The sequence below is a fragment of the Dromiciops gliroides genome, chromosome 1, assembly GCF_019393635.1.
Source record: "Dromiciops gliroides isolate mDroGli1 chromosome 1, mDroGli1.pri, whole genome shotgun sequence".
Taxonomy (NCBI): Eukaryota; Metazoa; Chordata; class Mammalia; order Microbiotheria; family Microbiotheriidae; genus Dromiciops; species Dromiciops gliroides.
In genome coordinates, this window is record NC_057861.1 from 60,721,817 (window position 1) to 60,792,943 (window position 71,127).

A 71,127-nucleotide genomic window follows, 5' to 3' on the forward strand; every position below is an offset into this window, starting at 1 on the left:
ACATATTGTCTTCTCCCATTCGACTATAAGATTCATGAGGGCAGGGGTTGTTTTTATTCTCTTATTTGTATCCTATAAGTAAGCACAGCACCTGGAACATGGTAGGGGCTTAATAAATGTTTATTGACTATTGGCTATTGTTGGAAGAACAGCAAGGAGACTGATGTCATTAGATGAGTATCACCTAAAAGGTAGAGGTGTGTGTGTTTAGGAGTGGGGGGAGGTAGTCTATGAAATGCTTTGAATACCAAACAGAAGATTTTGTATTTGATCCTGGAAGGGATAGGGAGTCACTGTAGTTTACTGAGTAGGGTGTGACATGTTCTGACCTTGTGCTTTAGGAAAATCCCTTTGGTTTCTGAATGGAGTATGGATTAGATGGGGAGAGACCTGAGGCAGGCAGATCCACCAGCAGGCTATTTCAATAGTCCAAGCATAGGTGATGAGGGCCTATACCAAGTGGTTCAGAAGAGAAAGGGGGGCCTAGTTGAGAGATGGTACAAAGGTGAAACTGACAGGCCTTGGCAATAAATTAGGTATGAGATATAGTGAGGAATCAAAGATGATATCTAGGTTGTAAACCTGAGGAACTGGAAGGGTGGTGTCGCCTTTGATAGTAATAGGGAAATTAGGAGCAGGGAGGGTTTAGGGAGAAAGATAACGAGTTCTGTTTTAGACACGCTGAGTTTAGGATGTCTCCTGGGTATCCAATACAAGATATCTGAAAGGGATTTGGAAATGAGAAATTGGAGGTGAGAGAGATGAGAGGCAGGATGGGGCGGATTCGAGAATCTTCAGCACAGAGATATTAAATACATGGAAAGCTGACAAGATCACCTAGTCTAGAGAGAGAAGAGAAGAGAGTCCAGAACAGAACCTTGTGGGATGCCTTCAGTTAGAATGCTATGACCTCAATGGTGGATTCCAGGAAAAGGAGACTTAGAGGGAGTGGTCTGACAGGTAGAAGGAGAACCAGGAGAGGGTGGTGTTGCTGAAAACCTAGAAAGAAGAGAACTTCAAAGAGAAGAGGGCAGCCAAACATCTAGCACCCTCTTGGGCTGCACTGTGACAATCCCATGACTGTCTCCGGTCCTCATCGGACTTCATCTTCAGTACAGGATTCAATTCTGTGTGCCTAAAGGACACGGATAAACTGGAGAGTGACCAGAGAGAGCCAAAAAAGGAGGGCAAAAGGCCTTGATGGAAGAACTGGGTATGTTTATGCTGGATAGAAGATGCCAAGAGGTCAATTGAAACTTGATGTCAAGAAAAACTTAATAGAAGTGAGGTCTGTCCTAAGGTGGCCTGAGCCACCTGCAGAAGGGGGGTCCCTCTCCTTGGAGGTCTTCCCCCAGAGACTGTATGGTCACTTCTCAGGTATATTATACTGGGGATTCCTTCTAGTGAGGTCCCTACCAACTCTCAAATTTTTTGATTTTATGATCGCTCTTCTCAATAACCTCTTCAATTTCTCCCACCTCTTGAACTCTTATAAAGTAGCTCTTCTCCTCAGCAAGGTCAACTGTTCCCTGTTACACGACCCCTTGATCCCATCCTTTCCTTTCTATGCCAACAGATTGCCTCTATATCACTCCACTATTCCCACCCTAGATCTAATCTTCAGTCTTTTTTTTTGCGGGCAATGAGGGTTAAGTGACTTGCCCAGTGTCCTACAGGCTAGTAAATGTCATGTCTGAGGCGTGGATTTGAACTCAGATCCTCCTCCCGAATTCCAGGGTCAGTGCTTTATCCATTGTGACACCTAGCTGCCCCCTTCAGTTTTTCTTTATCTCCCTCCCTGCTGCCTACAAACATGTCCAAGCCTCTCCCTTAAAAAAACAAAACAAAACAAAACCTTCATTAGTCCCCATCATTCTTTCTGGCTCTTTTAAGTCAAGTTTCCCTTTCTCAGGAAGACAGCCAGAAATAGCTTTCTACATTTATTACCTCCATTTCCCCTCTTTTTCACTCTACCCTTTGCGACCTAGTGTCTAACCTCATCAGTCAACTGAAACTTCTCTCCAAAGTTACCAATTTGGGGAGTGAGGTAAAGACTGGGTTTCTCTGTCTCACCTAGGCTGGAGTACAGGGGCTATACTCATGGGACCTGATTCTCACTATTGATCAGCATGGGAGGTTTTGGACCTGCTCTATTTCCAACCGGGGCCAATTTGGCCCCTCCCTGAGGGCTCCCTATATTGAGTGCTGTAGGACTTAATGCTTAGCCAACTACAACCCAGAAGTTACTAAAGACATCTGTCAGTTTCCTCAGTAACTGGATTACAAGCAGCTTGGGCCATGATGCCTGACCAATGATTTTTCCCCCCTAGATCTTTGATTTAATTAGTCTAGAAACTCCTAGTCAGGAAATCCTTTTACTAAAGCAGATTGACACCCGCTCTTCAGTTTCTATCCTTAGAGAGTTGACTGGGGCAATTTGGCCAGAGGTACATGGCTAGTTGATGCCAGAGATGTGACTTGATGGAAGATGAATCTTTTTGACTCCAACGACAACTCTCCACTAAACCCAGAAGGAAAAAAAGGTAACCAAAGTACAAACATGAATTAGATATATAACAGATGGTTTATTCCCACACAGAAAAGGAAATGCTAAGCAATAAAGAATAATTGAGTGATTAGAAGAGAATCTAGTAACTAATAGTACAATCATTCAGGAGCCTAACATTTCAGCCTCATTGGAACAAAGTGTTTGCTTCACTGCTAATTATCCATTTTACATTTCACCTCTGTTGCCATTGCCTGTTCATCAGCCAAGTGGGATCAAAGCCAGAGTCTTTTCTAGAGATCTCCATCTCTGATGCTGACACTTTCCTTGTGGCAAGCCCAGTCCTGCTTTGGCTTCGTAAGCACAACCATCAAGTGGATGTTGTGTGTGTTCGGTCCTCCAGCACCCCCACACCTTCCAGGACCTTCTGATGCTTATGAGATTGATTCTAGAGGAAAGGGAAACACAAAAGAGGGAAGCAAGCCACCCAGAGATCTCCTGGCAAGCCTGGCTAGTTGTAGTTCGCACTCCACATAGGGAGCAGGAGCTCCATCCTATTGGGGTAGAGAAGGACCTTTCCTTCCCCCACCTCTCCATTGAAGTCACAATTTGTTGTTCTGGCCAGCCAGAAACTGCCTCATCTTCTACTAGGTGTGGCACTCTGTGTCATCAGCTCTTTTAGCTCAACAGCCAATGGGGGATAGTCAAAGCCCAGGGGGATGAATCATACATAGCCCAGGACAAAGCGGAGGATATTTGTGCCATGCTCATGTTTCTACACAGTCCTCTATGGGAAAGGCAGAAAAAAATCTGTTACACTCTAAGTGAAGAGGAGGGGTGGTGTGAGGAAATCTATAAGGAGGACTAGAATGCACCTCAAGAGGGATGCCACTAGAGGGTGCAACACGTACATATATCCAGCCATAGTCTCTCTCCTGAGTACCAGTCCTATATTTCCAAGTGTCCTTGACTAGTTTGACCTGTATGTCCCCTTCTTGTTGTTGTTGTTGTTCAGTTATTTCTCAGTCATACCCAACTCTTTGAGAACCCATTTGGGGGTTTTCTTGGTAAAGATACCAGAATGGTTTGCCATTTTCTTCTCCAGCTCATTTTATGATGAGGAAACTGAGGCAAATAGGGTTAAGTGACTTGCCTGTGGTCATACAGCTTGTGACTGTCTGAGACCAATTTTGAACTCAAGTCTTCCAGACTCCAGGTCTGGTGCTCTATCCACTGAGCCTCCATATTAAATTCGGCATGTCCAAAATTGAACTAATTATCTCGCCCCCCCCCCAAAAAAACCCACCTCATCTGTCTTGCAAATATTCCTATTTCTTGTTAAGGACACCACCAACCAGTCTCCCAGCTACCTAGTTTCACAGTCTTGGTATTATTTTGGACTCCTCACTCTCCCTTATCCCACAAATCCCATCAGTTGCCAGATCTTGTCATTTCTCTCTACCACACTCTCCTCCTTTCCCTTCTCTCCACTCAGATAGCTACCCCTGTAGTTCAGATTTTCATCACTTCTTCCCTAAACAATTCCAATAGCCTCCTAATTTGGGCTCCCTGCCTCAAGCCTCTCCCCATCATTCACCTAGAATCCATCCTTTACCTGGGATGCCAAAGTGATTTCTCAAAGCCCAGGTCTTTCCCGATCACTCCCCTATTCAGCAAATTCTAGTGGTTCCTGATTGCCTCTAGAATCAAATGTAAATCCTTCTGGCATTTAAAATCCTTCATAATTTGATTCCAATCTACCTTCCTACACTTATTGTATATTACTACCCACCCTACATTCTATAGGCCACCCAAACTGGCCTTCTTGCTGGCTTTCACACCCCCATTCTCTACCTTTCCTCTGGCAGCTCTGTTCTTGGAACGCATAGTCCTTCATGCCACTCTTCATGGCTCACCCTCACTGGCAAAAGACCCCCAACCATACTCCTTTCCATTCCCCTTGGCACATTCTGCAACTCGCTAACACTTGTGGTTTGGTTAGCCACCAATTTATGGAGCCATCATCCAATATCAATTGAGTACACACTGCGTTAAGGGTTCTGTGCTGGGCTGTGTGAGAGATACAGAGAAGTATAAGATACATCCCCTGTCCCCATGAAGTTCATGATGTATTTGTCATATAAACCACCCTGGGGGCAGGCGCTGAGTCTTGAGCTTCTTTATATCAAGGCTTCTTAAACTTTTTCCACTTGTGACCCTGGGTACATAGATATATAAAATAGATATACATAACCTTTTAGTGTTGCCAAATTTTTCATGATGTCCATATTCATTTTCATGACCCTATATTGGGCTCATGATTCATAGTTTAAGAAGTTTTGTTTTATATGGTTCTCTTCCCCATCCCACCCTCATATCATGCTGGCATCCCAACTCTGCCTTTTACCAGCAATGTGGCCTCAAGCAAGCCTCTTCCTTTATCTGAGCCATGGTTTTCTCATCTGTAAAATGGGGCCAATCTGCCCACCACGAATGGGCACTTATGGAGCACTTCTAAGGTTTACATAAGCACTTTGCAAATATTATCTCATTTGATTCTGACAACGATCCTGGGAGGAAAGTCCTGTTATGTTTCCCATTTTGCAGATTAGAAAACTGAATTAGTTAGGAGTTAAGAGATTTCCCCAGACTTAAACAGCTGCTAAGTATTTGAGGCTGGATTTGAACTCATGTCTTCCCTGATTCCAAGTCTGGCATGTTATCTACCACGTAGCTCTCGATGAAAGAGGAAAAAAGCATTTGATATGTGCAGATTGTGTTGTGCTAGATTTTAGGGATGCAAGTAGAAAAAGTAAGATATTCCCTGATCTCAAAGAGCTCACACTCTTCACAACCCTGTGTTTTCTTGGCAAAGATATTGGAGTGGTTTGCTATTTCGTTCTCCAGCTCATTTTACAGATGAGGAAACTGAGGCAAACAGGATGAAGTGACTTGCCAAGAGTCACATAGCTAGTAAATGTCTGAGATCAAATTTGAACTCAGGTCTTCCTAACTCCAGGTGCTCTATTCACTGCACCATCCAGATGCACACTCTAATTGGAGGATACATATTGTATCTTAATGTGCTAAAGGCAGCGAGTTAGTATAGTCGATAGAGGGCTATACTTGGAATCAGGAAAGCTAGTGTTCAAATCTTGCATTAGACTCAAAATAGCTGTGTGACCCTTCCCAAAGACATTGCCCTCTCTTGGTCTGTTTCCACATCTATAGAAAGGAGACAAATAATAGCCCCATCCTCAACTGTGGTCATATATTTTAAGTTCTTTGCAAACCTTAACATGCTATATAAATGCTAGTTGCTGTTATTGTTATTATTTTTTGTTTGTTTGGTTGGGTTTTTTTTTTTTTGCAATGAGGGTTAAGTGACTTGCCCAGGGTCACACAGCTAGTTAAGTATCAAGTGTCTGAGGCTGGATTTGAACTCAGGTCCTCCTGAATCCAAGGCCAATGCTTTATCCTCTGCGCCACCTAGCTGCCCTATTGTTATTATTATTAATCATCACAGAGTCTCCCAAGGGAGATGCCAGAGGTGCTTCAGTCCAGCCTGAAAAGGAATCCTCTAGAGAATCTCCCTGACAATTGTTCCTCCTTAGGCAGGAGAAACCTAAAAAGATAAATCACGGCAGCTAGGTGGCGCAGTGAATACAGTGCTGTTTGCCTCAGTTTCCTCATCTGTAAAATGAGCCAGAGAAGAAAATGGCAAACTACTCCAGGATCTTTGCCAAGACAACCCCAAATGGGGTCAGAGAGAGTTGGATGCACTTGATCAGCAAAACAAGACATATGAGCAATGGGAAGGACTTTATAAGGAGTGTCTAGATTCTCATGGGGGAGGAGGAAAAGGGATGATAAAAGGGTCTCTTCAGAGCCCCAATATCATCGGAGGTCCTAGAAGGAGTAAAGTGAAATGGAGGGCCAAGGAATAGTTTTGTTATATCCTGATAGCTTTGAAGAAAGAAAGGGAAAAGGGGAAGGGGAAGGATACACTGAGGGTTGATGTTATTGTTTATTCTTCATTCTCAAAGAGGACTATGACAAATTTCATGACTTGCAGTGAATTGGATTTAGATGAGGGAGGGGCTGTGCAAAGTCAGCAGCCTCACTCTCTCCTCCAGAGCCATCTGAGTCCAGTGGCGAGATACACATCAGGACATCTGGAGATGGCCCTAGATACACAGAAAAATGGGGAGGAGGAAGAGTGTGTGTGGGGGAGGACTTATCTCACATTATGGAGGGCACAAGTGGAAAGTCTATACAAATGAAGAAGTGGTTGGAGGGGAACAGACATCTCTCCACCTTCACTTTCCTCTGAACTGGCCAAAAGAACACATGAATTTACCTAAGCAGTATACCCATCTGACTTGCATCTGAGACCTCCGGGGATGGGAAGTTCATTCCCTTCTTCAGATTACTCTAATTATTAAGAATCCATGTAATTTTTTTTTGGCCTAGACCTGCAATTCCATTCAGAGGGAAATCCCACGGAGAAAACCCCTTCTACCAAAACAGATCTTCTGTTGTTTGCTGCTTGGGGGCATTGAAAGGCTAAGGGCCTTGGACTGGGTGCCCCTGCTCAGGAGACAGGACTTGAACCCTGCTCTTTGAAGGTAGCTCTCTACACCCTAGCTAGGCTTCATCTTTTTTCTCCACCCACCCCCCTCCCTTCCTCCTCCAAGTAACTGACTTTTGGAATAAATTCGAGCCACTCTAGCTTTGCAAATTAGAGAAGTGTTTTGTTCCAGGCTCCTGCCTGACCACTGCTTGCAAAGGACACCTTTTGGACACACCACTTTTCTCTGAGCAAGAAGCAGCCGCTGAAGGGTGAGCCTGAGAGTCTTAGAGACCTGGGTTCAGGCACAGACACATACTGACTGACTGGGAAGCCTTTTAACCTCCTGGGGGCCTGGGGCAACTCTGAGGAGAGGAGCTACAGTAGCTAATTTGTATCACTGGAGGGACTTGACATAGGAGGAGTTCCTGCCTAAGTGCATACCAAAGAAATAAAGAAATATATAAATTCTCCCAGCCTCTGACGTCAGCTGTGTGACCCTGTCATTTAACCACTGTCTGCCTCAGTTTCCTTATCTGTAAAATGGGAATCATAACAGCATCCTAGGATTGATGTGAAGATCAAATGAGATAATGTTTGTAAAGGGCCTAGCACAGTGACAGGCACATAGTAGATGCTTAATAAATGCGTGTTCTCTCTGTCTGTGGCAGATACCAGGAAGAACGCGGGCATCATGAAGGACTAGAAGGTTGGATGGACTGGATTTTGTCCTGGCAGAGTGAATGCCCACACCCATGAGATCACAGATTTGATTCCAGCTATTTAGTATTTAGAGAGCATCTCAATGTATTTGGCTCTGTATTGGGGGCAGTGATGATACACAATTGCATACCATGTGCCCTCTCTTCCTTTACAGAGCTTATAAAGGGGACAAAGCTTAGCCCCACACATCTAGGACATCAGGCAGGATGGACTGGGAGCCAAGGAATGGTGTGGATAGAAAGTACTCTTAGTTAGGAATCCAGGAATGAGGCAGCTAGGTGGTACAGTGGATAGAGCCCTGGCCCTGGAGTCAGGAGGCCCTGAGTTCATATTTGCCTTCAAAAACTTACTAACTGTGACCCTGGGCAAGTCACTTAAATCGATTGCCTCCAAAAAAAAAGATTTAAAAAGAATTCGGGAGGAAAAGATTGGAAAGACAGGAGAGGAGAGGCATTGGGAGATTGGAGGTGGGGAAGGGGAAACCAGGAAATGGCATTTGAGTTGAACCTTTTCTTCTTTCTTGAAGAGGAGCAATGACATCATGAGGGTGATGTCTTGACTTGCCCTTGGATTAGATTGAAGTGAGGCAGAGCTGCACAAAGTCAACAGGCTCACTCTCTCCTCCAGAGTCATGGAAGTGCAGAGGCAGGATAAAATTCAAGATGACTGTCTTGACGATGGTGGTTTTGACAAATGCAAAGCATCTGAAGAGCTGGAGGTATAGATTCAGAGTTGAAAAGGACCTTCGAGGGCATCTAAGTCAACCTCATTTTATAGTTGAGAAACCTGAGGCTGAAGTTAAGACACTTGCCTATTTGACAACTACCTGTAAGCTGTAAATGGAAGAAGCAGGATTTGAACCAAGACCCAACAGGAACAAAGTTTGACAAGAGAGAAAGCACCAGACTGATTTGGGAGATGGTTAGTCACTCGGGTTCTCCAGAACAGAGAGCTTAGACAGGTGAAGTTATATTAAATTGAGAGAAGATTCAAGATGGAGGTTGGAATGGCTTTGTGCAGGGCTTTTAATGCCAGGCTAAGCAATTTGGACTTCCTATAGGCAACAAACAGCCTTTGAAGGTGGTTGAGCTGGGGAGGGGGTTGATTAGAAATTGGGAATGTGACTCTGCCGTACCTGTATCTGATGAAGGATGGGGAGAGGAGAGGAAAGCCATGTTATATTTACTTACTTGCGTTCAGGTGGAATGTAAACTTCCTGAGGGCAAGGGATTGTTTCTGTTTTGTTTGTTTAATTCTAGTACTTAACACAGTGACTGACACATTGCAAGTGTTTAGTCAATATTTGTTGAATAAATAGTATAGGAGAAAGGTGATAAGAAGTTGGACTATAGTGGTGGCGGGATAAGTGGGCAAGGAGACAGATGCAAGAAACAGAATTGCAAAAAGGGCATCAAGAAGCTGGAGTGTCCAGGGAGGATGGTGGGATGAGAATGGGTTTCCCTTCCATCTCATGGGCTTAGGCGGGGGAACAGAAGACTCAGCATGGACTTGAGAGCTGTCTTCAAAGTATCTGAAGCAGTCATGTAGAAGAGGGATTACACTTGATCTTAGGTGGCACCATAGTGGATAAAGTCAGACACTTACTAGATGTGGGACCCTGGGCAAGTCACTGAACTCTGTTGGCCTCCGTTTTCTCATCTTTAAAATGAACTGGAGAAGGAAATGGCAGACCACCACTAGGGTCAAGTAGAGTTGGATTCCATTGAGCAGCAGCAGCAGCATTTGGCTCCTGAAGGCAGAGTTGGAAACAGAGGGTGGGTTCTGAAAATGGGCAGAGCTAGGATTGCTGTTGAACATTCAATTAGAGCCACTCTGAGGTGGCATGGAACAACCTGTAGAGCTGGTGAATAGGCACTCCTTCACTGAAGTATTCAGGCAGAGACTGGGGAGTGAGCTTGGAGAGAAATCCTTTTGCCTGTCAGGTGGGCTAAGTGACTGGCTGCTGAGGATTCTTCCACCTCTAAAATTCTGCAAGCCTGTGAAAGGACTTCAAGATGGAACTCCCATGGGCAGGGGGAAGAAAGTGTCAAAGATGAACTTTTTCATCCTTGGCGACTGGGAGGATGGTGGTACCATCAACAGAAATAGAGAAAATTGGCAGGCAGCTAGCTAGGTGGTGCACTGTATTGTTTGCAAATCAATATTATCTCATTTTATCTTCATAACAGCCCCGGGAGGTGGGAGCTAGTATTATCCCCATTTTACAGATGAGGAAATTGAGCCTGGTTAAGTGAGTTGCTCAGCGTCACAGTTAATACTTAAGACAGGATTTGAAGTTAAGTTTTCCTGTCTCCAAGTTCAACACTCTCTGTTACTGCACCACTTTGCTACCTGCCAACATGCAAAATCAGAGTGAGGAGTCATGAGGAGGGGGTGTCAGTGGTAAGGATGTGAGGACAAAGGTTTTAGATTACACAGTTAAACTTGGCAGGAGGAGGAGGAGAGAGAGAGGAGGGAGAGGAGGGAGAGAAAAGGAGAGAGAGAGAGAGAGAGAGAGAGAGAGAGAGAGAGAGAGAGAGAGAGAGAGAGAGAGAGAGAGAGAGAGAGAGAGAAGCTGCAGGAGGGATAGTAGCAAAGTCTCCGAAGGATTAGCTGGAGGGGATGGAGTCAAAGGCACAAGTGGAGTAGATTTCAGTTCAAACCGTGAAGGATGCTAGGCTGAAGTGAAGTGTTTGGGTTCAATCCTTAATGAAAGAAGGTACTCTAATGATCATAGGGTTGAACATGTCCTTAGCACATGCAACATAGAATTTCAAAGCTGGAAGGATCTTTAGAACATTGACCACTGGGTACCGTCTACCCCTCCCTTTTTTATTCCCCCTTTTTGTGTAGGGGACAACAACACAAGCCTACTCTCAGGGACTCTTATTTGCTAGTATTTGCATCTTCACCATCTCCATCACTTAACACAGTAGGGGCAGCTAGGTGGTGAAGCATTGGCCCTGGAGTCAGGGCCATATGAGTTCAAATTGGGTCTGACACTTGACACTAGCTGTGTGACCCTGGGTAAGTCAGGGGCCATCTCCAATCCTCCTGATGTATATCATGACTCTCAGAAGAAAGTGAGGTTGGTGACCTTGCATAGTCCTTCCTCATTAAATCCAATTCACTGCAAGTCATGACATCACCTCCCGATATCATGGTCCTCTTCGAGAACGACTGACAAACAACAACAATTTAGCACAATGCCTCCCAATCTATCATCATACTTTATTTTTTGTTATTATTATTAGCCCACCTCTATCTCAGAGCTGAGAGGACCTAGAATAGAGAACGCAGAATATTAGCATTGGAAGAGTCTTTAGAAAGTATCTAGTTCAGTTTACAGATTGGGAAACTGATGCCTTGCCTGGGTTAGAGAGCTATTAGCAGTGTTTTTAGTAGAGGAATTTAATATGATTATCAGTAGATGTCCCTGCCATCTACAACCCCAGGCTTGGGGGACCGCTCCCCTCATCAGGGGTGTGTGGAGTTGGGATCTTGGGTTCCAAGACTTTTTGGGAAGATTAGTTGTTCTGGGGGGAGAGTGATTTGAAGGGGAGGGCTCTGGTTAAAGGGTGGAGGTTAATAAGACCGTGAACTGCAGTTGTGAAGGGAGGGGGCGTGTGAAATGAGAGGGTGGGGAGAGAAGGAAGAAGGTAGGAGGAGCAGGGGATGGGAAGAGGAGACGGGGTAGGAGGGAGAAAGTGTGGCTTCTGAGCGGGAGGGGGGATGTAGGGGCTGATCAGCGGAGGGATCGGCTCCCGGGAAGGAGAGAATTGTAGAGGAAGGGAGGAAGGGAGGGGGAAGAGGGGGAGGACGAGGGGGAGGAGAGGGAGGAGGGGAGGAGGAGGAGGGATCCTTTGGGGGTTGGGGCTTGGGGGGGGCGGGGGCGGGGCCGGGCCGGGCCTCACTTCGCGAAGTTGGAGGCGCGGAGCTGGTACCGGGGACTTGCTCCGGCTTAGCCCGCGGCTTCCCCCTTCTCTTCCATGGCTGGATAAGGCGCCGCCCGCTCCCGGAGCCCGAGGCAAGGGAGGCGAGGCACCAGGATGGAGCCCGGGGTCCGGGGCCAGGCGGTCCGCTTGCTGGGCATCTGCGTGCTGGGCATTGCTCTGCTGGCCCTCTCGGGAGCTGCGGCTGCAGGTGAGGGGGGGGCGGGGGCGGGGGGCTCAGCAGCCAAACACGGAGGGGGGAATCGAGAGCCCTCTGAGGCAGATCAGCGCAGCCGGGGCCACGGACCCCCCTCCTTCCTCCCGAAGTGGGGGGAGAGGAAGGGGAGTGGGACTGGGGGGGCAGACGGGGGCGTCCCCCCTCTTCTCGCCGCCCCCTGCTCTGCCCTCCCCTGCCCTGCCCTGTGCTGCCCTGCGGTCAGTCCCGGAGCCTGGGAACGGGCTCTGCCGCCAGACCTTCTCCGCCCGCGCCCCCTCCCCCCTCCCCTTCCTCGGGGGGAGGCAGCGGGGCCCCGCGGCCCCGGCACAAAGGGCCCCTTCATGCGGGCCGGCCCAGGTCGCCGGCGGCGGCGGGCTCGCTGGTCTGGGGGCCGGGGAGGCTGGGCGCGGGGGGAGGGGCGGGGGCCAGGGCCAGGGGCCGGGGGGGAGGGGGTCGGCTGGGCTGCCGGAGAAGAAGTTCTCCACTTTTTATTTACTCGGAGCAAAGTTCTTCCCAGGCACTGAGCGCGGCAAGAGCCGGAGCCCGGAGCCTGGAGCGGCTCCCTTCTATTCCCCCCCCCCCCCCCCGCCCCAGCTTCTCGCATCTCCTCCCTCCCGGACCCCCTTCCCCGCTCCCCTCCTCTAGCGGGGGTGGGTGAGAGGTGGCTCCGAGCCCCCTCAATCCGGCCCTCCTACTTTCCCGGGGAATCCTCCCCCAGTGTCCCCGTTCCCGGTTCCCTGGATGGTGTGGGAAGGATTTGGGAAGGGGCAGGGTCCAGGGCTGCCCATGTGCTCTTCCCGGGGCTAGCGGAGTGTTTGAGGGAAGGGGCAGGGATGGGGGAATCCCTATTACTCCTTCCTCGGAGCGCGGGGGTCTTTTGCCCCCCCCCCAGGAAGAGGGGGTGGACGGGCCCTCCCCCTCCCCCCTTCAGGGACAATGGCTTCGCCGTCTAGACACCCCCTCCCCCTCGGCTCCCTCGCCTCGGTCCTAGGCCTTTCTTCTCGCAGACAATGCCGGAATGTACGCACCCCCCCCCCCAACTCTGGGCCGGCTAGCCGGGAAGAGGGGAGGGGGCCGAGGGGAGTCCGCAGCAGCTGCGGGGCCGCAGCCCAGATGCGGGGGCGGCGGCCCATTCCGACTCTTCCCAGCGGCTAGGCGGGGAGGGAGGGGGGTTGCCAAAGGGCCAGGGCATACAGGGGGCTGGAGCCATACTGCCGCGATCTCCAGCCCACCCCAATGGACAGGGCAGACGGCCTCGGCCCAGACTGCAGTGTTACTAGGGTGCTACTCCTCTGGGAACTTGGAGGGCTTGGGAGACTCTGGAGCTGATCCCCCGGGGTTCTGTCCTGCCCTCCCCGTTTTGGGGAGCCTGCCTTCAGGGCACAGCCCTGCCCCATCTGCCTGGCGTGGTAGCCTGGGAAAGTCTGTGCCAAGCCCTGAGATGCCCCCCAGGGTTTACTGTACCGGAAACTTCATCTACCCCACTCAACCCCACTTTTGGGGAAGGGGGAAACATACGAAGAGAGCAGAGGACCCCACCCCCTGAAAGCTGAGAAAATTCAACCTTTATCCTACTTAAAATGCCTGAGAGAGAAAAAAATGGACATTATCTCTGTTTTCCAGATGAAGAAACTGATGCCAGGGGAAGTCATTTGATTTGCCCAAGGTCATGCACAGTGAATTAGTGGCAGAACTGGGTCCAGAACTGGGTCCCAGACTTTCCCGATTTCTCTCTTGCCTGTAGCACTCATTACCCGATGCAGACACAGGGCAGCCCGTAAGAACGCTGCTCAGAATGCCTACCCTTGGCTAGGCTTACCCTGCCCACACTTGGCTGAGAAATCCTACAGCACAGTGCTTGGTGGAGAAATCGACCCAGCCCTCTAGCTGTGTGGCTGTGGGCACTTCACTTCAGCTCTCTGGATAACTTGGAAGACTAACCTAGTCCTGTCTACCCCATGGGGCTGTTGTCAGGAAAGGTACCTGATAGAGGTATAGAAATGGGAGTGCTGATGATGGCAGCAGGGGTGTCTGGGAGCTGTCTCATGTTCATGTTACAAAGAAGTGGGAACCAAGTGTCTCCTCTCTCTTCTCAGGCTTTCCCAAACACCCTGGCCCTCATCCTTCCTGATCCGGGGGATAGCCACCCACTTCCCCAGCCTTGCCCCCCACCAAGTGTCCTGACTCCCTGGCTCTGGACATCATCCTCCCTTAGAATGTGACTCCTAGTCTTCAGTGAGCTGTTCCATCCCATATTTTCTTCTCCTGCAGCTTAGGTGGCCCCAGGAGACCTTCCACATCTGGCTGGCACTGGTTTCATATACCCCTCCCCCTGCCAGAGGTTTCCTCTGATCAACCCCACTCCCTGCCCCCAGGCTGAGCTGGAGTGGGGGGCACAGAGCCCCAGGTGGTAGCAACAGCTGCTGAGCACAATGGTGCCTAGGCTGCCCAAACAGCTGGTAGGAGGTAGTGACCGTGGGAACTTCCCAAGTTTTTTTGGGGGGGTTGCTTCCTCTGCCATGCCCCCAAATCTCCTTCCCAGCAACCCCAGCCTGCAGCTGTTGGCTTAAGGGGGTAGGGGATAGAAGGTAAGCCCAGGAAAGTGGGTTCCAAGAGCATGGGTGAGAAGGGCAGGATCTTTAGGCCCCAGGGCCATCCCTACTTGGGAGTTGGGGTGGGGGGGGGATGGAGAGGAATGTATCTCTGCCTTTAATTTCCCTCTGGTTGACTTTCTCAAAATAGACTGATGGGCCGTCCTTTTCCCTTCTCTCCACAGCCCCCCAGTGCCTGGATGGAGTGAGTCCCTGTGAGAATGGAGGCCAGTGTGCCCTGCTGTCCAATGGGGAAGCTGCCTGTTTGTAAGTTGGGGAGGGTGGGTGATTTGGGGGGCAGAGGAAGCTTAACCATCCTTTGGAGGTTTGTGGGTTTGGGGACTGGAAGGAAATGGGGAGGAAGTCCTAGAAGGGCCCTAGGGAGTAGCTAAACTAATCCTTCTCAGGCTGACTCCCCCAACTTCTTCTTGGAGTAAAGGCGAGAGGAGGGGAGGCAAGGCAGTGTGATCCAGAATTAGAGGAAAGGGTTCATGGGAACCTGTGACTTGAAGCTGGGAGGGACCTTAATCCTTCCCATATCTCTCATTTGATGAAGAAATGAGATCAGAGAGGTTCAGTTTGGGGCCCAAGATCACAAAATGGAAACAACTAGGATATGAGCTCAAATCTAGTGCTTTGGGATACCAGGCTACCCCAGGTTCCACAAGCCTGGTCCTGGCAAGCCTGGACAGTGATGGGAGGAGGACTGTACTCTCAGGCTCATTGAGTTCCATTTGGCTCCTGAGCTACTTCCTCTGACCTTTCCCACACCCTCTGCCTGTGTTTCCTTTTGGGGGGGGCAGTCCTTTTCCCCTGACCCATGACCAAGCTCTGTGATGCCCCCGACCTGTGTTTGTACCTTTGCAAGAATTTTTCTGAATTTCTGGGGGGGTGTGTGAGAGAGGACCCCAAGGAATCACCATTGGATCTCTTCCCTTCAGGGGAGGTTGGTTTCTACCTGGGTCAGCCTCCCCTCTCCAGGGGGTGCACTTAGAGAATTTCAGGGTTTAGAACTTGGAGATCATCTAGACTTGGATTTGCCCCAGATCACAGGGTAGCGGACCTGGGGTCAGAGGGGTTTCAGAGAACATCTTGCTCACTCCCCTACAACTTTCCTAATAAATGAACACCCCCACCCAACCAGTTGACATCGAGACTCTGGACCTCAATCCAGCAAACCTTCAGCAAACATTTTAAAGTGCCTACTAGGGGACAGCTAGATGGTGTTGTGGATAAAGCACCAGCCCTGGATTCAGGAGGACCTGAGTTCAAATCCAGCCTCAGATACTTGACACTTACTCTAGTAAGTGTGACCTTGGGCAAGCCACTTAACCCTCATTGCCCCACAAAAATAAAAATAAAGTGCCTGCCATATGCCAGGCAGTGTGCTAAGCACTGTGGATAAAAAAAGGGGGGGAAACAATGCCTGCCCTCAGGGAGCTCCCATTTTTATCGGGAAATGCCAGCAATATCATCATCACCATCATATCATTTCTATATGTTCTTTCATCTGATCCCAACAACAGTCCTGCCAGATAGATGCTATTATTATCACATGATTATATTTTATTTATGATTATATTTTATATATTGTTTACATTTGTTTACACATTATTTACATAACATTTACATATTATATTTTACAGAATGGGGCAGTTATAAATTACTTTGCTCAGTGGGGTTACACTGATAGTTTTCCGAGGCTTGATTTGAACTTGGGTCTTTTTGACTCCAAATTCATCCTTGGCCACTGTACTAAGTTGCCTCACAAGTCCACAAAACACAAAGATACCGGCCCCTAGATGAGGATCTTCTACCAATACAGACTGCACACTGGCTGTCTTAGAGAGAGATTGTCTAGAGTTTTAGTCCAGAATCGATCACCACGTGTGTATATGTAAGTGCCTGCTGCATGTCCAGAACTGGTAGGTACCAGCGATGTAGAATCCATTGAATAAGAGAATTCCCGTTCCCAAGGAACTGACATTCAAATGGGGAAACCAAGTACAAATATAATTGTATTTACCCCCACCCCCACCTCTTTCCACACGTGTACATATGTATGTTTACAAACACTATTTTTATAAAGACAGCCAGTATGTATCAGGGGGGACTCACCCAAGTTTTCCTGGTTCTGAGGTAGGCCATCTAAACTCCATCCACTAAGCCATTGTGAATATAAAACAGAAGTAAGTGCAAGATAATTTTTTTGGGGGGGGAGGCTCTAGGCGCTGGAAGGATGGGGACAAGTCTTCTATAAGTGGGGATGCTTGAGTGGGACATTGCATATAGTCCCAGCCATCCATCACCAGACTAGGAAGGACTTTTACACTAGGCATCGAGAACATGCTGGACAAGCCCGTGGCTAGTAGGAGAAGAGGTTGGGGAATGGGTGCTTCCCTACCATGCACAGGCATACACTGGATGGCTTGGCAGAGAGGCTGAGTGAGGTCACCGCTGTGAGGGATGGCCTGGGGAAAAGAGAACCCTCTCACCTGGGCCCCTGGTAGCCTGGAGTGGGGTGGGAAGCAGTTGTAGGAAACTGCACATGCGCACTTTAGAAACCACCCCTGGCTCTGCCCCCCCCACCTTGAGGTGTGCTTCGGAATGTGTGGGACAGGTGGATGAGCCCCGCCCCCAGAACAGGTGAATCACCGGGAATCCCAGCACCTGGCCTGGATTCCCTGGGATCAGGCACCACCTTCCACCAGCGCCGTGCTTCCCCTGACACCCGGGCCATAGCCTCTCCGGAGGGTCCAGTGAACCCCAACCCTGCCCCCTCCCAACTCTGCCCCGCTCCCACTCCCTGCCCCCGAGGTGTTAAGGCTACACGGTGTTTAGAAAAGACATATAGGGAATCCGAAGACCTGAGTTTGAATTTGCAGTGTGACTCTGGGCAAATTATCGCCACCCACTCCCCCATCCCCCGTCTCAGTGTAGTCATCTGTAAAATGGGGAAGGGGCTGGGAGTGGTGGTCACTCACGGGCTTCTCCAACTATAAACCTTTCTGTTCACTGTGGGGGAAGAGTGGAGGTGGCGGGAGAGGGGGCATGTCTAGGCTGGGCGGGGCCGGGGTCGAAGTTTGGGTTGAAACTAGCTAAACCGGTTGGTTGGAAAGGCGCTGGGTTGGGCTGGGCTGGGTAGGGGAAAGGAGCGTGAGAAAGGACCTGGGGCCGTGGTAGGAGGGGCCGAGAGGCTGTCAGTTCTGTTCCCCACCCCCACCCCGGTGGGCAGGCCCGGGCCCTGCGGCTGGAGCCCTTCCCCATTCCCACAGTGCTGTGCCGAGTCTCCGGCGCAGTCCCTGAGGGACCTGACTCAATCAGGGAAGGGGCGGGGGGGGGGGGGGCAGAGAAGAGAAGGGACCCAGGCATCCTTCCATGCCTCTTCCCCCCTCCCCCAGGGAAGGAAGCTTCACTGCACATGCCCAGGCTGCTCCCCTGCCCCTAGGGCCAAGTTGGGGACGCTGGAGTCGAGCCCTTCTCCTGGCCCCTCCTCACCCCACCTCCTTGCCTCTCTCTGCCCCAGCCCCTTCCCGAGGTCTGCGTGCAGTTCCTTGGGATTCAGGCTGAGCGCCTCTCCCGATGACCGGCTTCACCTTTGCGTTCTCCTCATTAGTAACCAGCCGGCCAGCTTCGGGCTTCCCTCCCCTCCCACTAACCGAATCCCATTCAGTGACCATATATTCAGTGATTACTGTATGCAGAGAGCCTGGCAGCCCTAGTGAGTCTTGGGGGCGGGGGAGAGGTGACTCGCTGCCCCTTGGCTCGTAGGGACTGCGGGTGTCATTCTCCTGGCATCGGGCCCCACTGGGAGGCCTTGAGGTCAGAAGACAAGGCTCTCCCCTAGCTCTTAGTACCCCTTCTACTTCCTCCTCCCCAAATTATCTCGAATTTACTTCACTTATTTTGCATCCTCCCAATAAATTTTAAATTCCTTGAGATCTGAGGCACTGTATATAGTCCGTTCCCTTGACCCAGAGTTGGGCTTAATAACTATTGGATGGGGTGGGTTTGCCAGCCACCCAATGCCTAATCTGTGTGACCTCGGGCAAGTCACAACCCCGCCAGACCTCAGTTTCTTCCTCTGTAAAATGGGAAGGGGATTTGCTATGTGTATTGCCTGTCTCTTGGGCCTCTCAGAAGGAGAGTGCTTTGTAAAAGCTGGGGAGGCTGGAGGATTCTAAACTAATTAACTAATTGTTCATCTTCTCCTGTGTGGGGTGAGAGCAGGGGATCTGAGGGCCTTTCTTCCCAGTGACAACATGGGTACAGAGAGACTGTGGGGCAGGCATCTTCTTTCCCTCCCCCTTTCTTTCCCCCAATACCCCTCCCCCCTAGGCCCCCATGATGATGAGCTCAAAGCTCTGTTTGAGCCTGGTAATGAGGCCATGTTCTCCACCCTGTCACCTCCCCAGGGCCCCCCCCACCCCCTCATCCTGGGTGCTTCTCTGCCCTTCAGGTGCCATCCAGGGCTGATGGGGGATCGGTGCCAGTTTGAAGATCCATGCCACCATGCTCCCTGTGCCAATGGGGGCACTTGTAAGAGTTCCCTGCTTCAGGGCACTGTCCAGTACTCATGCACGTGTCCCCGGGGATTCCGAGGTAAGGGGCCTCAGCTGGGTTGAGGGCTTGGTCTTGGACTGTATCCTTGTATTTCTGTCGATCTCTTTCCTTTGCAGGACAGGACTGCTCCCTAATTGATCCTTGTGCTAATAACCCCTGTGCTAATGGGGGTCGCTGCTCCAGCAACCACAATCGTTACAATTGTACCTGCCCACCTGGCTACCAGGGTCGCACCTGCCGCAACGACGTGGATGAGTGCCGGGTGGGCACTGTGTGCCAGCACGGGGGCACCTGCATCAACGTGCCTGGCTCCTTCCGCTGCCAATGCCCCATGGGCTACATGGGGCCCCTGTGTGAGAGTCCTTCAGCCCCCTGTGCCCCCTCTCAGTGCCGTAATGGGGGCACCTGCCACCAGACTGGGGAGTTTACGTATGACTGCGCGTGCCTGCCTGGTGAGCTACAGGCTTCTGGGGGGTGGTGGGGGGATAGCAGTGTGCGGCTCAGGCTCAAAGGACCTCTGCAGGCCTCGGCCTGGACTTCCCTGCCCTGGCCTCCAGGGTGGCCAGAATCAGGAAGTGGGCAGGAAGCTGCCTTGTGCAAGGAAGGAAGCAATTGTCACCAGAGCCAAGATCTCTCTTCCTATTAGACTCGCTTGTTCCCAGCCAGGGTTGGCCATGAGAACTCTCTTCTCTTTCTCCTTATTCTATACCAGGCTTCGAAGGCCATGACTGTGAGGTGAATGTGGATGACTGCCCAAGGCACCGCTGCATGAATGGGGCTACTTGTGTGGATGGTGTCAACACATACAACTGCCAATGTCCTCCGGAATGGACAGGTAGGGAACTGACCTAGGCCATGCTCCAAACCTGGGGTGGGCTTTGGGCCTTTGGCCCTTACTTCATCATCACTGCTCTCCTTTGGGCCCTGGGACTGGATTCGGCTTAGGGGGCAGGGAGGAAAGACAGAAGTATCAGATCTGTCAGGGTGCATGACACACAACCATAACTAGGCTAGGGCAACCTGGGCTTTGCCTCTATGGTGCTGAATTACAGAGGGCGCAGCCTTTCTGTAGCCTTGAAACAATGATTTTTAGCATCTAGCTCACAAGAATGATTAATGGAAATGGAAGTAGCAGCTGGCAGGTACTATTGCAAGGGAGCTTTCCCCCAAACCATTCATCCTCCCCCGGTCTCTCTAGGAAAGTATTTCATGCCGCTTGTCCCAGGCATCCTTTGTGTTCCTAGCTCAGGATGTGGTAGGCAGTGCGCATGGGCAGGCCAGGGTCTGTCTGGCCCCACAGCCCTCCCTGTCTCCCTTTAGGCCAGTTCTGCACAGAAGATGTAGATGAGTGCCAATTGCAGCCAAACGCCTGCCACAATGGGGGCACCTGCTTCAACACCCATGGAGGGCATAGCTGTGTCTGTGTCAATGGCTGGACGGGCGAGAGCTGTAGTGAGAACATCGATGACTGTGCCACGGCTGTCTGCTTCCATGGAGCCACGTGCCATGACCGGGTGGCTTCCTTCTACTGTGCCTGTCCTATGGGCAAGACTGGTGAGGCCACGTCCTGCTCCTTCTCCCACCTTTAGGCGTGGCAGCTCCTTGTTCCCACCCCTCATCCCCATCCTAAAGGCTCCTCCTCTGGGCTCTCTTCCTCTTGGTGCTATTCCTTGGGTTTCTCCTTCCTTGAGTCCTTTGGGTTTTCTGTTGTGGCCCTGCTTGGGGGCCCACCCTTTCCCTTCTGACAAGGTTCTGGGGTGGAGTCGAAGCAGATTGCTCTCCCTAGGGGCCTTGACCCTTGCTGCTTGCCACCCACAGGGCTCCTGTGCCACCTGGATGATGCCTGTGTCAGTAACCCCTGCCATGAAGATGCCATCTGTGACACCAACCCTGTGAATGGGCGGGCCATCTGCACCTGCCCCCCGGGCTTTACAGGGGGGGCTTGTGATCAGGATGTAGACGAGTGCTCCATCGGTGAGGCCCCAGAACGGAGCTGGGCTGGCTGGGGATTGGGAGGGGGGAGCTAGGCCGGGTTGGGAGGGGCTGTGGCCACACACAGGCTGGTCCTGACCTGCCCATTCTGTTGTAGGTGCCAACCCATGTGAGCACTTTGGGAAATGTGTGAATACACAAGGGTCCTTCCAGTGCCAATGTGGGCGTGGGTACACAGGCCCACGGTGTGAGACGGATATAAATGAGTGCCTTTCTGGACCCTGCCACAATCAGGCCACCTGCCTTGACAGAATTGGACAGTTCACCTGCATCTGCATGGCAGGTAGGAGCCAGGTTCAGCTCCAGGGCTGGGGTGGTAGGGGAGAGCCCTGCTGGACTACAGTGTCTGTGCTTCCCTCCCCTGCCCTCCCTTAGGGTCTGTGTGGGAGGATGAGTTGTTGGGGGGAGGGAGAGGCCAGTAGGTTCACAAAACTCCCCTGGGTGGGGGCATGTCTCAGGATTCACAGGTACCTTTTGTGAGGTGGATATAGATGAGTGTCAGAGTAGCCCCTGTGTGAATGGTGGACACTGCCGGGACCGCGTTAATGGCTTCAGCTGCACGTGCCCCTCAGGTGAGGAGACTGGTGGGGCAAGGACATGGTGCTCAGGGTGCCCTGGTGAGGCCAGTTGAAGGGCAGGGATCAGAGAAGGGACCGGGGTGGGGCAGCCTGGGAAGCAACCTGGGTCACCGCCTGGGTTGCCGACTGTGTGTCTGCTCCACACTTGGACCTGTCCCTGCCTAGGCTTCAGTGGTACAATGTGCCAGCTGGATGTTGACGAGTGTGCCAGCACACCATGCCACAATGGGGCCAAGTGCGTGGACCAGCCCGATGGATACGAGTGTCATTGTGCAGAGGGTGAGCATTGGGCCATGCCTGGGACCTCAGATGGTGCCCAGCAGGGGCGGTGCCCAGGGAGGAGGCGGTGAAGGCCTCTCTCTTCCTCGAGATGATCTTCCTTCCCTGTTCCCTGCCTCAGGCTTCGAGGGCCCGCTGTGTGAAAACAATGTGGATGACTGCTCCCCAGACCCCTGCCATCATGGGAGCTGCGTGGATGGCATCGCCAGCTTCTCCTGCGCTTGTGCCCCCGGCTACACAGGCAGCCGTTGTGAAAGCCAGCTGGATGAGTGCTACAGCCAACCTTGTCAACATGGCGCCAAGTGCCTTGACCTCGTCAATAAGTACCTGTGTTACTGCCCCCCTGGCACCTCAGGTGGGACTCTGTGGGCAGGGGACTCCTTGGAGGAGAGCCTGTGATGGGGAGGGCTATTAAAAGGGGAGGGGAACCATAGCAAAAGGAGGAGCCAGGGGAGGGGGCAGCAGGCCCGAGCTGCCTGTTAATTCCTCTCTGTGCCCAGGGGTGAATTGTGAAATAAACCACGACGACTGTGCCAGCAACCCCTGTGACTATGGGATTTGCCAGGATGGGATAAACCGTTATGACTGCATCTGCCAGCCAGGCTTTACAGGTATGGCTGCTGTCAGGGCCAGGGCCTGGGCAGAGGGAGGGGTGGTAGCTGGGCTCCTCTGCCCAGGGAAATGGAAGGAAGAAAAGGTTCATTCGCATTCGCCCTACAGGGCCCCTCTGCAACGTAGAGATCAACGAGTGCTTGTCCAACCCCTGTGGGGAAGGAGGCTCTTGTGTGGATGGGGAGAATGGCTTCCACTGTGTCTGCCTACCTGGCTTTCTGCCCCCTCTGTGCCATGCTCAGCGCCACCCCTGTGCCAGTAACCCCTGCAGCCATGGCATCTGCCATGATGACCCGAGTGGGTAAGCTGGTACCCTCCCCTCTCCCCAGTCGATTGCTGTCCCTTTCTCTTCTTTTTCTCCCTTGATTCTTTCCTGCTTGCGTGACCTTGGATAAGTCACTTACTTTCCTGGGTCTTAGTTTCCTCATCTGAAAAAAGAGATTGGCTTCAGCTCTGTCTTAGGTCCCTCCTGCCCCTAATTCTGTGATTCTGTGATATCCCCACCCCCCAAGTCTTCCTCCTCTTTCCCCAGTTTCTTGCCCCTTTGGCTATACTGAGCTCTACCTCCTCTCCTTTCCTCACCTCCTCCCTTTCCCTTTCCAGCTTCTTTCTTCTCTTCTCTCCTCCCAAAGTCTCCCTGACCTCCTATCTGTCCCCTAACTCCTTCCCTCTTCCATTTCTGCGCTCCCTGTCTTCTGCCCACCTTCTCGTCCCTTTCCCTTCTACTGGCTCACTCACTGCCTCCCTCCCCATTCCCTTCCAGGCACCGCTGTGAGTGTGAGCCGGGCTGGACCGGCCCCACTTGTGACCAGAACCGAAACGAGTGTGAGTCCAATCCCTGCCAGGCAGGAGGCACCTGTACTGACTACATCAACGGCTTCCACTGCACCTGCCCTGACACTCTCCAGGGTCTGTGCCTGACACCCCCGTCTCCAGACGGCAGCTGTCCTTGCCCCCCTGTGCTCCTTGGGCTCCCAGTGGGACCATCTCCCCATCTCCCTTTTTCCTTCACGCCCTCGCCGATTCCCCTCATGCCCACATGCCCCTCCCTAGGCTCCCCTCATCTACCTTTGTCTCCTAGGGCCTCCCCAGGCTCCTCTCACCCCTCACGGCCTTTACCGGCTTCCCCCTAGCACCCCATCACCTCCTACCCCTTTCTGTTCATCCCAGCAGCTTACTGGGGCCTCTCTGTCCTCCAGGCCCACACTGTGAGCAGGATATCAATGAGTGTGATGGCTCTAGGCCCTGTGGCCCCCACGGTGTCTGCATCAACTTTCATGGAGGCTTCAGCTGTACCTGTGATCCGGGCTATAGTGGGGCCACTTGTGAGAGGGACATCGATGACTGTGACCCTAGTGAGTGCGAGGGGCTTAAGGGAGAGGGAGGTGGGGAGCGGACTCTATTTAGGGGATACACCTCCCTTTTACAAAGGCCCCCTGAGCACCTTCCCAGCAGACACTGAGGGTCAAAACATCTTAGAGGACAAGCAGCATGTCCAAAGGATTGGGCCCACTGCAGGGTTAGGGCCGGGCTGTGGTCCTGCTTCCTGCCTGTGCACAGGGGAAGGCCTTGGCTTGGTCCAGACCTTGTCAGAGCCCTTTGTCAGTCATGGCCAGGACCTTGGGGGTCTTCTCTCAAGAGAGCAGGTGGACTTCACACACATACATATACACACACACACACACCTATGTACACACGTGCATGCACACACACATGTGCACATGCACATGCTCACACACACACACACACACACACATACACACAGAGTGGTAGGGACAGAAGGGATCCCTGAAATGCAGTGCTTCTCATTATAGGGGTAGGGACCTAGGTGTCCAGGCTTTAAGTGATAGGGTACATCCCCAAACCTAGGCCTTTCTCTAAAATGTGCCCCCCTCTTCATTTGAGGGCTTGCTTCAAACCCTGCTGTTTCCTCGCCTCTCCCCACAAAGTAATAGCTAACAGTTAAATAGCATTTGCCAAATGCCAGTCACTGTGCTAAAGTGCTTTTCAATTAGTGTCTCATTTGGTCTTTACAACATCACTAGGAGGTATTTTTTTGTTGTTGTTGTTTTGGTGAGGCAGTTGGGGTTAAGTGACTTGCCCAGGGTCACACAGCTAGTAAGTGTTAAGTGTCTGAGGCCGGATTTGAACTCAGGTCCTCCTGAATCCAGGGCCGGTGCTCTATCTATTGCACCATGTAGCTGCCTCTCTAGGAGGTGTTTTTACAGATTTTACAGATAAGGAAACTGAGACAAAGAGGTTAAGTAACTTCCCTAGGGTCACATAGCTCGTAAGTATGTGAGGCTGGATTTGAACTCAGGTCTTCCTGACTCTAGGCCCCATGCTGTATCCACTGGGCCACCTGCAGCCTGTGAACAAAGTCACAATGACGCATGGATTTTCTATGGAATTAATCAACCATTAAGCCTTTTTCAGGGTCTTATCTGGGCAGGCTGGCACTGTGTTAAGGGATTTGGGTAAAAAAAAGCAAAAATCAGTACCTGTCCTCAAAGAGCTTATACTCTATTACACTCTAATTGGGGGAGGGGAGGACTCAGGACACTACCATGTGAATGGGTGGGTGATTATAGACCAGATGGATCTAGAGTAGATGGAAGCCGGCAGCTGGGGTAGGGGTGGGTAGGAGAAGGGAATGGCAAAGTTTTAAGTTCTTTGTTCGCCTTCCCTGTGACGTGGAAGCATTGTTTTTGCCCTTCTGTAGATGAGAAAGCAGCCTCCAGGTGGTTGAATAACTTGCCCAGCGTCATGTAATTAGTTAGGATCTGAGCTGGGCTTTCCCAGGCCAGTACTTTTCCTACTGTCCTGCCTCAGAACCAAAGACAAATAAATGCCCATTAGTGGGTTTGAGTTTTTGTAAGGCCTAATGAAAGCACCTGAGCTTGTGGCCACAGATGTAGCGAGCGCCCTGTCCTGACAGCTTCCTGGCTCCAAGACAGACAAAGGGGGTAAAATTTCTGGGATGTGTGTGTGTGATGTGTGTGATGTGCATGTGTGTGACATGTGTGATGTGTATGATGTACGTGTGTGATGTATATGTATAGATGGGGTCCTGGGCAGTCTGGGGGAGATCCTCAGAAGCCCAGCAGTACCCCCCCCTTATGAGCCCTGGCCCCATCATCCCCCCAGACCCCTGTCTCAATGGTGGCTCTTGCCGGGACGGCCTGGGCTCTTTCTCCTGTGCCTGCCTCCCGGGCTTCACGGGTCCTCGATGTGGCCTGGACATCGATGAGTGTCAGAGCAGTCCCTGTGGCCCGGGGACCTGCTCTGACCATGTGGCGTCCTTCACCTGTGCCTGCCCTGCTGGCTATGGGGGCCTCCTCTGTGAGCGAGATCTTCCCGACTGCAGTGAAAGGTGAGCCGGGGGATGGGGGTATGGGGGGAGGGGCACATCCAGGGTTGAGGTGTTGAGGGTTAGGGGAGAGAGTTGTCCTGATTTAAGGGAAAGAGCAGCAGCCTTGGGAGTCTGGAGACCGGGGCTTGAATCTGGGCCCTGCTGCTTACTGGCTCTGTGGCTTTGGGCCTCTGGGGGCCTCATCAGTGAAATGAGCCGGAAGGACCAGAGTGGATCAGAAAAGGCTCGGCTCTCGATTCTTTGGTTTGGTGACATTGGAGGGAGAGGCCATGGGGCCACTAACACTTACTCCCCCTTTCCCAGCTCTTGCTTCAATGGTGGCACTTGTGTGGATGGGCTGAACTCCTTCACTTGCCTGTGCCGGCCTGGTTTCACTGGCCCCCACTGTCAGAGAGAAGTGGGCGCCTGCCACTCGAGGCCCTGCCAGCATGGAGGCACATGTATAGAAGAGCATCGGGGCTACCGCTGCACCTGCCTCCCTGGCTATACCGGTGCCCAGTGCCAGGTCAGAGCTGGGGATTGGTGGGGGGGAGGGGAAAGAGGGAAAAGGAAGAGAAAGGCTGGGTCATGGAGGAAGAGGGAACCCAGACCCTGAAGAGCCGCCCCTCTCCCCCCAGATGCTGGTGGATTGGTGCAGCAGGGCACCCTGTCAGAACAGAGGCCGCTGTACCCAGACAGGACCCACCTTCTCCTGCCATTGTCCTCCTGGCTGGAGTGGCCACTTCTGTGACATCCCCAGCCTTTCCTGCAGGGCAGCTGCAGCTAAGAAAGGTGAAGACTTTCCAGGGAATGGATAGAGGAGTTGGGGGGAGGGGTGGTGGATGAGGGGGAGGGAGGAGGCTGCACACCCAAGGAGAACATGACTGACTCCTGGGTTCCCTACTCAGGGGTGAGGCTGCAGCAGCTTTGCCAGGCTGGGGGTCGCTGTGTGGACTCGGGCAGCACCCATCACTGCCTGTGCCCTGCCAGTCACACGGGCAGCTATTGTGAGCAGGAGGTAGATTACTGCAGCGTCCAGCCCTGCCAGCATGGTGGCACCTGCCGCAGCTATGTAGGGGGCTATGTGTGTGAGGTGAGGAGCATCTGGGCTCATCGAGGGAGTGGGGGCGAAAGGAGAGGGAGGGCTTTGGGTGCATGGAAGGTGGAGCTGGATGGGGCCATCTGTCCGAAAGGTGGTTAGTACCTCTTGTATGTGTGTCCCATAGTGCCCCATTGGGTATGAAGGAAACAACTGTGAGGCTGAGGTGGATGAGTGTAAGTCACAGCCCTGCCAGCACGGGGGCTCCTGCATTGACCTTGTGGGCCGCTACCTCTGCTCCTGCCCTCCTGGGACACTGGGTAAGGCCAGGGGGCTCGGCCACGTGGTTGGGGGTTAGCAAGGAATGCAGATCCAGTGCCTAACTCTCCCCCTCCCCACTTTCCTTCCAGGAGTACTCTGTGAGATCAATGAGGATGACTGCGCAGTCCCCCCTGGTGGGGAGCAGGGCACCCATTGTCTACATAATGGGACATGTGTGGACCAGGTGGGAGGTTACCGGTGCACCTGTCCCCCTGGCTACACGGGAGCCCACTGTGAGGGGGACCTCAATGAGTGCAGGCCTGGAGCCTGCCATGCCCTTCAGACCCGGGACTGCTTGCAGGATGTGTATGGGGGCTTCCATTGCCTCTGTCACCCTGGTTATACTGGTGAGGACTGCGTTCGAGGTCAGAGCCACAGTTAGGGGACCTCTGGGGTAGAGCCAGGCTGGGTGACATTTAAGGGCTGGGGTGTGGTTGGGATGGGGCCCTCGGTGTGGGATAGTGAAGGGCAGTGGACAAAAGGGAAAGGTCTTGCCACCATAATCACCAGCTGGGCACATGCCCCTGTATACCCCAGCCCTTTCTTCCAGCCTCAGTGCCCATCTCTCCTGAATGCGCTAGGAAGAGAGGAGCTGGGTAGCTAAAGTCTGTCTACTTTCCTTCCACAGGCCGCAGATGCCAGACGGTGGTGTCTCCCTGTGAGTCCCAGCCTTGTCAGCATGGGGGGCAGTGCCAGCCAAGTCCCAACAGTGCCCTGGCCTATACCTGCCATTGCCCCCCGGTATGTGGAGTGGGCACCTCTGGGGAAGGCAGGGGATTCTGGAATTCTAGAGGGAGCAGCTGAGGGTGGGGATGTGGTCTTCTAGGGAAGAGTTTCTGATAAGACCAGGGATGAGGGCCCACCTCCCCCCTCATCTCTGCAATATATATTCTCCCACAGCCATTCTGGGGCACCAACTGTGAGCGAGTGGCCCGGTCCTGCCGGGACTTGCCCTGTGCTAATGGGGGTTTGTGCCAACTGACGGCTCTGGGCCCCCGCTGTACCTGTCCATCGGGCCTGGCTGGACCCTCCTGCCACCTCCGTACCAACACCAGCTGCTTGGGTAGCCCTTGCCGACACGGGGGCACCTGCCGGGTTCTGGCCCAGGCCCCTTTCTTCCGATGCCTGTGCCCCCCAGGCTGGGAAGGTAGCCACTGTGAGAAACCGGGTCTATGGGCCTGCCACCCTTGCTGCCACCCCCCGAGGAACCACGGTGTCCCTGGGCAGCTCGCCGGGACAATGCGGTTGTGGACAGATACTGTGACCGGGTGTGTAATTCACCTGCCTGCCAGTGGGATGGAGGTGACTGCCGCTCAGCGTGATGATCCCTGGCACCAGTGCCAGGCCCTTCATTGCTGGCGCCTCTTCAACAATAGCCACTGCGACCCAGCCGCAACACACCGGCTGCCTCTATATAACTTTGACTGCCACAGCCAGGAGCGCGGCTGCAAGTGAGCTCCGACACCCTCCTTAGCCCCTCTGTCCATCCTTTCTCTGCGTGCCTAGGCCAGCTCTGGTCTCTCTGGGTCTGTATGTCTGTGCTAGCTACTGTCCTGCCCCGCTGCTCTGCCGACTCCCTGCTCTCGTCCTCTTCCTGCGCTGTCCGTTGCTCTGTGCAGTGAGCAGAGGGTTTCCCTGCAGGATCCTGGTGTGGCTGCCTGGCTCTATCACCTCCCCCTGCCCCATCCTCCCCCAGACCCCAGGCCTAACCATCTACCCGTCTGCTTACCTGGCTTTGTCCAGTCCCAGAACAGGCCCTTCCCCAGCCTAACCACTCCTCAACATAAAGGGACAGATTAGAGGGTTGAGCCACTGACCCAGCTCTGGAGGTCCCCCCGGCCCTCACAGCTGTAGTGTCTCCCTTCTTGGGAGCCCCAGCCAGCCCCTCTGGCTTCCTTGGGGGATCCCTCTGTCCCTTTTCTTGAGCAAACAGACCTGGCAGGAGAGGTGAAGTATTCCCAGGTGTTAACTATGGGGCTGAGGGCCAAAGCTCATTCATGCTCTGCTCCAGAGTCGAGCTGAGCTACTAATGAGAAGCACTGGCTTCCCTGTCACTGGAAGAGCCCAGAGGACTGACTGTCTCCTTGTGGAGAACACCCAGGCTTTGGGGTAGCAACCAGACAGGCACTTCTCTTAGGGTTCTTCCCCACCTGGCTCTCAGGCTCTGCAGTTAAAAAAGATGGTCCGGATGGAGCTGCAGAGACAGGTGAGGCCTCTCTGCTGGTCCCAGCACTCACCTGGTGGGCTCACCTTCTAAGAACCAGACTTTTGGTAGCTGCCTCTGGGAAGCTGATTTTCATTAAGCAAACTCTATCTGTCCGTTCATAAACTGGACGTAGGATCACAGATTTAGCGCTGGCAGGGACATCAGTCAGCAAGATGTCAGTTTCCAGCAGGCGCATTAAATAATTGGCCCAAGGTCCCCTAGGGACTAAATACCAGAGGCAGGATTTGAATGCAGGCCCACTCACTCCAAAGCTAGTGCTCTTCCCACCGGACCGTGCTGTTTTATCACTGAGGGGACGGACTTCTTATTCAGCGACTAGATCCATGTGTCTGTTATCCAGGGAACCTGGGAATCTGAAGGTTCTTTGATGAGTAGGGGTTGAGTTTTGGGGGTCTCTCCAGCTGGAGGTTCTAGAACCCAGGGGATTGTCCCTGCCCCAGTCTAGATCACTCACTCCTCTCTAGAACAGAGATCATTCGTGCTTTAATAAGAAGACTCACAGAGTAGAGTGCTTTTCTCCCAACAGTCCTAGGTAGTCTAGGGGCCACAGGGATTGTTGTCCTTGTTTTATAGATACTGGAACTGAGACTCTGAGACAGGGCAATGACTTGTCCAAAGTCACTGAACTAATTAGAGGAAGAGAAGTGGAGTGACTGAGAGACTATTAGAAGCAAGCTGTCTTCCCCTTTCCTCTTTAGGTAGCCCTGGAGACAACCTGACAGTTTTTTGTTTTTTTTTAACTCTAGCTTCCTAGGAGGCAGCTAGGTGGGTCAGTGGTTAGAGTGCTGAGCCTGGAGTCAGGAATATCTGAGTTCAACTTTGACCTCAGATGCTCACCAGCTTTGTCACCCCGGGAAAGTCATTTAACCTCTGTTTGCCTTAATCCACTGGAGAAGGAAATGACAGACAACTCCAAGTATCTTTGCCAAGAAAACCCCAAATGGGGTCACAAAGAGTTAGATAGGACTGAACAACAAAATCTTTCCTTGCTTTTACCAGTTTTCTCCTGCTAGGAAGCTTCCCCCATGAGAGGTGCATTCTGGGCTCATCCCCGAGGACCCACAGTAAATGGCTGCCTGCTTTATTTTCAGGGACCCCACCTCCCAGGCCCCCATTGGGATTCCAGGGGACACCAGCCTAAGGCAAAGAGACTGATAATCTCGGGGGGGGGAGGGTGTCAGGGGAGTGACTTGTGCCAATCTGTTCCATAGGGATACTTCTGAGTCTTCATTTTAGAGAAAGACTGTTTGTGACCTTATTTCAGGTTTCAGATCCATAACTATCCCAAAGCCCCAAACCTCCCCCTTCCCCCTCCCCTTCTCTTCATTACCAGAGGAGCCCTCACCCAATCATCTCGTTTCAGTATCTTCTTATTTGGCATCAGACTTGTAGGATGTCAAGGCCGAAAGGGACTTCAGAAACCAATCTAGTCCCTGTGGCCTCGTTTTACATGTGGGGAAACTGAGGCACAGAGAGGGGAAGCCTTGCCCAACATTATATAGAAGAGTTATGGCTCGATTTGCAGTGTTCTCAGGAATGGGGAACGTGATACCCCCAAGGACTGTACCTCCTGAGACCTTGTCTCTTTGTTCTTCCTTTCTTGTGCCCCGGGCCCCTGACTTGGCTTTCCTTGTACCCTTTATTCTTTCCTTAGTCCCGTGTATGAGAAATACTGCTCGGACCACTTTGCCGATGGGCGCTGTGACCAGGGCTGTAACACGGAGGAGTGTGGCTGGGACGGGTTAGACTGTGCAGGTGCTGTGCCGGAGCTTCTGGCCAAAGGGGTGCTAGTGCTCACGGTGCTGCTTCCTCCGGAGGAGCTGCTACGCTCCAGCGCCGACTTCTTGCAGCGTCTCAGTGCCATCCTGCGCACTGCCCTGCGCTTCCGCCGAGATGCCCATGGCAACCTCATGATCTACCCCTATCACAGACCCGGTTCCCGACCCCGCCGGGAGCTGGCCCCTGAGGTCATTGGGTGAGTGATGGGCGGGGCTGGGGCCCACTGGCTCCATTTGTTTGGGTCATCCAAATTCTCAGCCTTGTTCTGTCTTCGTGCTGGGGAATGAGTTCCTGATCCTTGCTCACTTCCTTATGTTTCCTTACTTACACCCCCTGTGCCTTCTCACACTTCCCTTCCCCCCCACACCTCTTTTTACTCCTTCCTCATCATTCTTCCCCTCCTCACTTATTGTCTTTCATCTCTTCCTCACTCCACTTCTTGGAAGTGCCCTCTGTCTCTCATTTCTCTTCCTAGAAGTGCTCTCTATTTTCCCATCCCTCCCCTTCTCCTTCTCTGCACACAGCTCTGCCCTTTATCTCATCTCCTCTCTCTTCCTACAGTTCAATTTAGTCCAATGCCCACTTACTGAGTGGCTGTTCCATATGTAGGTGCTGGTGGTACAAAGATAAAACTGGCACAGTCCCCCCCCTCAGGGAGCATTCATTCTGCTGGCAGTGAAGGATAGAACATATTTTTAGACTGATGTCTTGGTGTCAACTGGAAGGAATGTCACCATGGGTGGGAGGGCCCCAAGAGATCTCTGCTTGGCCCTGTGCTGTTTAACTTATTTATCAAGGACTTGGATAAAAGCCCAGATTTACAGATGACATGGGCTGGGAGGGTTCATTAATATGTGACAGTCACAATCCAGACGAATCTCAGTAGACCAGAACATTGGGCTTCATGGATGAGTGTGAAGTCTTAGACTTCTGTTCAAGAAATCCATTTCACAAGGACAAGATGGCGGAAGTGTGGTTAGATGACAGTTCACTTGAAAAAAATCTGGGGCTTTTAGTGAGCCCTGTACTTAATATGAGTCAGCGGCTAAGGAAGCAGATGCCATTTTCGGCCACGTGCAGAGAAGTTCCACGTCCACGACTAGGGAGGGGAACTGTCCCATTCTTCTTGGAAGTATGTGTTCAGATCTGAGTATCACAGTGTGAGAAGGATATTGATTGGTAGAGAGGCAAGTGGGAACACGCTGTACTTGGAGTCGAGCAAATGCCAATAAGTGTTTATTAAATAAACAACACCTCTGCTCTGTGCAGAGGATACAAAGAAAGGCACCAGGCACTGCTTGCCTTCAAGGAGATTACAGTCTAAAGGGGCAGGACAACATTCCAATGACTATACACACGATATGTTAGGATGAGTGGGAGGTGATGGAGGGGAGGTTTTAGGGAATTGGGGGAAAATCAGGAGAGACCCTGGATTCAAATCCAGACAAGGGATATCTGTGACTTTTACCCACACAAGGATCAAATCAGGATGTAAAGTACTTTCCCACCCTCGTAGGGACCTAAGCTTAGGGACTGAGCAGCCCGGAGGCCATGCCATCTGTTAGAGAAACTGGGGAATGAAGAAAAGACTCGGAAAAACCTACAAAAGGGGCTTCAAGTATTTGAGAGGCTGTCGTGGGGAAAAGAGGGATTAGCCTTGTTCTGCACGGCCCCAGGGAGCAGAATTGGGAGCAACAAGGGGAAGCCACCCACCAGCAAATTGTGGTTCAGTGTAAGGAAGTCTATTCCCTCCCAAGTGACACAGTGGGAGGAGCCTTTTTCTTTGGGAATCAGGGGACCCAGGTCCAATTCCCAGCCAAGCCCAACAGTACCTTGGCTGCTACCTGCTTCCCATCTCTGGGCCTCAACAGGTTTTTTTTCTGGAGCATAAGGGGGTCCGGCAGGACAGTCTTGAAGGGTCCAATTCCTTTGATGCTCTGAATTCAAACTCCCAAAGTGGAATGGGAGCTTGGGAGAGGGAGCAGCTTCCTTGTCACTTGGGGGCTTCAGGTAGAGGTGAGCGTCTACTCGCGGATATTGGAGGAGAAATTCCTGGTTAGTGTTGTTAGGCTTTTTCTGCTCTGAGACTGAGTCTGTGATCCGGCTCTCAACCTCCCATCTCTTCCTCTCCTTCCCCTTTCCTCTCTGCCCCTCTCCTTCCCCCATTGTCCATCTGTTCTCTGCCCACCTCTGCATCTCTCCTCCACTCTTCGCCTCCATCCCCCCCATGTTCTACTCTGCCCCTCCCTCTCCACCTCCTTCCCTTGATACTTCCCCGCACTCCACCATCCTTCACCTCCCTCCCACCCCCCTCACACAGCTTGGTCCTTTCCTTTCACTCCTCCACCCTGTTCCTCACACCCCACCCCCACTCACTTGTTGCTGGATGCCCAGTATCCCTCTCCTCCTCTTCTCTCCCCCACATCACTGCTCTCCCTCTTCTCTGTCCTCAGTCTCAGTGGTGATGCTGAAATTGACAACCGACTGCTTGTGTACCAGACTCCAGAGAGTAACCACTGCTTCCCAGATGCCCAGAGTGCGGCTGACTACCTGGGGGGCCCTGTCTGCTGTGGAGCGGCTGGACTTTCCCTACCCTCTCCGTGAAGTGCGGGGTGAGGCATGGGAGGGGCTGGTGGCCCGGAGAGAGAAGGTGGGTGGGCAGGGGGTCTGGGTGGGGGGTTGTGAGGAAGACACCAGATTCAGAGTCTTCCCCTCTCTCTAGGTGAGCCCCTGGCCCCCCCTGAGCCCAGCTTGGAGGCTGCTTCCCCTGCCTTGTGGTCGGAGCTGTCATTCTCGTCACCTTGGGTCTGGGTGTCCTGGTTGCCCGGAGGAAGCGTGAGCACAGCACCCTGTGGTTCCCCGAGGGCTTCTCACTCAACAAGGAGTCGTCGGGGGGCCAACAAGGGCCCGGGGAGCCCGTAGGCCAGGATGCCCTGGCATGAAGTGAGAGCCTTGGTCTCCCCCGGCCTTCTCCTCCTCCCTCTGAGCACTCCTGCTTTCTCCCACTCTCCTCCTTCCCAGGTCCATCCTGTGTGACAGCCTCTTCTTCCCCTTCATTTTCCTCCTCTCCTGTGACCTGATGGTCTCTAGCCCATCTCTTGAGACTCCTCTACCTCATCCCCATTCCTCCCATGACATACTCCCTTAGCCCCTTGCACGCTCCTACCTTCTGTGACCCTGAGTGTGCCAAGGTCCCATCCTCTGATCTGATCCAGAAGCATTATCCCTCTCTCAAGAGCATGGGGGACCCTGGCCTCTCCCCAGTATAGGGCCCCAGTGGCCTTCCTCATGGACGCCCTTCACCGGATGGCTTGTCTTCTGTAGAACATGACCAAAGGTGAGAGCCTGATGGGAGAGCCCTCAGAAGACTGGCTGGACACCGAGTGCCCTGAGGCCAAGAGACTGAAGGTGCTGTCCCTTCCCCCAGTCCCTGCCCCATCCTTTCTCCCCTCCTCCTTCTCCAGGACCACGGTCTAGTCTGCTCTTTCACAACCCCCCGCCCCAAGCCTGCTTCAGCTTCTCTCATGATTTATTCCCTTGTCTTGTTATCCCCAAAGGTACGCAGCTTGGCCTGCTTTTCTCATTACTTTTACAGACAGTTCTTACTTCATGTATATTTGTATTATGCAAAATCAACTTTAGGTAAAGAATTCTGAAAGAAATCTGGATCCCCAAAAGATCTGTTTAACTTTACTGGTACTACTGTGCTCACTCTATCTTGAAAGCCTTCCCCTCGTCCAAAAAGAAAACAAGAAAACCCTCTAAGTGAAATCAGAACTGATGCATGGAGAGACGGCCACCACCAGATCTGGGCTTGGCTTGAGCCCTCCTCTCTGAGAGAGGAGACCTTTGACCTGCTCTGCCCACTCACCCACGTGTTTGGCCCGGCTCCTGCATATTGCCTGTCCTCTCTTGTCCGTGTCCGTGTCCGTGTCTGCCCTTACATGTTTCCCCCCCCCCCCCCCCCCGCTTCCCCCCCCCACGTGTTTTGTTCTTCCCTCGGTTTCTGGCCAGGCCTCCATGTAATTGTCCCTGACCCCCATATATTCCTTCTGTTGTTCTTGCTTCTCAATCTCAGGCCCCCACGTGTCCTTGAACTGTGTGCTGGCCCTCTCCCTCCCTGCCTCCTTCCCTTTTTTCCCTGGAGTCTGTGGGCAAATTCACATTACATAAAAATCGCTTTACATTGAGGTCAGCGAAAGGGTCTGCTTACATAAAGTGAGAACTGTCTGTACACTCTGGGGAATGGGACACACAAAGGGAGGGAGTCCCAAGGGGCTTGGATCTCTAAGATGTCATGGGGCAGTTGATGAATTCTGTGAGGAATGGCGATGCCCTTCTCTCTGCCCTGGGAAGGGGCGGAGCTAGGACTCCTTTAACTCTCGTCAGAGAAAAGGGGATGCCTCTCTGGGCCTCACCGGTTAACTTCTCTGTTTTCCGGTTACCCTCTGTTTTCCCTCCTTCCTCATCCTTGGTGTTTCCCCAGGTTTTCGGACTTGGGAAACCTGATTCTTTCTGCAGTCTGGGTTTTCTTTGGTCCGAGCATAGGTCCCTGCCCCGTGCTGGCATCCCCAAGCCCCGTCTCAATCCCGCCTACTCATGCTGCTGAAGATCCTGTGTCTTGCCTCCCCATTGCTCTGGGCTGACATGGAGGCCCAGTCTCTAGTTTGTGTGAGACCTTATGCAGGAAGGGAGAGATGGGGAAAGTCCTGGAATCTTCCTTGAGAATTAAGGCATATCTGCCCTGGGAAGCAGTGGTTCCCCATCCCTGGAGATCTAGCAGAGACTCGATGACCTCTTGAAGGAAGATTTTGGAAACAGGCTGCCTTGTATGTTGGCGTCAGATCTGATCTCTGAGCTCTCTCCCTGGGAGCTTCTCTGACATGGAATTCGGCCCTTGGAATGATTCATCCCTTGTCCTGTTACTTTCCAAAAGCTCACACACAGAGCTTGGCCAGCATTTTCCGATTCCTTACTGGTGTGTGTGCCTTCAGGGACATGCAGAGGGAGAGATGGTCCTAACAACTTCTAGGCAACAGAACACAGGACTTGAAGTTAGAAAGACCCAGATTTGAATTCTGCTTCTGAAGAGTCCCTAGCTGTATGACCCTGGGCAAGTTATTTGCTCTATCTTTTTTTTTTTATGAGGCAGTTGGGGTTAGTGACTTGCCCAGGGTCACACAGCTAGTAAGTGTTAAGTATCTGAGGCCGGATTTGAACTCAGGTACTCTGACTCCAGGGCAGGTGCTCTATCTACTGTGCCACCTAGCTGCCCCTTATTTGCTCTCTTAAAGCAGTGGGGAAAGGACAGTGGATTTTGGTAAGAGTACCTACCTGGTTTCTGGGATTGCATACTGACTACTGCTTACTACCTGCATATCTTCTCTGTGCATAGTTTCCTCCGTGAGAAGGCCCCTTCCAGCTCTGAATCTCTGATCTTGATAGGATTCTGTAAAGACCTACTTTTTTACTTAATAACCCATGTTTACATAGCACGTTAAGGTTTGTAATCTCCTTTGATCCTCACACTCACTCTGGGAGGAAAGGTTTATTATCATCATCTTCATTTTTCCTATGGGGAAACAGATTGAGAGAGATTAAACTCAGGTCTTCCTAATGCCAAGGCTAGGACTCCCTTCACTGAGTCATGTAGCAGCCCCTTATGAGAGCTGTGCTTGGCCAAGCCTTGGAGAGTAACTCCCCCTTGGGTTTCTGCCCCCTGGGCAGGCCCCTCATGGACCCCTTGGGGCCCAGCTTTGCACCCCAACTCGTCCTCTTCTCTGAGGGCAGGAGTGTCCCCCATTGGCCATCATTCTGCCCCTTTTCAGAGTCATATTTGGTAAATGCAGCTGATGCAACTTACCCAGCCCCCCCCCCCCCGTCTTTGTTTACAGATGGAGGAGCCTGGGACTGGGGCTGAGGACCCCGTGGACTGCCGCCATGGACCCAGCACCACCTTGTTGCAGCTGACATCCGTGTGCCCCCAGCCATGGCACTAACCCCACCCCAGGTGACCTCGATGCTGATGGCATGGATGTCAACGTGCGAGGTCCAGGTTGGCATTGAGCCAAGCTCTTCCCTCCTTGGGCCTCTCCCATCTAGACCCTCATCCCCCAACTTCTCCTATCCTGAGCGTCCATGGGTGGGTCTGAGAATTCAGCAAAGGTCTTGGGGAAGGGAGAGGTGGGCTTTAGCCTTGTGCAGCTGACCCTCTGTGTGTGTGTGTGTGTGTGTGTGTGTGTGTGTGTGTGTACACACACAAAGAGAAGGGGATTAGGTGTGGTGTAATCTTCCCAAGGACCAGGATTTCTCTGTGTGTGTATAGAGGAAAGAAGGAGTTGATGTGTTTCCCAGGGACCCAGCTCCTGTCCCCTGGCTCAGAAACCCCTCTATCTCCTAGATGGCTTTACCCCTCTGATGCTGGCCTCGTTCTGTGGGGGAGCACTTGAGCCGGTGCTGGTGGATGCGGAGGAGGCCGAAGATACCCCAGCAACATCATCTCAGATCTGATCTGCCAGGGGGGCTCAGCTTGGGGCTCAGACAGATAGGACGGGGGAGACTGCCCTGCACCTGGCTGCTCGCTATGCCCGTGCTGATGCTGCTAAGCGCCTGCTGGATGCTGGTGCTGACACCAATGCCCAGGACCACACGGGCCGTACCCCCCTGCACACAGCAGTGACTGCTGATGCCCAGGGTGTCTTCCAGGTAGGTTGGGGCCTCCTTCTTGTGCCCTCAGTGGGACAGATGATATTCCAAAGGGGCAGGGACCTGGGCATCCTGGGAATTCCCTAGGGTTTTGCCTGATCATCTGAACCATCTGGTGTCCCAGATCCTAATCCGAAATCGTTCCACGGACCTGGATGCCCGGATGGCAGATGGCTCAACAGCATTGATCCTGGCTGCCCGGCTGGCTGTCGAAGGCATGGTGGAGGAGCTCATCGCCTGCCATGCTGATGTCAATGCTGTGGATGAGCTGGGTACGCTGGGCCCTGAGGAGGAGGGGAGAGGGAAACAGGGCTGGGGAGCAGGGTTTGAGAGAAAAGCAAGTGAGATGTGCCTTTAGGAACCCCAGAAACAATCTGGGCATGAAATAAGAAACAGCCTGGCTTCCAGGTGCCATCGGCCTAGGTATAGGGATGGGCCTCTCTCTCTTTCCAAACACACCCCTTCACTTTCTCCCTCTGAGACACCTTGCAAAATTTCTGAAAACTGAGCGAAGACCCTCCAATAAACTCAAGTTCGCTCCTGGTTGATGCTGGTGCTTGAGCTAGTCAGGTCTTCAGTCATTCATAGACATGCTGCTCATCTCCACCATTGCGAGCATCAGGCTGTGCCTTCTGGTCCAGGACACGGCTACATTTCCTAAGTGTAAGGCACCCTAGCCCTACTCCATAGTTTTTCTTGGCTCCCTTCCTCAGACAGTCCTCCTCCTTACCTCACTGAATCTCAGAGTCACATATAAAATATCTAAACATCTGTCTGTCTATCTAGCTAATCTAAATATCTCTCCATCTTTCTCCCCATTATCTATCTAAATATATTCCTATAGTTCTCTATAGCTATCTCTCTTCCTCTGTATCTGTGTCCACAAGTCTGTTATCTATGTAAACATTGATCTACATATATTTGTCTATCTGCCTCTCTGTTTGTCTAGTTCTCTCTTGTCCAAGCCCTCATTCTGCAAACAGAGGTGTCAAACACACAACCATTGGCTGCCTGTGGCCCACAATACTCTTGGTGTGTTCAGAACCAAATTAAAATCTATTGGGAAATATTTAATAAGGTAAACGAAAAGACAATGAAGCACAGATAACATTACATTTTAAAACTCAGGTCAATAAGCAGCCTGCGGAATCTTTGTGGCTGTAGTTTAGGGACCCCAATGCTATTTGAGTTTGACATTACTGTTCTATAACATGTGCAAATACTGATAGAATGCCCCTTAAGTGCCCTTGGAGGGGCCCACTGCCCGTCAAGGAAGCTGCATCCTATTTGGGGTTAGCTGAATTGGTTAGGAAATTTTTCCCTAACCCATGCCAAAATCTGCTTCCCTGTTACTCCCTGTTCTGCCCTGTGGGGCCAAGCAGAACCAGCCTTACTCCTCTTCCACACAACAGACCTTCATATATTTGTGGAAGGTGACATACCTCTTTACCCCCACCTTTCAGTTTTTCTCTTCCCCATGGTCTTTGATCCATTTTCCTTTTTCTTCTTCTTCTTCTTTTTTTTTTTTTTTTTTTTTGCCAGGCATTGAGGGTTAAGTGACTTGCCCAGGGTCACACAGCCAGTCAGTGTCAAGTGTCTGAGGCCAGATTTGAACTCAGGTACTCCTGACTCCAGGGCCAGTGCTCTATCCACTGCGCCACCTAGCTGCCCCTCTGAGGTCAAATTTGAACTCAGGTTCTCCTGAATCCAGGGCTGGTGCTTTATCCACTATGCCACCTAGCTGCCCTGGCTTTGATCCATTCTTGCAAGGCCAGTTCTTGGGAACCTCCCATCTTAGCATGTCCTTAAGGATGTCATGAGCAGTTTTTTGTTTTTTGTTTTTTTGTTTTTTTGTTTTTTTTTGAAATTGACGTCTCCTGCGTCTAAGGCATATCCCCCTGCTCAGTCACATTAGCCTCAAGAACTCCTCTTGCTCTTCACACCAGTTGTTTTTGTTTGTGCCTTCAGAATTTCATTCTTGACAGCTTCCCAACCCTCTTAGGACAATTTCACCTCGGAATTTTAAGCCATCAAGATTCATCCATCCATTCATTTAGCACAAACACTGCACCCACTATATGACAGACCCTGGGGTCGGGTAAGAGGGAGACAAAGTCCAAAACCAGATGGTTCCTGCCCCTCATCCTTTCTCTGAACTCCCTGGAATCCCACTCACTACAGGTTTGCATTAGAAAAGGGCTGCCCTGTTTTTTCAGGAGGCACAAGCTGGTGTTCTCTAAAGTTAAGCGGTGACTCACTCCCAAGGTTCCCATCATCTCTCTCTGCTTTAGGAGATGGTCCCTTCTTCTTGCTTAGAATCAGGTTAAGGACGGTAGCAGATCTATCCCCTGGTCTCTCCTTTGACTTTTGGAAGAGTGAAATGATCACTAAGGAAAGTTACTAACACACTATCTGCTCTGCTTTTGGCAGGAGCTCCATGGATGTCCTAAGAGTCTGCTCTCCCTGCATGGTCATGCCTCACTGCCAGATTCATGATTTATCTCTAGAATACATCTAATTCTTCCTTCTGGCTGGGTGGACTGTGGCATACTTCCATAGGAATATTGTTACTGCTTCTCCCTCCACTGATATCCTCATCCAGATATTCTCTACTTTGGAGTCCACACATTAATTCCCTGACTTAGGTTCCAGGATTTCCTCACATGAGTGTTTTTTTCCCAGACGGACTGATTTCATGGGTGTAAGAAACGCCTCATGAGGAAATTCCTGTCAGTGCTTATTGTCAATCAGGTATCTGCTCTGAAAATGAGTCTTAGAAAGTTGTCCAGGGAGGGGCAGCTAGGTAACCCAGGGGGATAGACCACTGGCACTGGAGTTGGGAGGACCTGAGTTCACATCTAGCCTCAGACAGTTGACACTTACTAGCTGTGTGACCCTGGGCAATTCACTTAACCCCAATTGCCTCACTTTAAAAAAAAATGATATTGATCTTTCCAGAAAAGAACTCCAATCCTGAAACTCCTCTTACTAGACCTCATTGATCCCCATGAGGCCAAACTTGCCCCCTTGTATTTTTTATCTCTAGTTCGTTCCTTTATCACCCTTGCTTTGTGAATGTGTAGAGACACAGCCAAGGCTTGAGGGTTTATTGCAGGCTCTCTCTGTGAATGCTCTTGTTGCTCCGCTGTACCTGTATTTATAGCCCCTCTTCATTTAGTCCCAAGGATCTTTCCCATGACTTTTAACCAGTCTTCAATGACCTTTGTCTTCTTTCCTTCGATCCTACCTCTCTGCCTTGAACCTCTGGGAAGTCTCCGGGTTCCATCACATTTCCTCCTCCTTCTATAGCTGACCTGAGGTTTATTCTCTACCTTCTTCATGGGAGCTGAATGCTGGATGATCACTCCCTAGGGAGTCTCCATGGTAGGCACCGATTTCCCTTGGAATCAGTCAGCCTCCAATCAGTTTTCTCAGATCGTCAGAGACAGACACACTTGAGGAGTTCCCATCTTTGAAAAATCTCCCCAGCCCTTGGCTCACTGGCTGTATAGAGGTGACCATTACTAAGAGACTTGATCTGTTAGTCTGTTCATGCTTATCGGAGAGGCAGCTGGGTGGCCCAGTATACAGAATGATTGACCGGGAGTTAGGAAGACCTGAGTTCAAATCCAGCCTCAGGCATTTACTAGCTCTGACTATGGGCAAGTCATTTAACCTCTCTCTGGACCTGTTTCCTCATTTGTTAAATGAGAACAATAGCACCTACCCTTTACAGTAGTGTGTGTGTGTGTGGGGGGGGGGTGGTGATCAAATGAGGTAACATTTATAAAGCCCCTTGCAAACCTTAAGTTACTAGGCAAATGTTAGCCATCAGGATTATTATTATTACTTCTCCACATGTCTCTGAGAGCTCTTGGACCCTTGGGCCCTCACTGGTCTTCTAGGATCCTGTTGTTCAAATAGAATTATTAAACATACCAGATTATTCTAAGCTTATATTTTCCTGCCATAAGCTACAGCCCTAAAATGAGATCTCTTTGAAAAAGAAAAATATGGATAGTTTTTGAAGAGGGTTGTATTTTTTTGGTTCACAGGGGTCCCAGGCACCAAGATCTGGGGGCCTGGGGCCAGTGGCAGGGGCCCAGGCAATAAGAAAAGAGGGGCCTGGTGGGGCCAAGCTGGGGTGGGCGGTCCCTGTGATTTCATTGATGTTAGGAACTTCCAGAAAAGAAATTCCTTCTGTCAGCGAATATGGGCAAACTATTCTGTGTGTCTTAAGGAGTTCTCTGGGACTCTGAGAGGTTAAGTGACTTGCCCAGGGTCTCCAAAGCAGGACTTGAAGCCAGATCTTCCTGATGCTGAGGCTGGCTCTTGGTGCACTTAGCTGCATCAGTCATAGGCTGTGGCCAGATTTTATACTACAAATATTTATTAAGCACTTTACTGCAGAGCTCTGTGTATTGCTAAAGAAGAAACAAAAATTTAAGTAAGCATAGGAAAAAGGACAGCCTATAGTCAGACCAATGCAGTATATTAAAATGACAGAAAACTCCCACTGAGTCCGAGGGGAGGGAGCTCTCCCTCCACAGGGATACTCTTACTTGTGTTTGCAAGGTCTCTTCATTCTGGAGTGCTCATGCTTGTGGACGAACACATTTTGTAGCAGGTTGCCCCCCCCCCCAGGTCTATTGCAAGTCCCTGACACCCACCCCCCACCCTTTTCCTCTCTCTGTCTCTCTCTGTCTCTCTCTGGTCTATGCAGCGTTTCCTCTGCCTCCCCCCAAACACATCAGGCCTGGAGGTCAGACTTTGCACAGGCAGCCCCTCCATCCTTGCTAGAATACAGGCCTTGGGCTTACCCTCTGATTTTGTGTCCTCAGTAAGTCTGCCCTGCATTGGGCTGCCGCTGTCAACCAATGTGGAAGCCACTGTGGCCCTGCTCAAGAATGGCGCCAACCAAAGATATGCAGGACAGCAAGGTGAGGCCCCTCTGCCGTGGTCAGCCTCCTGTCTCTCCTCTTTCTCTCTCCTGTTCTTTTCTTTCCCCCTCCTGCTGATCTCCCCCTTTTTGCTCCTCTCTCTCTCCTTCCTTCCCTTCCTCCTCACCTCTTTCTGGCTCCCCACCACTCCCATCAGCCTGTAAGTCTGATCCTCATGACTCCTGCCCTATCCCTCCAGGAGGAGACACCCCTGTTCCTCGCAGCCCGGGAGGGCAGCTATGAGGCGGCCAAGGTTCTCTTGGACCACTTTGCTAACCGGGAGATCACAGATCACCTGGACCGGCTGCCCCGAGACGTAGCCCACGAGCGGCTACACCAGGACATCGTGCGCCTGCTAGAGGAACACAACACGGCTCGTAGCCCTCCAGGTGCCCATGGGCTGGCCCCACTGCTTTGTCCACCAGGCGCTTTCCTGCCTGGCCTGAAGCCCACACCTTCAGGGAGTGGCAGCAAGAAGAGCCGGCGGCCCCCCAGGAAAGGGTGGCCCAGGGGCTAGCGGGGCCAAGGGGCGTACCAAGAAGCTTACGCTTGCCTGTCCGGGCCCCCTGCTAGAAAGCTCTGTGACACTGTCACCCGTAGACTCTCTGGACTCACCACGGCCTTTTGGGGGAACTCCTGCTTCCCCTGGAAGCTTCCCCTTGGATGGGCCCTATGCAGCCACTGTGTCACTGGCTCAGCTGGGTGGGACGGGGTGGGGTGCCCTGGGACGGCCCCCAGGAGGCTGTGTGGTGAACTTAGGTCTGGTGAGCCCTGTGGCAGTACCCTTCGACTGGGCCCGCCTGCCCCCGCCGGCCCCTGGGACCGCCCACCCCAGCTTGGCCCCACCAGGCCCCTCTTTCTTATTGCCTGGGCCCCTGCCACTGGCCCCAGGCCCCCAGATCTTGGTGCCTGGGACCCCTGTTTCTCCCAAGGAGCCACCTCCTCAGTATTTCCCACCAGGTGGATCTGCCGAGGAGTACCCACCACCTGCTGGTCCCATGCCTCCTACACGAGGCAGCCCCTCCAAACACTTCCTGCGGGTGCCCAGTGAGCACCCCTACCTTACTCCATCCCCGGAGTCTCCTGAACTGTGGGCCAGCCCTTCCCCCCGCTCGCTCTCAGACTGGTCTGACTCCACACCCAGCCCTGCCACAGGGGCTCTGCTGACACCCCATCCTGTCCCTGGCCCCCTGCCCCAGGGCCAGGGCCAGGGCCAGGGCCAGACTCAGACACAGCTGGGTCCCCGGCCTGACCCAGCCCCCAAGAGGCAAGTGTTGGCGTGAGTCAGCTCGCTGCCCCTGGGCTCTACCAGGTGGGGCTCCTGGGACCCATCTCTTCCTCATGGTTTTTCTTCCTCACTCTTATTCTCTCTGACCGCATACACTCTTCCCTCTCTTTGCCTTCCCTCAAGGCTTCCATTTTCTATGTCTGACATTAGTGGTTTTTTTTTGTTTTTTTTTTTTTACATTTTGTATAGAACCAAATACATTTAAACAAACTTATTATTATATCTATATATATTTTTTTTACAAAATATATATATGGAGATGGTCCCTACCTTTCTATTCCCTACCCCTACCCCAAGTGCACGCTCCCAAAAGGGGGCCAGACTAAACCCCACCCCATCCCCTGCCCTCCCATCAGTGCCCCCGTGGGGCTGACCCCTGTCGGCCTATAGGCCGCACCAGATCCCGTGTACCGAGTACACAGTTGTGACCACGTCTCCTGTGGTGCCTGTGGCCATGTTTTGTGAGCCCCTGTGTTGGGGAGGGAGGGAGGACAACTGTGGCACCTGAATTGCGAATCTTCCCTACTTCACTGCATTCCAGATGTAAGTTATTTTGTGGCATTGCTTGGGAAGGGACCATGTCCGTTTCCCTGAGCTTTAGAGGGAAACCATGGCCCACTAGCTCCGCCTCCTTTCCCCTTATAGATTTGGGGTGGGGGTGGGTCATTGTTTCCCCCAAAATCTGTACATTTCACTAAAGTCTTTATGTAAATATGGGGGTAGAGGGTCTCCCCAGCCCCTTGCACTGCCCGGGGCTCCCCTGGCCCCTGCATCAGAAATAGGATTTTAGGCTATTTTTGTACCGTGTCCCATCCTGCACTGCCTGTGGAGCCATGGCTCCTCTCTTCCCTTCCCCACACTGTACAGACCCTCAGCCCTTTGCCACCACCTAATAAAAGTGTAGTTATCACCAAAATGCCAACTGCTTTGTGTTTGTGTGTGTGTTGGTGGGGAAGGGAGGCCGTTTTCCGAACAGCCTGGATTCCAAGGCTAGTCTTCAAGAATTAGAACTGGCGGGGCAGCTAGGTGGTGCAGTGGATAAAGCACTGGCCCTGGATTCAGGAGTACCTGAGTTCAAATCTGGCCTCAGACACTTGACCCTTACTAGCTGTGTGACCTTGGGCAAGTCACTTAACCCCCATTGCCCCACAAAAACAAAAACCAAAAAAAGATTTAGAACTGGTCCTAGGAATTTTGGCATCTGGGTGAAATTCAAGTTGACAAGAGCTGAAAATCCCCAAAGCTACTGCTGAGGAAGCCGGAGTGCCTGCTGCCATCACTGCTGATTCCCTGGGGTCCTGTGTGCCACAGGTCCTCAGGTCCCAGTGAGGTGAGGGTTGTGCAGAGTGGGAGAGAGGGCGCGAATTATGCGTCCCATGGAGGAAAGATGACCTGGAACCGGGCCAGGTAGTAGCAATCGGGTGGTCGCCTGCTGTAGGGAGGAAGTAACTTCCCTTGTCCCCCTTCATGTCAAACACCATGGGGGCAATGTCCTGGCTGCCTGGTCCTGGTGAAAGCTCTGTTATTGACCAAAGTTCTAGAAGAGCAGGAACGAGTGGACAAATACTGAACTTGGTGTCTGGAGATGTGGGTTTGGGCTGTGGCTGTGCTAGTTAATCAGCTGCGGAACCCTGTGTAAAATCACTTCCTTTCTCTGGGCCATATTTTCCCTAGTTATTGTCTCTCAGAGCCATTGTGAGCAGCGATAGTTGTGTTGTAGAAATGCGAGTCGTCAGGGATGGAGAAGATCTTTGTAGTTCTGAGCCCATGTTGGGACTAGGGTGAAGAACCATTTGCTGGAAGGTGGGGAGGATCTGGTATGGATGGGAGGGGGCAGTAGGGTGGGAAGAGGGATGAGGGGCGTTTGTGTTTCAGTCCTGAAATCTTCAGTTCCTCAAGGATCTGTGCATACTCCATGGAGAGCTGCTGGGGCCAGTCATCATCTGGTGGCCAGCCTTCTGTGAGTATAGGCCCTGGGCCTATACCTGAGACCTTCCCACCTCAATAGGATCCATCATAGTTTGTCTTCTGACCTTCCCCAAGTGGTGTTTCACGTCTTCTTACTCTCACCTCCATATCTCTCCATTTACTTTGCCCACTCACCCGGACTATTGCAATAGTCAGTTAACTAGCTTTTATTAAACACCTGCTACATGCCAAGTGCTCTGCTAAGTGCCCAGGAGTTGGAAGAAAAACAAAAACCAGTCCATTACCCTTAAGGAGCTCACAGTCTAATGGGGGAGATAACATGCAAACAAACAAGGTATACGCAGAGTAAATTGGGAATAATCTCAGAGGAAAGGCACTGAGGTTAAGGAGGATTGGGCAAGGCTTCTTGTAGATGATGGGACTCTAGCTGAGGCCTGAAGGATGCCAGGGAAGCCAGGAGGTGGAAATAATGGAGAAAGTGCTGGATATGAGGGACAATCATTGGAAGCCTTTGGCGTTGAGGGACAGTTGTATGTGAGGGACAGCAAAAGGATGTTGGTGTTGCCAGAGTGCACAGTATATGGAGGGGGATACTGTGGAAGAAGGAAGATTCAAAAGCTAGGAAGGGCTTTGACAATCACAGGATTTTATATTTGATCCTGGAAGTAAGAGGGAAGCATGGATTTATTGGCTAAAGAGGGTGATACAGTCAGACCTATATTCTAGGAAGATCAATTTGACTGCTGAGAAGATGGATTGGAGTAGGGAAGAGATTTGAGGTAGGGAGCCCAACCAGCAGGCTAATGAAAGAGTAGAGGCACGAGATAATCGGAACCTGTCCCAGTGTGGTAGTGTCAGAGGATGCACGTACAAGAGATATGACAAAACGGAAAACTGCAGGACTTGATGGCCGATTGGTATTGGAGGAGAGAGAAAAAACAAGAAGTAGAAGATAACCCCTGGTTGTGTATCTGGGTGACTGAATGGGTGAGGGTACCCTCAGAAGTAACAGGGAAATCAAGAATAAGGAGTGGGTTTGGGGAGAAGGATCATGAGTCCAGTTTTGGACATGCTGAGTTCAAGGTTACTGTAGGACATCCAGTTCAAGATGTCTAAAAAGGCAATAGGGGGCAGCTTGGTGGTGCAGTGGATAGAGCACCGGCCCTGGGTTCAGGAGGACCTGAGTTTCAAATCCGGCCTCAGACACTTGCCACTTACTAGCTGTGTGACCCTGGGCAAGTCACTTAATCTCATTGCCCCTGCAAAAAAAAAAGGCATACAGGAGAGAGGTTAGTAGATAAAATAGATGAGAGTCATTTGCAGACAGATGATAATTGATACTCTGGGTGCTGGTGAGATTACTAAGGGCAATAGACTAGAGGAGTAGAGGAGAGGGCCTGGGCAATAGCCATTCTCAGATGTGGCTGCCAAACATAGAGTTGAGAATGTCACTACCTTCCTCAAAAGTGTTTGATGGCTCCTCATTGCTTTTAGGATAAAATAGAAAAACCCTCAATCTGCTCAATCTGCTATAAATTGTTCTGTAATATAATTCCTGCCTTCTTTTCTAGTCTTTCCCCTGCTCCCTCTATTCCCATATTACCTCTTTCACGTGACTTTTCTTGGGGCATCTAGGTGGTACAGTGGATAAAGTGCTGTCCCTGGAGTCAAGAGGACCTGAGTTCAAATCTCATCTCAGATACTAACTGTGTGACCCTGGGCAAGTCACTTAATCCCAACTGCCTTAAACATCAGGGGCCATCTCCAGTCGTCCTGATATATATCTCACCACTGGACCCAGATGGCTTTGGAGGAGGGAGGGAGGTTGGTGATCTTGCACAGTCCTGTCTTACTTAAATCTAATTCAGTGCCATTCATGACCTCACCTCCCGATGTCATGGTCCTCTTTGAGAATGAAGGATAAACAACAACACCCTTTTCACATACTGTGGCCTGCCAGCTATGTCCTGTAGACAAAACTTCAGCTCCTGCACTTAGCATAGATGGTCATCTTGCCAGGAATGCCCTCGGCTCTCATTTGGGCCTCCCAGAATCCCTGGCTTCCTCACAAACAGTTTAGGGATCACTTTCTAAAAAGGCCTGTCCTCAAAGCTGTAGTTCATGCTCCCCCCCACCCCAAATTTGTTACTGTTGTTCTTCAGTCATTTTTAGTCATGTCCATCTTTTTGTGTGTGTGGGGGGGGGGGGCAATGAGGATTAAGTGACTTGCCCAGGGTCACACGGCTAGTAAGTGTCAAAGTGTCTGAGACCAGATTTGAACTTAGGTCCTTATTCAGGGCTAATGCTTTATCCACTGTGCCACCTAGCTGCCCCCTCTTAGACTTAGTTGTCTACATGTTAAGTACCCCCAATAAAATATAATCTCCTTGAGGTCAGGGGCTGTTTCATTTTGTCTTTGTATCTGAGTGTCTAGCACACGGTAAGCCTTTAATAAATGGTTGTCGGACTGGATTGTTGCAATGAAAAGCCCAGGGTCACCTCTATCCGTGCTGAACACAGCAGAGGTGTACAGTAGTATGTGACCACATGTGAAGGTGTGATGTCCCAACGGATGGGGGAGAGGCCCATCACTTTGTTGGTTGGGTTAGGGGGGTGATAGGGAGCCTTATGACTGATTTTATAGCCTCTCCGGAGATTGGGCTGCAATGACAGCCTGGCTTTTCTTTTTTAATTTTTTTTTTTTTTAGTGAGGCGATTGGGGTTAAGTGACTTGCCCAGGGTCACACAGCTAGTAAGTGTTAAGTGTCTGAGGCCGAATTTGAACTCAGGTCCTCCTGACTCCAGGGCCGGTGCTCTACTCACTGCCGCCACCTAGCTGCCCCAGTCAGGCTTTTTCTAAGAAGCAGATGAGCTTCGGGCATGACTCAGACGGGGGGGGGGGGGGGGGGGGGGGGGGGAAATTGGGGTGTGGGCCATGGCTGGGGCTCGTGAGTGCTGTTTCAAATGTCTAAAGGCTTCCATGAGGAAGATGGCCCAAGAGCACAGGTCTATGCGTCGGAGAGAGTGGGGTGGGGTCGGAGGGAGAGGTGCTGACAAAACAGAAGTAAGATACTTGGTGTCATTAGGTGGTAACAGAGCGGTCAGCCCTGGGGAGCTGTCGGTTTCTCATCACTTGGCAGTCTTAAAGGGTTGTTGGATAACTATTTGGCAGAGATTCCCCCAATGTGGTACAAGGGAAAGACCGCAGAATATGGAGATGTGAGTTCAACATCCAGTTCTGCCATTTTCTATCTTATGTGACTTGGGCAAGCTATTTAACTTCTGTGTTTCTCAGGGGAGGGGGCGGCTAGGTGGCGCAGTGGATAAAGCACCGGCCCTGGATTCAGGAGGACCTGAGTCCAAATCTGGCCTTAGACACTTAACACTTATTAGCTGTGTGACCCTGGGCAAGTCACTTAACCCTCATTGCCCCACCAAAAAACATACAAAAAACCCCCCCCAAAACCAAATAAAGTGAGGGGGTTGGACCAGATCTGGCCTCAGGTCCTTTCTAATTTTAAATCTGTAATCCTGGAACCCTTGATATCTTTCCATGCTCTGAGGTTTTAGTGATACTACAAAGAGAGTAAGGTATACACTGAGCCTAAGGAGGAACTGGAAAATGTCCTCAGGTCAGACTGTCAGAGTTGGAAGGGCCATAGAGACTATTTAGCATAACATCCTCACTTTATGCAAGTAATATTTGAGAGTCAGCTTGGTACAGTGGATTTGTGGTCCAAAGACAGGTTCAAAACCCACCCCAAACAATTATTTGCTCTGTAATTTTGGGCAAATTACTTAATCTGTCTGTACCTCAGTTTACTCATCTGTAAAATGATGGGGTTGGGCTTGCTAGCCTCTAAGGTTTCTTTTTTATGATCTTGAGAAGTTTGCTAGAACTTAATTTGTATGTCGTTTAACCCCTCTGGTCCATTTCCCAGTCCCCGTCCTTAGAAAGATTAAGGGTTTACAGACACAATCTGGAATTTTTGGTAAGACTGAATGGGGCCTTGGACCTGGAAGACTTAATTGCTGTCTTCAAATAGATGAAAGCCCATCAAATAGAGGAAAGATTAGCCTTGTTGGGTTTGGCGCCAGGAGACAACTAAGACCCATGGATGGAAGATAGAAAAAAGACAGATTTGGGTCTGACTCCTTTAATTCAACCAAACCAATGGTTTCAATGTGTGGAAATTATTTTGATTTGGGGGACCCTACCTTTGGGGCTGAAATTGGAACGCCTTAGGCCCTCAGGGTCCAGCTGAGCCAGAAAGCTCCGTGGCCTGTGCAAGACGCCGGGTCAGACAGCTGAGGGGAATAAGCCCCCAGCTCCCTCTGACCTGAGTGGAGCTATCTGAAAGATCTCTGTAGCTGATAGCCTGTGCTGAGGCACGGATGCTAGCGCACCCCGCCACCCAGCCCCAGCCGCAGCCCTGGACTGGCAGATTAGCTTGGTGTGTGGGCGCAGGAAGCCCCAAGATATTTGAGTGGAGAGAAGAAAAGGTAATATATAGACCTGGAGTTAGAATAGGAGAGATCCGTCAGGGGGACGAGACGAACAGTAACGCAGGATGAGGAGCAAGGAGGAAAGGCCGGCGGACAAGATAGAGGGGTGACAAAGGCTGGCAGAGGATGGAGCAGACAGACAGAACAGGAGGCAGTGGAGAGCACAGAAGCGGTCAGCACAGGGTACAGGTTGGAGAAAGTGAAGATTAAGAGGAGTAGAAGAAAGTAGCTGAGCAAGGAAAGTGTAGCATGCCCTGAGGTAGGAGGTGGCTAAGGCCCTTATTGTATTCAAGAAGTTCGAAGCACAGCCCGTGGGAAAGAGACTGCAGGAAAGCAGTCATTTTATTTCCCTGTATTCCTAATTTTTAAATAGTATCTCATAAATAAACTCTGCTTTGATTACTTAGCTAAGAGGGCTTCTTAATCCTGTGGTTATCAATTTGGGAGTGGAGCAATGTGGTGGAACTTTATAAAACGGCCCATATTAAAATTAAACGCAGGTCAGATAGCCAAATAGTCAAAAGTCCCCAGATTAGTCCTCCATAGATTAGTACCCCCCAAAATTAGGCCCGGCAAATCAGTAAAAACATTCTCACATTTGAATGGCGACCACGGCAGGACTTACGGCCCAATTATAATTTCTTTAAATTTATGATTTTTCATAAGTCCAAAATCATAAAATTTTCCAGATTAGATATACTTATTAATAATTAACTTTTTTACAAATGGTATTAGTATAGAGCAACTAATGAAGACCTTCTCTCTACTAATAACAATGGCTAACATTAATATGTTGCGCTAAGGTTTTGCAAAGTACTTTGCATACAAGTCTTTGTTTGTTTTTGCGGGGCAATGAGGGTTAAGTGACTTGCCCAGGGTGACACAGCTAGTTAGTGTCAAGTGTCTGAGGCTGGATCCAAACTCAGGTCCTCCTGAATCCAGGGCTGGTGCCCTATCCACTGCGCCACCTAGCTGCCCCTCCATACAACAATCTTGAGGATTGAGTGATATATCATCCCCGTTTTTTGTGGATGAAGAAGTCAAGGCTCAGAGAGGTTGTGACTTTCCCAGGGCATATAGCCATTAAATATCACAAGCAGGATTTGAAATCAGGTCTTCCTGACTCCCAAGTCTGGGACTCGATCTACTGACTATACCCCCTAGCTGTCTTGATGCAAGCTTGTATCTGCAATTTAGAGTACTGTCTGAGTAGTGTGTAACTTGTCCAGGATAATAGGTATAGGATGTGTCAAAGGCTGGACTTAAATCCAGGTCCTCCTGATTTACAGGCCCACTCTTTATCCGTTACATAAGGAGGAGGAAGAGGAAGAGGAAGAGGACTGGGAGGAGGAAGGAGAGAAAAAGAGGGGGGAAGGAGGAGGAGGCAGAGGAGGAGCTAGTATCTACAATTATCTCTTCAGCATTACTGGGTTAGGGGCGTGATCTGGAAAATCTTGTAAAATTTTTTTTGCCCTCCAGAAGCAGAAAAGTCTGAAAATTTCCTTCTTCTTTTATTGGGTGTTTATAATACCTTATTTGTAAAATTTGGGTTAAGTATTTTGGTCATAAGCTCTGTATTTCTGACCTTCGATTGTTTGCCTGCAGTTTCCAACAAAACTCCCCCCAAATTCCCATTTAATTTCTTTATGCCAACCAGAGATTGAAATTGAAATGGGGGCAAGTCACGATGGGGAAGGGATGACTGCATAGGCATTTCATCCCTATTATCTCATTCAATTCACTCCCTGTAAGGTAGAGGCTCTTATCCCATATCGCAAATGAGAAAACTAAATCTAGGAGAGGTTAAAAATAACTTGCCCATAGTCACAGAGCTAGTAAATGTCTGAGACACCCTTTGAACTCCAAATCAGAAATTCAAGTCAAATCTGAACTTGTCTTCCTGACTCTCTCTACTCCATTTACGCCATCTAGCGGCCAACAAAAAATGATAAGAATTCATTCACATTTACCCTAAGAGGGTGTGTGTGTGTGTGTGTGTGTGTCCAAGTGAGGGAAATAGTTCACACATTATCTACATTTTGTGCAGGAAGGAAAAAAAAAACTTAGCAAGATGAAATGTTTTTGCTCATGGCCAAAAAAACTGATAGGTAGACAGAATTCAAATTCAGTTTTCCTGAAATTGAAGTCCTGGGCTCTCGGCCCAATATCGTTGCTACTTCTAAAAACAGTTAGGAGCAATGGGCTGCCTCCAGTGGGAATGAATTCCCTGTCACTGGAAGTGTTCAAGTTGCATGCTCACTTCTTAGGGATACTGTAAAAGGGATTCCTGAGTGGGGGTGGGGTGGCAACCCATAAGTAAACGGCAGCATCTGCAACACTTCAGGCAGATTGAATTTAAGGGAAGAATATCTTTCTTGTTCCATAGCCACATTTATTTTTGGGGGGGGCCAGGGCAATGAGGATTTAAGTGACCTTGTTCCAGGGTCTACAACAGCTAGTAAGCGTTCAGTGTACTGAGGCCAGATTTTGAACTTCGGGGTTCCTCCCCTGAATCCCGGGGCCTGTCGCTTTAGTCCACTGTGCCACCTAGGTGCCTCTCATAGCCATGTTTTTTTGTAGCTGAGGCTGGATCCAGAGAAGGGTAGACCCAAGGACAACATGTCCCAAGCTGTGTTTTCCCCAGGAAGGCCCAACATGTGTGGAAGTGACCTGACTGAGGTACAGAACATAGTTCTAATTTGCCAGTGAGCAGAAAGGGGCAGACTTGGGGACTTTACTAATCATTTCTAGCTCATTAGCGCCACTGATGAGAGCTCAGAAGTCACTTGTTACCTCTAAGCTCAGAGCTCCACTTTTACACTTCCCCAGTTTCCCAGGCTGCTTTTTGTAATTCTCTCTCTTGCTGGACATCATGGGATGTCTTGGCAGGTGTGACCCTCATCCTCCATATCTTAGGTGGGTTGGCCATCAGGTCTCCATGCCACACTTAGGTGGTCTTCAGCTTTAGTGTCTACCACTAATCTCTTCCCTCTGAGTTTAGCTCTCATTTTCACTGCATCTATCTTAGATGTATCAGGTTGTTTGTTGGTTGTCTTTGCCATTAGACTGTAACCTCCCTGAGGGAAGGGACTGTCTTTTGCCTTTCTGTATCTCAGTGTTAAGCATAGTGCCTGGCACATTGTAGGTGCTTAATAAATGCCACTTCTTGTGGTTGTTAAAGTTGTTGATGATGATGCCCTTGTCCTTATAAGGAGATGATAAATATGATGCTTATATCTTTTTGTCATAGCCAGCCCCTCACCTGTTTTCTGATTCCAGGAAATGTGGCTGTAATGCAGATTTATGGCCATCAATAGAGGAGAAACACACTTGTGTACTCAGTGGGGAGTGAAGGAGCTGGCAAACACAGGAGGTGTGAGAGTCCTCAGCAATTCTGGGCTGGATACCAAAAGACCATAGCAAATAAAACAGAATAAGTCACAGCTTAACCTACCAGCTATTCTGGAGGCGATGCCAACAGGATAAACTCAAGTGTAAACAGTCTTGGGAAATGATGTCAATGAGCCGGTGCTTAACAAGAGGCAGTGAAGTGAGCTGCTTCTTTGTCAAATAAAACAGGCCTTCACACTCCCTACTTGGGGAATCTTCCAGTGGGGTTAGGAATAGCCTGGTTGTCTTATAATCGGCAGGACTCCCTTCCATGGGGGGGCTTTAGATCTTCTTTTGGTAGTACCACCAGTAGGCAGAACAGGTATCTACAATTGCCCTGGACAATGAATCTCAGCTCTTAGAAATACAGTTGTATAGCCTCCAGGATCTGAGAAGAGAAGTAGATGTAGGTGGAGGGTGCTTGGGTTACTTACTGTCAGCTGCTACTTCCTACTCATATATGACCCTTCCTTCTTGCCTACTTAGTATGTGTGGGCATATACCAGGACCTGTCCTTGGTATTCTCTCTCTCTCTCTCTCTCTCTCTCTCTCTCTCTCTCTCTCCTCCTCTCCCTCTCTCTCTTTCTCTCTCTCTCTCTCTCTCTCCTCTCTCCCCCTCTCTCTCTCCCCTCCCTCCCTCCCCTCTCATTTCATCAGCTCTCATGAATCTGTTTCTCCTTTCTATGCAGAGACTCCCAAATCTATATATACAGTCCTTTTCACCCTCCTAATAATAAAATAACAGTAGCCAACATGTATGTAGGTGCTTTAATCTTTGCGAGATAATTTATAAATATCATCACATTTTACTTCACAATATCTGGGAAGGTAGGTGCTATTATCATCCCCGTCTTACAGATAGAAAACTGAGGTACCCAGAGGTTGAGGGACTTGCTCGCTAGTTCCTTGTTACCAACTGCTCTCAGGATATCCCAACTTGTATGCCAATGGACATCTCAAATGCAAAATGTCCCAAATGGAACTCATTACAATTCCCCTCAAACCTATTCTTCTTTCAGTCTTTCCTATTCATTTATGATTTCTTCAAATAGAGCACTGGAAAAACCAGGCTTTGATAAAACTCATTGGGATTCAAATAGAGCTACTTGACCATGCTTTAAACCCAAATCACTCTGGCTCTCTGACTGGCCAACAATAGGTCCCAGACCTAGTCTCACTTGTCTTTGTTTGGGGTTTGATGGCTCAGAGTAAGTGTAAATAGGGTCTTCCCCTCTCAAATCTGAGTAGGTAAAAGAGGTCATTTTTTGCCTCATTACCTCATTTCTTCCCTAGCCTTAATCACTGAATGGGTTTTGCCTCAGACAAACTGAGACCCTGGAAAAGGACTTTTGCTTAAAAAGGCCAAGGTCTCCCACTGCATCCGGGGGCCATCTCCAGTCGTCCTGAGCTATATATGGCTCTGGAGGAGAGAATGAAGCTGTGACTTTGCACAGCCCTCCCTCACTTAAATCCAATTCACTGCAAGTCATGAAATCACCTTCCTGGTGTCATTGGTCCTTTTTGAGAAGGAAGGACAAACAATAAGAACAACAATTTCTGTTGATCACTTCCTCTCCCTTCCTCCCATTCCATCCAGTCAATTAGTTTTCCCAACCTTGGAGTTATCTTGACTTTTCCCTTTCCCTCATCCCCATCCCCTATAACCAGTCAGTTGTCAAAAGTTGTTGTTTTTATACCAACAACATCTGTCACATATGCCCCCCTTTCTCTACTCACCTCATTAGTTCAAATCTCTCATTATCTTTTGCCATGCAACAATGCATTACTCTTCTCTATTGGTCCTCTGCCTCAAGGTCTCCCCCATCTTCCCTTTCCATCCTTCATACCTGCCAAAGCGATTTTCCTAAAGACCTTGCATTTCCTCCACTGTTTAATAAATTCAAGGTACTTTTCATCACCTGCAGGGTCAAAAACAAGCTCTTGTCTCTGACATTTAAAACTCTTCATAGTTCGGTCCCCTTTCTAGCTTGTTGTGGGGGAAAGAGGTGGGGGGGGTTCTTAGGTCTCCCTCTTTAAAGAATTACATCCTCTTGAACACAATCCCGATTAGAATAAAATAGTTTTTTATTTGGAGCTAGAGAAAGTGACCAAGAAGGAAGTCAAAGACTTGCCTCAAGGGAAGAAACTGCCTCAGAGACATGATTCTCTGAGGGTGTTTCTTCCTCCACAGAAGGGAGGCCAAAGCCTTTATAAAGGATGGATGGTGGCAGGATAGATTGGGTAACCACCTGACTATGGAAAGTTCCCTTTGGGGGTGGGGGAAAGCTTTCTGAAAGTCAGGGTGATTTAGTCCTGAACCTGGGAGCTATCTCTGTCTCCTAGCTCAGGGTAGAAGCTGCCTCACTGACTTTCTTGCTATAGATTTTTATTTTATTTTATTTATTTTTGCGGGGCAATGGGGGTTAAGTGACTTGCCCCAGGGTCACACAGCTAGTAAGTGTCAAGTGTCTGAGGCCGGATTTGAACTCAGGTCCTCCTGAATCAGGGCCAGTGCTCTATCCACTGCGCCACCTAGCGGCCCCTCTTGCTATAGAATTTAATCTTCCTCTGCTTAGATGTGTCAGTCCTGATAGCTAGTTGGCCCAACCCCCATGTCACTACCTTTCCAGTCTTTTAATTCTCACTCCCTATACCGCCGAGCATGCTATAATCCAGTTTCTCACGTGAGGCTCCACCTCCCACCTCTGGGTCTTTACCTGGCTGTCACTCATGCCTGGAATGCTCTCCTCACTTCTGCCTCTCAGAACCTTGATTTCCTTAGAATTTAGCTCAGGCCACTTTTTTTTTGTACTTATTCAACACTTTCAAATGATTTATTTATTAAAATTATAAAAATTCCCACCCCCTCTCCCTTTCTGCCCCCTCCACAAAATCACAACCAGGTTATCTATGTCCGATCCACAAGTGTTCTTTTTATCAGTTCCTTCTATGGGGGGCATAGTTAGTTTCCGCATTAGCTCCTTGGGATTGTCCTTGGATCATTGCACTGCTGATCAGGCCACTTTTTACCTGAAGCATTTCCTGATTCCCCTCAGCTACTGCTTCCCTTCTCTCTCAAATTACCTTGTATCCATTTTGTGTATACGCTGTCTGTCCTTATATGTGGTCATTTTGTCTCCTCCATTAGACCAGGCATGTTTTCACTTCAGTTTTTGTACTCCTGGTGCCTGGAGCAGTGTCTGGCACACCATAGGTATTTAATAAGTGCTTCTCGTTGATTTCTTGCTCTCTGACATCAGCTCAGGATACTACTTAGCTTTCAGGCAGTTTCCAGGGTCGTAACTGGTGGAGAAGCAAGTTATCTGTTACCTCCATGTTCTAGAGGTAATGCTCTTTGGGCATCACAATTGTTAGAGGGGCAAAGAGGGAGGAAGGGAAATGTCAAGAGAATCTAAATGATCGTTTGGCTAACTCTGAACCTGTCCTCTCAGAGATTAGAGCCTGCTCTTTGTGACCTTGGCTGTACTTCTGAGAAATCCTCCCCGAACATTCCAGCTCAGACAAAGAACAAAGGTGCCCAAGTTTGCCCAGTGACCTGACTCTGTGTCTAATTCCTCACTGTCCTGGGCCCAAATCCCAGCTTCCAAAGCATGTCATAGGTACAGTGAGAGGGGCTTTGTTCAGTAATTCACATATTGGCATGTCTTTACACCCAGGACATGGTCCTGCAGGCAATTGCCCAAGGGGAAAATGAGCCCTAACACAGATGCTACCGGAAAGCATTCTTTTTTATTCATTTTTTTAAAATGGGAAAGCATTCTTGAAAAAAAACAACAATATTTTATTCCCCTGCAGTTACTTGTAAAGATGATGTTAAACATTCATTAAAAAAAAATCTTGGGTTCTGAATTTGCTCTCCCCTCCCTTGCCTCCCCCCTTCCTGAGACAGTGAAGCAATTTGATATAGGTTATACATGTTTAATCATGTAAAAAATATTCCATATTCGTCATGTTGCAAAAGAACACACAGACCTAAATGAAAAACTGAGACACAGTTAAGTGATTTAGGTTGTCAGAGCTGAAAAGGATGCCTTACACCCAGCTAGAGCCAGAAGTGACCTTAGAGACCACCTACCTCAGGAAGACACATCTTCTTCCGTTCAAATCCAACCTCAGATGCTTACTAATTGTGGGACCCTGGGCAAGGCACTTAGTCCCTGTTTGCCTCAGTTTCTTCATCTGTAAAACGAGCTGGAGAAGGAAATGGCAAACCATTACAAGTATCTCTGCCAAGAAAACCCAAATGGGTCATGAAGAGTCAGATAAGACTGAAATGAACTGAACAACAGCATTCAATCAATGTGTCTGGATTTCTGAGTCTTTTTATGTATCTTTTTTTCTCTTTTTGGTGAAGCAGTTGGAGTTAAGTGACTTGCCCAGGGTCACATAGCTAGTAAGTGGTTAAGTGTCTGAGGCTGGATTTGAACTCAGGTCCTCCTGAATCCAGGGCCATCACTCTATCTACTGTGCCATCTAGCTGCCCCTCTTAGTCTTTTTAAACCTTACTCTTCATCACATACTTTTAGATCCAGTGATACTGGCCTTCTGCCTGGTGTCTAAACAAGACGCTCTATCTCTCAGCTCCAAGCATTTTCTCTGACTGTCGCCCATGCCTGGAAGGCCATCCTTCCTCTTCTTTGTCTACTGACTTCCCCGGCTTCCTTTAATTCTCAACTAAAATTCCATCTTTTTACAGGAAGGCCTTTCCCAATCCCTCTTCATTCTAGTGCCTTGCCCTCTGCAAACAATTTCTTATTTATCTTACGTATAACTTGTTTGTACAAGATCTGTTTGCTTGTTCTTCCCCACTAGATTGTAAGCTCCTTGTGGGTAGGGACAATGTTTTGCTTCTTTTTGTATTTCTAGCCCAGTTCTGGGCACATGGTAGGTGCTTAATAAATATTTATTGATTGATCACTATCTTGAATCCAAGGATCCATTGAAATATCATCCACAGCTTAATGTAGGATGCTGTACTATGTTGTTTGTCCTTTATTCTCAAAGAGGACCACGACATTGGGATGATGTCATGACTTTCAGTGAACTGGATTTAAGTGAGGGAGGGCTGTGCAAGGTCATTGACCTTATTCTCTCCTCTAGAGCCACCTAGGTCCATTGGCAAGATATATATCAGGATGACTGGAGATGCCCCCAGATGTTTAAGGCAATTGGGGTTAAGTGACTTGCCCAGGGTCACGCAGGTAGTAAGTGTCTGAGGTAAGATTTGAACTCAGGTTCAACTTCAGGGCCAGTGCTTGACCCACTGAGCCACCTAGCTGCCCCTGGGATGTTTGTACAGTGCAGGTGTGTAATAGAAGTTTATTGAGCTGAATTGTGTTGAATGGAATTTGATTGAATGTCTGGATAAGGGAAAAAAAGTTTTAGAGTCAGAGTCAGAGCCATTAGTTTAGTGCAAGCAATTGGGGGTTTTGCTTCAGGACACTGAATTTAGATAGAGCTGATAACCCTTGAAGTTTAGACACGACATACCTTAGCTGCTGGTTTGCAGGAATAATTAAAACTGGAATTGACCAGATTTGTTCCCTATAGCCATGCCCCAGCATTAATTTTCTTCCTTTTATACTCTCCCATGAAGTACTGTCCTGAACCCCTCCATTATAATGTGAGCTTTGTGAGAGCAAGACTAGCATTAGATTTTCTTTGTATCCTTAGTTCTTAGCAATGTGCTTGGAACATTGTAGCAGTTTAATAAATGCTAGTGACTGACTGCTGATTCCCCCATCCCCTTCTTTCCAAACCTAGGCGATTCTCTGGCTTCAGTAGTCTAAACTGTGGCTCCTTCAGAAGACTCAAGATTGAATGCTGGCTCTGCTTCTTATTAGCTGTATGACCGTGGGCAGATCCCTCATATATAAAATGGGATAATAATCCCTGTACTTTCATATGGTTGTCGTGACAACTCTTTGTAAATCAGAATACTTCTAGATTCCATGATTTCACCCAGGTAGGAACTGTCTTGATTCATATGAATGATGATCCCCTCTTGCCAGAGTAGGAAGAGATCCCAATGGGATAATCATCAATTATTCCTCACTCTACTTTTCTTGATTGTAGATTTCTCTTTGTCACCTCTTTTACACTCTTTTATGCCACTTCTCCCTCACAATTAATTGTTTGAAATTTGTTGCAGGCCCATTCATACTCAATATGAATTCTCCATTGCCTTTTGGGTAATTTTCCCAAGGAACATCCCAGTCTCTGAAGAATTGAAGTGGGAAAGTCACCCAGAAGTTCACAATAACTATAAAAATGTGAAATGTAAGTGGAGGGACATTGTTGGATAGCCTGGGGCTCTTTTGGTATCCTGGTGGTGTCATAAGCTGTCATGAAAAGGAAACTGGAAGAGAGGTTGGCATAGTGGATAGAATGTTGGACCTGAAAGTTATGGCAAAAACCTGTGTTTGAATCTTGCCTCTGACACTATTTGCATGACTCTGGCTAAATCATTTAAATCTCTCCTACCCTCATCTGTAAAAATGGGGATGATGATAATATATTATCTGAGGGGTATTGTAAGGATCAAATGAAAAATGATGTACATGAATAAAGAGCTTTGTAAACATTAGTGATGGGGCAGCCAGGTGGTGCAGTGGATAAAATACCACCCTGGATTCAGAAGACCTGAGTTCAAATCCAGGCTCAGACACTTGACACTTACTAGCTATGTGACCCTGGGCAAGTCACTTAACCCTCATTGCTCCCCTCCCCCCAACAAAAAATTAGTGATGATGATGAAGCAATTTTGCTAAGACTACACAGTGTGTGGCATATCCAGGACTCTTGGCTTCATGTGGCGACCAGACTCCCATTCCAGGTCTCCATGACTTGTCAGTGATTCTTATAGCTTCTTGCTCTAACAGGTTCCTGTTTTCCCCAGGCAAACTACATGCAATCATCTAAGTAATCACTAGGTGGCAACCATGTGACATTGATGCATCACACACAAAAGTATAAAGCCTGGATTTTGGGTTTTGTTTTTTTTTGGGGTGGGGAGCCTGGTATCTTGACTACTAATTCAGTACCCATCCAGTCTCACAGCAGTCGTTTGTCCAACAATTGAAGGTACAGCTCTCTAGAAACAGGATACCCAGTACTCTAGTGAGTCAAAGACTTCCTGATATTCTAGTCTAATTCAACAAATTTAATTCAATCAATTAAGCCATGAGAGGATAGAAAAACCAGCTTCAAAGCCAAAAAGACCTGGGTTCAAGTTCTCTCCCCTGATACATGCTAGCTGTATAACCTCAAGCAAGTCACTTTTTTCTTTGGGTGGGGCAATGAGGGTTAAGTGACTTGCCCAGGGTCACACAGCTAGTAAGTGTCAAGTATCTCAGGCTGGATTTGAACTCAGGTCCTTCTGAATCCAAGGCCAGTGCTTTATCCACTGCGCCACCTAGCTGCCCCAGTGGTGGTGCTATTAATAGTAATAAGGAGGAAATGTGCTTTGGAGAGGAAGGTGGTTTTTGAGTTCAGTTTGGGATATGTTAAATTTGAGGTGTCTGCCCAGCAGCCAGGAGGAGATAACACTCCAGTGGATCTGTGTTCTAACCAATGTGGGTATTCCCTTCAATAATGCAGATTCTGGAACATCTGTTTCTGCCCATTTCCTTACTTTGCTTCTCTATGTCCATTGGCTGGGTACTTTTTCTTGATACGATTAAGATACCTATGGAGAACATGGACTATTTATATCATGGGTCCATTTCTTTTGCCATGTGGCCAGTCAATCTTTTCCATTCATACATTTCTTTGAATGATGCTTTCTTCTGCACTTTGTAATTCCCAGTTTGTAGCATGTTACATGCTGGTCAAGCTCACCAGATGATTCCTCTTTGGAGTAATTCTCGTTTCAATTCTTTGGAGATTATGGTGTTCCTTGACTTGCCACCTTCCAGGGACATTGGAAGAATGCTGATACTTTAAAAAAGAAGGGCCTTTGTTCCACGGAGAAATGTGGAATCATTAATTTTTTTTTTTTTTGCAGTTTACTAAAGGCAAATCTGTTTTTTACTTCTCTTATTTAATTCTGGTCTGAACTCATTATCCACTTGGAAGGTCTGTCCAAAATAACGTTGATGAATGAGCTCCACGGGTCGTCCAACTGCATATCATTGTCAGGACAAAAGGTGTTCTTTATCTATTTGGATTTTTTTCTCTATGAGAGTGAATCCAAACTCTTTTGAGTGATTATGGATCTCATCTAGCAGGCTATGCCATATTCCAGCGTTTGATGCAATCAGCAAAATGACATCTCCACGCAAGCATCTGAAGGGGCTCATCATTGTAGAAAGTTTCTCTTGATTTTGGATTTTGTGCTGGATCTTGATGGAGACTTTTGGTGAGGTTACATCTCCCTGTTTTGTGCCTCACTTGCTGTTAATGATTAGAAAGTCATCAATGTGGTTTTGTCATTTTTGTCATTCTACCTCTCAAGAAATCTTTTATATATTTTTTCTTTTTCTTTTCTTTCTTTTTTTTTTTTTTTTGCAGGGCAATGAGGGTTAAGTGACTTGCCCAGGGTCACACAGCTAGTAAGTGTCAAGTGGCTGAGGCTGGATTTGAACTCAGGTCCTCCTGAATCCAGGGCTGGTGCTTTATCCACTGGGCCACCACGCTGCCCCGATCTTTTATAATTTTGACATAGGAATGAGGTGCTGATGAAATTCCTCCTTTCCAGTATCTCGGCAGGAAGTCTCTTCCTGCTCCTTTGAAGTCAGAAAGTCTCTGACCACTATACATCTGCTGACTGCACAACTTGGTTTCCTCTATCCCACTAAGCATTCAGTTCATACCTCCCTTTCTGTTCTGACTTGTTCTTCCTTATATATAATACTAATTTAGCATGTTCATCTTGGTTATAAGATAATTAGGAGGACTAATGGTGGTAGAGTTGGTATGGAATAAACACAGCAGATTATCCAGTGTGTGGTGTAGAAGCCAGCCTCAGGCAGGGACAGAGCATTGAAATAGTGTGCTTCCATACTCTCCCATTCCATTAAGCCTGGTGGTCCACAACATTCTAAGTGGGTCTAAGCAGGATAAATAAAGAGCAAAAAAGATGACACAATCCAAAACCTAAATTCCTCCTAGAGCTATTATTTTAAAAATATATACATAGTATTTTAATTTTTCCCCAATTACATCTTTTTTTTTTCAGGGCAATGAGAGTTAAGTGACTTTGGCCAGGGTCACACAGCTAGTAAGTATCAAATGTCTGGGGCCAGATTTGAACTCAGGTCCTCCTGCATCCAGGGATGGTGCTTTATCCACTGTGCCACCTAGCTGTCCCCTCCCCAGTTACATCTAAAGATAATACATCTATTTATTTATCTACCCAGCCTTCCATTTATTTATTTATTTTTTGGGGTGATGAAGATTTTTATTTATAGCTGTGGGTTCCAATTTTTGTCCTTCCTTCCCTCCCTCCCCTCCTCCCTTCCTGAGGCAGTAAGCAAAAAGTATAGGTTATACATGTACAATTATGTAAAACATTCAACATATTAGTCATTTTGTATAAAGAAAATTGAATAAAAGAAAAAAATGAAAGTGAAAAAATAGCATGCTTCAGTCCTGTGTTCCATCAATATCAGCTCTTTCTTTAGAGGTGGATAGTATGTTTAGTCAATAGGTCCTTTGGTATTATCTTGGCTCATTGTATTTTTGAGCATAGTTAAGTTAAAGATAATTTTTTGGGGGGGGGCAATGGGGGTTAAGTGACTTGCCCAGGGTCACACAGCTGGTAAGTATCAAGTGTCTGAGGCCGGATTTGAACTCAGGAACTCCTGAATGCAGGGCCGGTGCTTTATCACCTGCGCCACCTAGCCGTTCCCAAAGATAATTTTTAACATTAATTTTTTAAAAATTGTGAGTCCAAATTTTTCTATCCCTTCCTGACCTTCCCCCTCCCTAAGAGGTAAGCAATTTTATATGGTTTATATATGTACTATCATGTAAAACATTTTCTTATTAGTCATGTTGTGAAAGACAAAACAGACCAAATGGGAAAAAAACATGAAAAAATATAGAATGTGAAAAACCGTATGCTTTTATTCTGCTTTTAGATTCCATCAGTTCCTACTCTGGATGTGGATAGCATTTTCATCATGAGTCCTTTGGAATGGTCTTGGATCATTGTATTGTTGAGAATAGCTAAGTCAATCACAGTTATAATCTACATATTGCTGTTACTGTGTACAGTGTTTGTCCTTATTATGCTCATTTTATTTTGCATCAGTTCAAGTCTTTCCAGGTGTTTATGAAAGCAATCCTGCATCATCATTTCTTATAGCACAATAGTATTATATTACATTCATATAGTATAACTTGCGTAACCATTCCCAATTGATGGTATCCTCTCGATTTACAGTTCTTGTGCTACCACAAAAAAGAGCTGTTAATAAAATTTTGTACAAATAGGGTCCTTTTACTTAAAAAAATCTCTTTGGGATACAGACCTAATAATGGGTATTGCTGGGTCAAAGGATATACAAAGTCTAATTGCTTTTTGGGCATAGTTCCCATTTGTTGTCCAAAATGGTTGTATCAGTTTACAACTGCATCAACAATGCATTAGTGTCCCAATTTTCCCTCATCCCCTCCAACTTTTATCATTTTTCTTTCTGTCATATTAGCCATCTGATTGCTGTGAGGTAGAATGGTGATTTTTCTGCATCTATTGAGACAATCATATATTTATGTTGGTTTTGTTATTGATATAGTCAATTATGCTGATAGTTTTCCTAATATCAAGGCAGCACTGCATTTTTGCTATAAATCCACTGGGTCATAATTATGCTCTTTGGGGATATATTGCTGTGATCTCTTTGCTAATATTTTTATTTAAAATTTTTGCATCAGTATTCATTAGGGAAATTGATCTATAGTTTTCTTTCTTTGTTTTAGCTCTTCCTGGTTTGGTATCAGCACCATATTTGTGTCATAAAAGAAATTTGGTAGGACTCCTTCATCTATTTGTCCAATATAGTTTATATAGTATTGGAATTCATTGTTTTTTAAATGTTCTGTAGAATTCACTTGTGAATCCATCTGACCTGGGGATTTTTTCTTGGGGAGTTTCAGTGATGGTTTTCTTTTTCTAAGATTGGGTTTATTTAAGCATTCTATTTCCTCTTCTGTTAATCTGAGGCAATTTATATATTTCCATAAATATCATTGATTTCACTTGCGTTGTCAGACATACTGACATATAATTGGGCAAAATAACTCCTAATAATAGCATCAATTTCCTCTTCATTGGTAGTACATCCATCATGTTCATTTTTGATGCTGGTAATTTGTTTTCTTCTTTCTTTTTAAAAATAAAATTAGCCATGGCTTATCTATTTTATTGGTTTATTTATTTATTGATTATTTCAATAGTTTTTCTTACTTTCAATTGTGTTGATCTCTCCTATGGTTTTTAGGATTTCCATTTGGTGTTTAATTAGGGATTTTAATTTGTTCTTTTCTTTTTTTTAAAAGTAACATGGCCCAATTTATTGACCTGCTCTCTTTCTCTATTTCTTGATGTAAGAGTTTAGAGATATAAATTTCCCCCTAAATACTTCTTTTGGCTATATTCCATAAATTTTGATATTTTATCTCATAATTTTCTTTAATGAAATTATTGTTTCTATGATTTGTTCTTTGACCCACTAGTTATTTTTTTCCCATCTTGTTAGAATTTTATTTTCCAAATTACATGTAAAAAACAAATTTTGACATCAATTTTTTAAAACTTTGTGTTCTAACTTCCTCTTCCTCCCCTCCTTCCCTCCCCCCCCCCAAGAACTCAAGCAATTCAATAAAAGTTATACATAAGTAGTCATGGAAAACATCTCTATATTAGGTAGATTGTGAGAGAAAACAGATAAAAACAAGACTTCAGATTAAGGAGTTGTCAAAAAAAAAGAAAAGAAAAAAAAGAAAGATGTGTTTCAGTCTTTTCAGATACAATCAGTTTTTTCTCTGTAGGCATACTGCAATTTTCATAAGTGCCTTCAGAGTTATATTGGATCATTGCCTTGCTGAAAATAACCACGTGCTTCCAGCAGATCATCTTACACTACTGCTGTTATTTTGTATACAATACATTTTTCTCCGCCTCAGGTTCATGTGGATCTTTCCAGGTTTTTCTGATAGCATCCTGTTTCAATCATAACTTTATATAGTACCTTAAACTTGATAAAGAATTTTCTTCACAATAGCCCGGCAGAGTAGTAACCATACGTTTTGCCATTGTAGTCAATCATCATAACTATTTCCCTCCATCCTATTCCCTTCCAATGATATTTACTCTATTTTCTATCTTATTTTTCCCTATTCCTCCTCAAAAGTTGTTTGCTACTGACTGCCCCCTCCCCCGCTCTACCCTCCCTTCATTCACCCTTCCCTCCTTATCCCTTCCCCTCCTACTTTCCTGTAGGGTTAAATAGATTTACTCCTCCCATTGGGTGTGTATGTTATTCCCTCCTTGAGCCTACTCTGATGGAGGTTAAGGTCTTTGAGCTAATTCTGTTTCTTAAATTTTTCTTCCTCTCTCCCTCCTCAACTCTTCCTTTGAAATCAAGCAATTCAATATATGTCATACATGTCTGTTATGCGAACACCTTCACCTTCCTTGAAAGTATTTTGCGTTTTACAGTTCCCTCCTCCAAACTTCCCCTCCCTCCTTCCCCTCTTCTCCCCCCCCCTTATCTTCTTCCCCACCCACTTTTCCACAGGGCAAAAATATATTACCATACCCACTTGAGTATGTATGTTATTCCCTCTTTGAGCCAATTCTGATGATAGTAAGGTTCACTCACTGTCCTATTCCTTCCTCCACTTCCCCTCCCCTCCATAAGCTTTTTTCTTGTTTCCTTCATGTGAGCTACCTTTCCCCAGTCCACCTCCCCACTTCCTCCTCCCCCAGTCTATTCCTCATATCCCTCAACCCTATTTTAAAGATGTCATCATGGGTTAGCTAGGTGGCACAGTGGACAAAGCACCAGCCCTGGACCCAGGAGGCCCAGAGCCCAAATCTGGCCCTAGACATAAGACACCCCACCCTGTTTGCCCCCACAAAGAACAAGGATAAACAAAAAATCAATGCTTTACAGATGTCATCCCTTCATATTCAGTTCAGACCTCTGTCCTCTGTGTATTCCTTACTAAGAAAGTTCTTATGAGTTGGAAGTATTATCTTCTCATGTAAGAATGTAAACAGTTTAACTTTTAATGTCCCTCATGGTTTCTTTTTCCTGTTTACCTTTTTATGCTTCTCCAGGATCTTGTATTGGAAAGTCAAATTATCTATTCAGTTCAGGTCTTTTCATCACAAATACCTGAAAGTCCTCTTTTTCATTGAAATCCCATTTTTTCCTCTGAAAGATATAATCAGTTTTGCTGGGTATGTGATTCTTGGTTGTAGTCCCAGTTCCTTTACCCTCTGGAATATCATATTCCATGCCCTCCAGTCCTTTAATGAAGATGCTGCTAGATCTTGTTTTTCCTTACTGGAGCTCCACAGTATTTGAATTCCTTTTTTCTAGCTGCTTGCAATATTTCCTCCTTGACCTGGGAGTTCTGGAATTTGGCTATAATATTCCTGGAGGTTTTCCTTTTGGGATCTCTTTCAGGAGGTAATTGGTGGATTCTTTCAATTTCTATTTTACCTTCTGCTTCTAGAATATCAGGGAAATTTTCCCTTACAATTTCTTGGAAGATGATGGCTAGGTTCTTATTTTGGTCCTGGTTTTCAGGTAGTGCAATGATTTTCAAATTATCTCTCCTGGTTTATTTTCCAGGTCAGCTGTTTTTCCAAGGAGATATTTCACATTGCCCTCTATTTTTTCATTCAATTGGATTTGCTTTACTGTGTCTTGGTTTCTCATAAGGTCACTAGCTTCCATTTGTTCAATCCTAATTCTTAGGCAGTTATTTTCTTCAGACAGTCTTTTTGTCTCCTTTTCCATTTGACTTTTCAAGCTGTTGACTTTTTTCTCATGACTTTTTTTTCATTGCTCTCATTTCTCTTTCCATTCTTCCCTCCACTTCTCTAAATCTTCCTTTTAACTCTCCTACTTTCTCTTCAAAGTCCCTTTTGAGAGCTTCCATGGCTTGAGATGAGTTCATATTTTTCTTGGAAGCTTTGGATGTAGGGGCCATGAGTTTGTTATCCTCTTCTGAGGGTGCACCTTGATCTTCCTTGTTGCTGAAGAAACTTTCTATAGTTCTCAACTTTCTTTGCTTGTTCATCTTGCCATCTTTTACTTGACTTTTAACTCCCCACTGGGGGGCCCTACTTCTAGGCTACACTACTGTCCCCAGCTTCAGAGGGTCCCAGATGTTTTGGTTTGAGGGAGGGCAGGTTTTTCTCTTGCCTGGCCTGTTCTCTGGTCTGAAGATAACCTCAAGCCAATTTACTAAACAACCAACCAGCAAAGCTTTCTGTGGTGTGGTTCTTAGCTTTGATGAGCCTGTGCCCCTCCCCCACCTGGGCCTCCAGCCACTCAGGACTTCTTCCTGCTTCCCTGCTGGGGAAGGACAGCCGACTTCCTCCCTAGGTCCCACCAACACCCCTGCACTTACCCCCCCCCCCCGCCCCCAGCCAGCCGTTCATCCCTCTCACCCAACTGCAAGCTCAGTTCCAGAAGATGCTGGTGCTGCAGTTGATCCAGAGGCTTGGGGGTTAAGTTCCTCTGGTATGGCGTGCCTGGGGTCTCTGTCTGCACAATCACAGGGTTGGACTTTAACATTAGCTCAGCATGACCCCCTTTAATCTGTCTATGGCTGGAAAATAATCTCTGCCCATATTTTTGTGGGTTTTTCTGCTCCAGGGGTTCTTTTATTGCTGTTTTTTGGGTAATTATATCAGGAGCTCTGTGTGTTTAATGTCTTTTCTCTGCCATCTTGGCTCTGCCCCCAACCCACTAGTTCTTTAGGAATATATTAGTTTCCAATTTTTAACCTATATTTCCATTGCCCTTTAATGAATGTAATTTTATTGTATTATGATATGAAAAGGATACATTTACTATTTCTGCCTTTCTCTATTTGATTGTGAGGTTTTATGCCCTAATCCACAGTCAATTTTGTGCCATATACTGCTGAGAAAAATGTATATTCTTTTTTATTCTCCATTTAATTTTCTCCAGAGGTCTATCATACTAACTTTTCTAAAATTTTTTCACTTCCTTAATTTCTTTCTTATTTATTTTGTTGTTGAATTTATCTAGTTCTGAGAAGAGAATGATGAAGTCCACCACCACTATAGTTTTACTATTTCTTCTTCATTTAACTTCTCCTTTAAGAATTTGGATGCTATACCATTTAGTGCACATATGTTTAATATTGATATTGTTTCATTATCTATGGTACCTTTTATCAAGATGTAGTTTCCTTCCTTATCTCTTTGAATTAGATCTATTTTTGCTTTTGCTTTGTCTGAAATCATGATTGCTACCCGTCATTTTTACTTCAGCTGAAGCATAATATATCCTGCTCTAGCCTTTCACCTTTACTCTATGTGTGTTTACTTCAGGTGTGTTTCTTGTAAATAACATATTATAGGATTATGATTTTTAATATACTTTGCTGTCTGCTTCCATTTTAAGGGTGAGTTCATCCCATTCACATTTACAGTTATGATTACTAAGTGTGTAGTTCCCTCCATCGTATTTTTCCTCCTGTTTTTTCTTCTTCTTCTTCTCTCTCTCTCAATGGAGAATGTGTCTATTCATCTTGAACTCCATATTTTTTCCTCATCTTCTACTTCCTTCTTAGTGTATCTTTCCTAGACCTCTCTGTGAACCAATCCTAATTACCTACACAAACAATCTCCTAGTTTCTCTCCAAAAAGTGGGGAAGGGAATAAACATTTATTAAGTGTCTTCCGTGTGCCAGGCACTGTGCTAAGTGCTTTACAAATATTGTTTCATGTGATCCTCACAAAATCTTGGGAGGTAGGTGCTATTATTATCTCCATGTTACAGTTGAAACTGAGGGAGGGTTTAAGTGATTTGCTCAAGGTAATGGAGCTAATAAGTGTCAGAGACTAGATTTGAACTCAGGCCTCCTGAACCCAGGCCCAGTGTCTACAATGTCACCTAGCTGTCTCAAAACATCTGGTGTTTCACATCTCTGGGATTTGTATTTCATAAGCCTTAGTTACACCGAAGATAACATCTGAGAGTTTTTCTACACATTGGTATCTTCCCCTTTTACAGAATGAATCCCTCAGTGTTCTCAAAATTATGTCAACTATTTAGTTTGTATATGGACCTCCTCTGTGTATAGATGGTCTAGGCTAGCTTCATTTCCTTCAGTGGCATTTCCATCTCCTCTATAGACACATCTTGATCTCTGATGTTGTAATTCCACTGTCCTTGATGGTAAAAAGAGTTTGCTATAAAAATCTTTGCAGGTCTCCTTTAATCAGTTTGTTGTATTTCCAGTTTCATGCTTACATTTTCTTAAGGGGTGATGTTGCTTATTTAGAACACTTATCAAACTTTCTTTAAACTGTTTCCCCCTGTTTTCCCCTCTATAGCTTCATATGTTTATAAAGTAATTTTGCTTATAATCTCATCCTTCTCTGTAAGCTTTTACAATAAGTTTATCTTTTATGCCAATATTGCTCCTGGCTGCTATGTCTCTGGGTTTGGCAAGTAAAGCCAGTATTTTGCTGATCAATGTGGTTTTGAGGTTCTTTTGGTCTCCTTATTATGAGAGTTGTTTACATCTGTTAAACTTTGGTAAGAAATGACTATGTTACTATGGATGTCTTCTCTAAAAAGTTCCCAATTTGGGGTATCAATAAGCTCTTTTAAATATGCCAGGTTAGAGTTGTTTTAATTATTTAGCCTATCTTTTTCTCATTTTAATTATTTCTTCTAAATTTGTATTAATTTTGATTCTTGCTCTAATCAGTCAGTGGTATGATTATGTACACACAACTGATTTCAAGAAAGTCCTCTTCTCTGCCATCATCACCAAGGAAGCAGCAGTGGGTGGAATTTCATAAGATTGAGAGCCAGTTTGGATTCTCTTTTATTTCATGGGTTT

At 48.4% G+C, this 71,127-nt stretch overlaps 1 protein-coding gene across 1 annotated transcript; it reads left to right on the forward strand.

Annotated features, from left to right (window-relative positions):
* Positions 1-11,721: 11,721 nt before the first annotated feature.
* NOTCH3 (notch receptor 3) lies at positions 11,722-45,121 on the forward strand. The gene is given in 41 exon segments (XM_043977615.1): positions 11,722-11,942; positions 14,725-14,806; positions 18,999-19,141; positions 19,219-19,554; positions 19,815-19,937; positions 20,423-20,656; positions 20,921-21,076; positions 21,192-21,377; positions 21,553-21,666; positions 21,838-21,951; positions 22,073-22,306; positions 22,452-22,562; positions 22,672-22,864; positions 23,327-23,472; positions 23,763-23,918; positions 25,711-25,936; positions 26,240-26,441; positions 26,554-26,707; positions 26,824-27,008; positions 27,142-27,274; positions 27,365-27,622; positions 27,904-28,016; positions 28,176-28,434; positions 28,437-28,593; positions 28,595-28,726; positions 31,157-31,477; positions 33,735-33,834; positions 33,836-33,893; positions 34,004-34,038; positions 34,041-34,224; positions 34,604-34,689; positions 37,176-37,218; positions 37,221-37,286; positions 37,289-37,336; positions 37,682-37,986; positions 38,111-38,262; positions 42,828-42,861; positions 42,863-42,904; positions 42,906-42,926; positions 43,126-43,413; positions 43,415-45,121. Coding segments are annotated over 41 exon segments (6,819 nt in total). The 5' UTR covers positions 11,722-11,848; the 3' UTR covers positions 44,210-45,121.
* The last annotated feature ends 26,006 nt before the right edge of the window (positions 45,122-71,127 follow it).